The sequence below is a fragment of the Rhopalosiphum maidis genome, chromosome 3, assembly GCF_003676215.2.
Source record: "Rhopalosiphum maidis isolate BTI-1 chromosome 3, ASM367621v3, whole genome shotgun sequence".
In the NCBI taxonomy this organism is placed as follows: Eukaryota; Metazoa; Arthropoda; class Insecta; order Hemiptera; family Aphididae; genus Rhopalosiphum; species Rhopalosiphum maidis.
In genome coordinates this window covers 35,935,653-36,007,741 of record NC_040879.1, presented here as the reverse complement: position 1 = coordinate 36,007,741, position 72,089 = coordinate 35,935,653, and the positions used below count along the sequence as shown (strand labels likewise).

Here is a 72,089-nt window from a genome sequence, read left to right as displayed (position 1 = left end):
TATATCATTTTTAAATAAAATATTATTTAAATTGGTAGTTACAAAATATTATCCAAAAACAACTATTTATAGTAAAGTATTTTAAATAATTTTTTAGTATAAAAATTTATAATATTTATTTCTAAAATAGCAGTAACATTTTTGATTAAAAAAAATGTGTTTATTACAATTAAAAAAGATCTATAGAATCAATTATAATTAAATAAAAAAAATGAATGAAAATAAAATATAAAAGGTTTTATATTCGTGAAAACTATTGTACATAAACACGCTTAACGATTAACACTAAACAAGATGCGGTCAACGAAAATGAATATTACTCGCAAATCGCAATAAATAATAGAATACGATTTACACATAATGACATAATGTCGATAATATAGATTTATATACATAAAAGCCAGCAAAAGTAATCATTATCTAAAAAAACAAGGTAAAATTGGGATCATCTAAACTCTGTCACTTAAAAAAATCAGGTAAAATTGAGTTCATGTAAACGCGGCCAGTGAAGAAAATCAAGTAGTAATATAAAATTAATATCATATATTATTAAAAAAAAGTTATATTATAATATAATATCATATCGTTCACATTAAATATTCAAAACACTAAAAAAATCATAATAAATAATCGTTATACCTAATAATCCAAAAATATAAAGTTATGTTATGTATGTAAACTAAAATGATGTGATACAATTTGCAAATATTCTAAGTCTTGTATTACTACATTAGTATATATTTATAACATCCTGTAACACTGTCATTTTTTATTTTTTTGATTTCGAATTTTTTTGATTTGGAGGAGTTTACATATACCTATTTCAGGTAAGAAAAAAACTGGCGGAGTTTACATTAGACCTTTTATTACCTTTTTATCTTAACTGGTATTCTGGCGGAGTTTACAATCGCCCATGGTATTATGGTATACCTATTAGGTATGCAGTATAAAAGTTTGGTCAGCAACGTCACCTTTGTTCATCTCGCCAGCTTTCTAATAACCTTAAGCATACCTTGCCAAGCAGAATTCAACGACGATGTCTATATCATGTATATAATTATTTTTTTATTAATTGTAAACAAACATAATGTCGGATTGGTTGCATACAGTTCTTAAAATACGATAGGTTACTATACTAAAATTAATTAATTTCGCAAAATAACATATTACATACGTTTTTATTGAAATTTATAAGTGGGTTGACGGTTGTCTCCTATGATGCTTCACCACTGTTAGTATTTATGTATAAACGTGACCGATACACCTGCAGGGTGTGGTTATATTGATTCTCGTTTAAAACTGAGACAACCTTGATATATGGTTGTTTGGTGCGGCTGTTTCTAGGTACATAAGATACTCAAGTATCTACGCACATCCTGTAAATAATATTTTAATACTTATATATAGGTGCCGTATGTTCAAACATTTGCATGTTTTTACTGTTTTAACTGAATAGACCAAAAATATACTCGATCAGATACTATTTAAATTATATCTATACAAATCCAAGTAAAAAGTTTATTTTGCATTTAATTTATTTATTTGAACTTATTTAAATAAAACTAGGTCACTAAATAGTATGGATTTATACGGCTAATTTTGGAAATTGCACGACCCGTTTTTACAAGTAATTTATAAAAAACCATGGGGGGTTAATACGTTACATCAGCCCCTGCAAGTGAAATAATAACTTTTTTACCTTCATAATTTTTTTGCCAAACATTAGCACGCTATTAGCATGTATTTGTACGACTATTGCCTGGAAGTCAGCATTTCACAATTTTCCGGGGAAACTGGTTTTTTTAATAGTCGTGAAAATAATTCAAAGTTCATTTTTAATCATTCTATAGAGTTTTAAGGGTAAAAAAAATAAAATCACAGAACTGGTTTTTAAAAATATAATTCCATTTAAATAAAATAAAAAATATTCATGCACTTAAGTTATTCGACTATAAAAAATGTGAGAAATATCTAAAGGGCGTCTTAGTTTAAAAGATCCTACCTATTTTTATTTTACCTATTCGTAAATACAGTTCATGTATATTCCAAAAATCGGCGGCAGTCGTGCAAATGAACGGGTTATTATTGAATGAATTAAATTCGTTTGAATTTAAACGATGATAAATAAATAATATTATGATTATTGACAATTATATGGCATAAACAATAATTATAGAATTATTATTTTATTTTGTAACTTTTTCTGTTTGTTAATTTGATTTTTATTGTGAAAGTAAAACTATATAAATTAGTGAAAATAATTATTGTCCTATTTAGACTATTTAGACAATTATTATTTTTTAACTTGTTGATATTTGTTATTATTTTGTATTTACATATTTTCTACAACTTAAAAAAAATTTACAAATGTATTAAATATCAAAAATACTTCTTCAGACGATATACGTTTACTGCGTGAGATAATACATGGAGCGAGATGGGTAAATAGTACATTTTTTTTAACTTAAATACTCGATCATGGTTGTTTGTTAATTTGTTATACATATACGTATCATGCTTGTGTTCCATTGAAAAATTTGAAATTTTCATGAAGTTGAACTGTGTATCATTCTTTTCTATAACTAATAATATTTTGCATTTTTGTACGATAATCCTAATTTTGAATTTTACTAGGGGACCATAGTTATATTATTGACGTACCTAGTAAAATTATATTTATTATCCGATTGTTGATTTATACTTACAATAACTTTCGGAGAACCATGTGTTCGGCGACAACCTTAAATAAAGGATTGTCGGCACATACAACTTCACTTATTGATTTTCCATAAGCTTTTCACTAATACCAAAAGGACCTATAATTATTAGTTCACTTATTGTCTAAATAACAAAAATGTAAATCATTTTGTCTTTATAATAATCATATAATCGTTTGAAATATTCACAAATTTTATTTAATTGTAGAGTTCTTTAATTATCTATACATAATAAGGTGAAAATGCATGATATTATTATGGCTACCTACCGTTAAACTCAAAATTGTCAAGATTCTTTTATAAATATCGATATAACTAGAAAAATCGTAAATATCATAACATTTTAGAACTAAATTAGATTGTATGAATTTATCATCTATAAATCTACAAGTATTTTAAACGACTAAAAAACTATATACAGCAATGTTAACTGTAAAACGAAAATATATATTAAATTACGAATGTCATTATTATTTATTCTTATTTTTTTTTTGGTAACAAATCTTTTATAATTGTTTATAATATCTTCAGTATATATTTTTAAAACACTTAAGTTAAATGCCTAAAATCCTGCAACCCGAAACGGAAATAATATATTATGGGCGGCATACGATAAAATTGACGTCCGTCAACGCAATGGGAAAGAGGTAAGTATTGATTTTCGGCGGGTTAGGTCATCGGTGGGGTACCGCGACACCTGCACCACCACCACGCTATTTCGATGTATCAGTAAATCACCCCGTATAAGTCCTATACTGACTATACGTCGGTTTGGGGACCAACCGATCCAACGAGCACGTGGACGGTGGAGCAAAGCGTCCGTCACCCAAGCCACCCGACGCGTCTTTGTGCGCGTCCCACGGTGGCGATTGGTATCGCAAAGATCCGACCGCAATTCAGCATCCCTCATTTCTTCCCGTGTCGTGCCATCGTGTGTAAGTGTCCGATATTGTAGCCGACTGACGATCCGTCTCCGCACGCAAGCGTTTTCTTGTTAGATTAAGTAGTCATTATTTTATTGGGCCGGTCCCCCGCCAATATCTGTAATATTTTTATTGAATGATTGATTTTTACCGTTAAACGTGCTCTCGGCGATCGGATTGTACTTGCCCGATAATGCTCATCGCATCATTAGTGTGTTAGAAATGCAGCTATTCTAGTTCACGCGTATTTCGGGGTTGCAAACAGAATTGAACCGACTTCAGTGAATTGGGCATAGGACGAACTATCATCGGTTGCGTGAAGTACTTTGACCGGGAAAACATGTCGCCGCCCATATCGCGGAAGTCGTTGACAAACTCGATCTCGTCTTCGCTTCGGCCATCATGGCGTCGATAGCGATACAGACGACCTCAACCCGGGCAATTGAAAAGCAGGTCAGTATATCAACGATACAACTATTTCAATGTTGTCTTGTTGAATATTATATATTTTTTTAGTTTAAAATACTTGCCAATTTATAGATTCAATTACACAATAAAACCTAATCCATCTTCCCCGTTGAAGACTTCCAGGGTACTTGAAAATTCACTAGCCGATCGATCCTACCTGCTATGGATGAAAAATGTGAATCGATATGACTGCAAGTCCAATACACCTTGGTTCGATGAACACCATCGATCACGTATAATCTGATTGTCGGATACGCGTTAAACGGTTCCAAAATCGATTGGACGATGAAGACAATTACAAGTATTGAAGTAATGAAGCAATGACTACACAATCTAACAGAACACTAGCGTGCGGAGTAACGGATCGTTGATTTGCTACGAATATCGGACACGAATATGCGATGGCGCGGCGCGGGAGAAATAAACAAACGTCAGTCCGATCGATGCGGTACCATTCGGGGTGGCTGGCGACCGTACAGCCCATCATTACAACTGACTATTACACAGATTTTATTGGAATATTTGGTAATATATATTTGATTTACTTTATTTTTCTTATTATATTTTTAATGATTTATTTTATTTTATTGTGCGTTATTAGTTAAGGTTTTGTTATCTAATTATTTTATTAATGACTAATAGCCAATAGGATTAACCAATTCATTTAAAAATAATTGACTTTAGTCGTAGCCATAGTTATGTAATACATATAGGTGCAAATTATTTTAACTTAACCTACTATTTTTCAAATTGGCTGGGAAAAGCTAAATTATGACAATGGATAAAAACTTTAACTAGTCAAAAAATTAACTAACTTTAAACTGTTTAATATCCAGCGTTGCTAATGTGGTTATGGTTAAATAAATATTAGACGTTTTTAGATTCCTAATGAGAATTGATTAATTTTTTTATTTATAGCTATGAGTCAAATGAAAAAGAAAAACATCATCTTCCTATTATTCAGTTTTGTTTTTCAAAATTAACCGTACAAACATAATCTACAAAATATTATGTTTGATAATGTATTTAAAATAGAAGAATCACGGAGTCCTATGTTATGCGATGAAATAATTTTGTTCCACATCCAATGGCATAACGACAAGTAAAGCAGTAAAATTTTATTTGAGGCCCCTATTATTTTGAAAAATGGACTGTGACACTCAAGTTTTCTTTATTTATTTATTAAGTTAAAACTATTTATCTATCAAACCTACAATAAATGAATGACTAATGATTAAATAAGTACATGCCTAATGTGATCATACCTTTATATTGAAATATGAACAACTTTTTTTTTATTATGTATTATAAAACATTTTTCATTTACTGTGTTTAGGATAAGAATGTATTTTGGTGACATTCAATTAAATTCATTTATAAACTAATAGGACTACATTACATTTTCTTATCTTCAGTTTGTGAATATTATTAATTTACTGATTGTTGTCAAACAAAGTGTGTAACTACAAAAAATATATTTTTATGCTTTTTTAGCTATATTATGCTATTAATAATAAATGTAATCTCCATTTTTTTTTTTACAAAATTGAAAATATAATCTGAATTCTTTTTATCCATAGTTGTGTTTTTCCTACTATTTATTTTGTCTATGATTACTAACAGTACTGCAGGTATAGTAAGTAGCTAAGGTAACTTAAAAGTAGTAGAAAAATTCATATTCTTATAAATATGTATGAATATGATCAAACAACCAATTCCATTAATTTTTTTAGTTGAAAATAGGTGAGTACATAAGCTTTTAACCAATTTTTTAAAATTAATTATAAATCTGTATTGGCTTTTTTCAATTGTATGTACTAGCACTATTATTCATTTTCATCAATGTCAGGTTGTAATATGTTTTATGAATTGTATATTTTATAGTTATTATTTTCATTGCTAAATATTATATTTTACTTCATTCATATTTTTAAATAAAAGCAGTTATAAATATTAAAAAGATGTGTATACAGGTACTGGTTTGCTATAAAGCAGGTAGCGCAATATATGTGAATTAATAAGTAAATAAAAATAGAAAAATACAGTTTATGGTGGTAAAGATTATTAAGATTATTTATATTATGTAAGAAATTATTTATAAATAATTTTGGTTTTAATAGCTAAATATTATATAATTATATCGAATTATGTAAAAAAAAAAATGAATCATAATTTGATAATAATTTGGAAATAAGTATGTTTAAAACAAATTTATATTTAAAATATTTTATTATAAATCGTGAAGTCAACAGTACTTGCACAAACTAGTTGTAGGATCCATTACCTTATTAAAAAAATTAATTTTAAAATATCAATTATCATAGACAAAACAACTTTAATGTTCAATAACAAAATATAAATTAATATAATATTGATATTGACAAGCAAAACATATTAACAAAAATTATAGATTTCTTTTATTAAGGCACTATAATAATAATAATAATTATAATATAAATATCATATTATGTTTGTTGAATTTATTCTACATATTAAGATATTAAGAAATTAATCATCGACCAATTAATTTTGAATATAATCAAATATTCAAGACGATTGATTATGAATTAAGATATATTAGCAGTTAAAAAAATTGAGTTTTTATTTATTACAAATAGATTAAATCTTTAAATGGCGAATCAATTAATTAATTAAAATTAATTAGAATCATATTCTAAAAATTTATGTTTTGGTTCTGCATGCAAAATTAACTAAGTACAAAATAATTTAATATGAACATTTAGTAATACTGCATAATTTTTATAAATCTTCATCAAAAATTCTAATTCGATTAATTTAGATTCAAAGAAATATTTAATGCTATATGAAAAACATATATATAAAATAAAAAATTTAATTAAATAAATAAAAAAGTAATTTTAACTTTAATCTACACATTTTTTAGTTTTTTTGTTATACAAACATGTTTGTAATTTAAACATCAATTGAAAAAATATTAAGTATATAATAATTTAATACAACTTTACATTTTTTTTAAATCCAATCTCCTGATAAGAATTAATAAGTATGACAAATAATAAATTATTTAATACATAATATTATGAAAAAATATTTTTTTTCAAATCTATATAGGTAATTTAAATTAAATTGCTACAATATATTTTAATTACTTTTATGAATGATTGAAATAAATCAGTATTTTTATTTTAACTTTACCACCAATATTTTGTAAGATATCTTCTAGTTTTATTAGTACCAATATATTTTCATGTGTAATAGCTAATAGACATGGCGAATCTTTCAAGTTTTTCATATTGATTTTTAAACATTTAAAAAAATATCAATCCTGGTAATATTTTCATTTTTTTGTGACATAAAAATATAATTGTTTACTAGTATCATTGAAAGATGGGATGGCAAGGGGTAATCATTAACTTCATAAAAATAATGTACACATGTAATATATTTTGTTATAATTTTTTCTTCCAATAATAGATATTTTTTATTTAATTCACTCACTTTGGCATTGAATTTTAGTAATTTAAGTATGTATTAACTATTAAGCTTGAGTGTATGCTGCACTTGAAACCCTACTCAAATAGTCAAATTAAAGATCAATATTTGTACTCATGTCCAAAGATATGCTAATGGCATTCGATACACTTTACTGGTTGAACAATGGTGAACTTGAATCGGTTACTCCTTTCAAAATACTTCATAAAATCATTAATTGCTTCATCCAAATGTATCAAGAGAAGTAGCTAATTCAGATTATTCTTGGTTGATTCTAAACAAAAATTAACATCAAATTATTAACAATAAAAAATAATATCTAGGTGTTGTACTTTAAATTCGATAAGATAATAATTGAAATGCACCTATTTATAACAATATTATAGATTTATAAAAAGACTACAAAAAACCTACAAAGGTCCAAATGCTTGAAACAGTGGTAAAATCAGTTGTGTACTGTACTTGTAGTAGATACTCTTGTACCTATCCGTTGTTGTCGTCTGTCGATGATTGATGTTTTTTGTTTAGGTATAAATTATTTTTTAAATTTTTGTCTATAGCACGTTATCGTGACTCGTATCAGCACGGGTATAACAACAACGACAAAATATGATAAGGTTATGATAAGTTCTGGCGGAATTTATATTGATATTTGATTTAAAATTTCGCGTTCAGACGGACACAACTTTGAGCTAATTAAAAAAAAAAAAAAATTCAACAAGCAATAATGAAGTATGATAAAGTTATCATTGTGGTATTTTAGTATTTGTATAATTAATATACAAATAATAAGCAAACATGATTAATAAATAGTATTTAACGAAAAACGTTTAGCTGCAGGTGTATACCTACCTACCGCTAAGCTGTTTAGGAGTAATACAAGTACATGGTACACGAAAAAACGATTTCTCATCTTGACTATAAAATAATCTCACCTTACTTCTATAGGTAAGTAATATTATATTAACAATTTCTATGGGACTGGTCGAGGCCGTGAACACAGAATAATATATATAGGTACAAAAAATGAACAATACGTAGGAAGTGTTAAAAATAGTACCTATATAAAAAAATATGTAAATAAATAAATATAAATAATATAATCTACCTTATAGACAAATTTATAATTGTAAATTTAAGGCACGGATTTAAATGCCCTAAGAACTGGCATAAAATGCTTTAAAAAAATAGCAGAAAATGCATTGCAACTGAAATAATGTACGCAATGATTTAATTTTAATTTTTTAATTTTTACAAAAAAATTTAATGGATGAGCTATCTATTTTAAGTAATTAAGTTGAATTAATTTTATGTTAAACTATTTTACCTATTTACGAATTTAGAGCAATGCACATTGAAAGACAAATTGTTGGGATAAAACACTTGAACTAACATTTTAAATTACCAATTAAGTTTTATTTAAAAATTTATATTATGTATAAATATGCATTTAAAATTAAAAAATTACTTAAAAATTACAAAAAATGCAGAATAAATCTTTAAGTTTTCAATTATCTATCTAATAAAAAACATTGCCTGAGAGTTGAGACTTTTCAAAAAATAATACATTTTTCATTCAAATCCGTGTTGGCTTTATATTGATAAAATAATAACTGATATGGTTATGTAAATTATTACTTTTTAAAATGCTTATAACCGGCCTACAAATTTAAATATTGTAAAAACTAATAATGTATCTATAAACACAGAACATTTTCATAACTTTAAATTTAATAACAGGCATATTCACTATAATATTAAAGCTAACTGCAACTCAATGTATGATTATCTTAACGCAAATTTGTTATATATATATATATTACTCAAACGCTATTACGAAAGTTTACTTGACATAGGTATATGTGGTTACCGGTTATATAGGTACTTGCCTAATGCCAATACTAATTATTTAACTATTTACTATTATATACTTTTATTATAGTTTGCAGACACTTGGTATATTATAACTTATCTACGCATATAGTACTGGACTATTGGAGTAACGTATAGTTATTATTTTTCTCGACAAAAAGAATTAATAGTCGTATCGTCAAATTTGAATTATTAATGTTGTTATTATTTATATAGCAAATTTGCATTAAGATGATCATACATATATTATATATATATACTTATTATACATAAAGTTGTATAGTTATATTATATATTTTATATATAATAAAATGTATTATAATTAGATACTTATACTTTCAAGGGCGCCCGCAGGGGGTGGCCGGGGAGGCATGCTCCCCCGCTATTTTAGTTAATATATAAATATTAATTGTTTTATTACCTACTTGCATGGCTTAAGTATTTATATTTTTGTCTTTCCCCCCCCAACTGGTTTATACTTCTGCGGACGCCCTTGTATATACTTTATATAGGTACACGATATTGATACATAATATTATACAATATATACCTATTGTTAACTGTTTATTTGATAAATACCAGTTTACTTCCAAGCGTTCACTATGTAAAGGCAGGTAGGTACATCCAATTATTAGTCACTACTCACTTTTATACTGTTTCAGATGTATTTTCGTACTTATATACATCATACGTGTAAGTATACGTGTATATGTATTTATTTTATAATTATAAAAGTGCGTCATTCTCTTCATCACATCTCTCTCACTGCCTGTGATGTTAACACATCGTGACTTACTGGACTTACCATTATTATATTGCACAACATAAAAATAATAATATTACGATGTACTTATCGTGCGATTCATGTTGTATATAATGCTGTATCACGATAATAATAATTATAAAATTGATTCAAGGTCACGTTCAGCGGAGTCAGATTTGTGGTTTAATATGAATATAAACGGTCATATCCGGAAAGTCAAAGTGATCAAAATTATGTAACATTCCCAATTTCTAGTTGCTCGTAAAAGTTTTGTCAGATATAAGTACTTACATATTTTTTCCATGACTGATAAGCATATTTTAATCATAGAATTTATGCAGCTGCCAGTTAGGTGTTTGAGTGTAAGCTTAAGTATACTGCTGAAATATAAGTGGGTAACTAGTACCAGGTACCTACTATTTATCTACCATAACAATATAAACGAATTTAATTTACACTTATATATATTAAATATTATATTATATATTATATATATTAAATATGATAAACATGACATAAACAATTAACTTGGTAAATCAACGTCTTTATCACTTCAAATTATCTTATAGTCTACCTATATTAGTATTAAATAGTTCTAAGTTCTATTATACGTAAATATTTTTAATTGATGGAAATATTACTTATTTATGCCTTTAAAGTTCTTTATATTGAATTCATAATTATTATACGTACCTATTTAATATGTTATTGGTTTGAAATCAATTGAATAAAAAACATGTGATGTGTATTACGCTTAATTTCAAAATATGTATACCGTGCAAATATACAATGCATGTGAAATTGTGAAAACGTTTAACACGATAATATTTAGAATACGACTATAATATTATGTAATATTTGAGTAAATTACTCAACATGTGCCAAAAATAAATAAATACAAAAAACATACCCACAAATATTCGTGTTTTCAAAAGTGGGCCTCACACTTATACTTAAGAAACATAGTATATCCGAGCAGTAAAACAATATGTAACTAACGCCTTATTATATAAGAACTACAGGTTGTATATACCTACATTGGTTGATTTTAATTTGCATAGGTAATACACTTATACACTTATGACTTATACTCGTATTTGTGTTTTCTGAAACATTATTTCCTACAGGTTCTTAACCGGTTATAGGCTATTCTAAATATTTAAATAAAATTACTTAGTAATCAATTCAACTAAACATCATGTAAGTCATTAAACTTTTTTTATAAAATCAAAACTTTACTTTTCACATTAAATGCATTTTAGAATTTTTCAAGTATACTACGTATGGCCTAAAATACAATAAGCATATAATCAAATTCAAATTCAAAAACCTAAAGAATAAAACACGAATATCAATAAGGTACGGGGTAGCAGTTTAGTATTTTAAGTTTAACCATAAAGAGGTATAAACATATAAAATATGCAGTCACGTCCTCTAAGTAGGTAAAATAATAAATAAACTTTGAACATTTCGATTCCGGTGTAGAGAAATAAGGCCGTACTCGCCATTTCAAAAATATCGTTAATATCGGTACCTAGCTATATAGTCATCACGGGATATACCAAATGTGAATACCTAAACTTACTAATAAACTATATAATAAAAAATAAAATTTAAAGTCGGGGAAACTTACTTCGACTACGTATAGTATTGTTTTAGTACTTCATCATTGAGTATAGAAGCTCACTATACTGAATATTTAAATATTTAAAGGAAGAACAGCTATAAATGGCGTGTGTATAGTTGATCCAAGTTGATCATCCCCTAGAGATGTACTTATAATTTAAGCCATTTAAGGTCAAGAAGCATATTTTTTTCAATAAACTAAATAGATATTTATTTTAAGAGGGCGTCACACCCGCATGTGTTGCTCTGTCTTACAAGTACGTAACATAGCAAATTTATGCTCAGCAGATCACGTTTAGCTCCATCAATTTAAAAACTAGAATGAATCAACCTATTATGAAACTTGATGGTAAGAAAATTATCTGTGTTTTTATGTTGGTTTTTTACGATAGTTCAATTTTTTAGCAAGTTATGCGTATATAACATAGAGTAAATTAAAAATGCTCATAACTCACTTAAAAACTTAATAATCGTAAAAAAACCAACATACAAACACAGATAAGGTTCTTACCATTAAGTTTCATAATAGATCGATTCACTCTAATTTTTAAACTAACGGAGCTAAACGTGATCTGCTGAGCATAAATTGGCTATGTTACGTACTTTAGGTTTCATAAAGTATCAACTAAATTTAATTTTCTATCAGATACCACTCACAAAATTCAATATTTTTTCTTGCTTCTTGTTTAGACAGAAAAAAATATATATATATATATATAAATATAAAATCCTAAATCATTATAAAACAAATAATATATTACTTAGTTTAGAATCTAAAATTTAAAAAGAGGAAAAAGTCAACATAATAAAAATATATTATACTTGTAAAAATTTTTTGAAAAGTGTTCTTTATAAGACTATAGTTTATAATTTGTATACAGTATACACATAAAGTAATGACCATTTAATTTTTGTACGTACATTTAATTTAAAAATGCCAAAAGAAACACGTAATTCGTTCGTTTGAACTACTTGAAGGATAATTGTATAATAAGAAAAAGCTAAAAAAGAATAACGTGAATTAATAATAAAATACCGGTTCCTACATAATAATATAGTATACACCAATATGTCCACTAGTCGTCATGTGTACATCGACTAACTCGATTGACCAATATATGAGCCGTTCGATCTACATCTGATTGCAACTAGAAAAATGATAAAATTATTGTTATTTTTTTCGATATGATATCTAAAATTAGGTACATACTAGATACTATAGAAGAACATATAATTTAAAACGCACAATATGACTGGACGGCTATTAAAATTTATTTTTTGATATTCTCGAGGCAGACTACAAGGTAAGTAGTTATTAGGGCGATAAATTAATTTTGCATCCACAGAATTGATTTTCTTCGGGCACCTCTTCTTCCTCTTCCCTGTATGATATTATGTACTCCACGCTGGCCACAGGTAACTAATTTTTTGTTTTGTTTTTATCTAGAGTGGTAGAGAACGAACTGAACTGTCAACAAGTGAAAACTATCTATGACTACATTTACAGCGTGCAACATGTGTATTATTTATATTTATAAAACAGGCGAGCGCATCAATGACGTCATTGATGTATGTGCATATCGGTGTATGTGCAAAGATGCATTGGCGAGCATTTACAGTGCATTCTTTAAAAACTTATATCTATAGCTTATAATATAATATTAAATTGCATACCTATGCATATATTGGGTACCTATCGTTAATTTATGACGAATTAATGACCAGTCATCAGAAAATTATATATTTGCATCTCAATACCTCACGAAATAACGTGAAATCACGCCACTGCGTAGTGGCTAGAAATTCATTGTCCTGCGTCTATACTTGCATCGAGTTCGACCTTTCCTGCACCCCGGTGCGGACGTCATCGTCGTCATCGTGCACATGCTCATAATAATGTATACATCGTTGTACTACACGAGTACCAAGTGGTGACACGGCACGGTGTGATGTATAATCGCGGTATAATATGTATTATATTACCTACACCGAGAGCTCGGTATAAACATATAATACAGCGGCTGCGGTGCAGTACACGCGTCATTACGAACAGGAAATAACCGACACGAAACGCGCATATTATACGACTTCCATTATCATATAATTATATACGTATATGTGTTATTATGCGGTGTATGATATGTATATAATATAGGTACACGAGTATACGTCCATTAATATTTATAGTATATAATGTTACTATCGACATTATCGCGTATATATATATATATATATAGGTACTAGGTAGGTACCCATAAAAATAGTCAAATTGTGTGCGCCGCCGCCGCCGTCGCGCTTATATTTAATAATATAATAAACGATATTCGCAGTCATAGCCGCGTCACTTATACACGTATACCTATACCTATATACGTATACCTATATCATTATATACACGTGTCAACGCGCGACCAGAGACTTGTGGAACTCGACTGCAGCGCGCATATTATTATTGTATGTTGTGTATGATAATATTAATAGTACAATTACCTAATAAAGATAGTAATTATATTAGGTATACGATAGTTTTTTTCAATTTAACGTGTAAATATATATATCTATATTGTATTGGCAGTTTTTTTTTTTTTTTTTAATGCATTTCTCATCATTATTTTTTTCAGTCGTCATTCGACCTTCCCTTTCGCTTTCCCTTTATACACCGTCACATCGTACAATGTAGTTCGACTGTAATATTTAATAATTTATTCATTATTGTGTCATCACCGTCGGACGGATAATATTATTAAAATATATTCTATATTTTATCACTAAAATAAAATCGTCGCTCTTCAGTTCCGACAAAACGGATATAATATAGACGTAGCACCTACTTATATCGCTGTACAGTAATATAATATTACAATTATTATGTAGGCACCGCAAAGTGTTCTACGCATGGACGTGAAACTGTGTGGGTTTCAAAAGTTATGGGGGCCAGAACCCCGCTGGTTGCTGGTATGATGCGAAACGATTGACACCAGAGAGTGTTTTGGACGTTAAGTAACAACCTCCGGTCACTCGTTGTTATACAAAAGATTTAATATGTTACATTATTATGATTCATATGTTATGCGAACCACGATATACACGTCATACGGTTCTATTATTTATATTTGATATTATTATTATTAAGATCACAGAAAGCGGAAAACACGTGAACGCTCCTCCCCCCTCCAGGCGATATTAAATAAGTACAAAATTAAAACGCGTCCTTAAAAAAAAAAAAATCCTGGCTACGCGCCTGCACTCCGAGACAAAATTAATACGGCGCGCGAGATCGCGGACGATAAAAATTCCAAAAATTTTTCAAACTATTTAGCGAGCCCGCGAGGCGTATAGATTAATAGATGTTGATTTTGGGCGCTGAGGTGGTAATGTGTGTGTGGGGGGGGGAGAAGCTAGAAATACCCCTCCTCGCACTTCACAAGCGAGCGACGTCGAGATGCGTCGTCGCGCCGTCGCGTGCAGCGTTTACTCACTATTTTTTTTTTATTTTTTTCTGTCTGTTGTTTCATTCCCTCTCGTCGTCGTTTGCGTCATTCCTCTCTTTCCTTCTGTCGCGGCGCGAAAACGCGCGCGCCCACCCGCGGTCGAGCGCGCAAAACGTTACGCACACGCGAGCAGATACGCGAGACATACGCGCACCGCCTGGACGCACCGCACGTCTTCGCTCTCCGACCGAGTGGCCCGCAAACACGTGCAGCGCGCGATGATTTCACTGGAAAAGATACCGCCGGGTAAGTACACACCACTGCACGCGTATATTATTATCGTAATATATTAATTATTTAGCGCCGTTTATAATACGCCTAACCGGACCGTCGTGCGAGAATATCTATATCATAGTATTGTCATAGGTAGTGACGATTGTGTTTGTGGGAAATTTCCGTTTTAGAAATTTCAAAAATGGAAATACCGCCGTTACGAGACAACCTTTTAATGATTATGTTTTTATAAGTTTTATCGATATTTACGATTGATTAAAGGATATAGTACGGTTGATTTTAAAAGATTAAAATTCATAGTTATACAATATGATGAGACTATATAGGCACTTGTATAATATTAAATTATTTATAAGGTTTATTTAAGATTAATAATAAAGTAAAACTAATGAAATAGGTATATTTTTGAAATTAATATAAAAATATTTCAAATACCAATGATCTAATATAAGGCTGTAGTTAAAATAAAGAATTAAATTATACATATATTCCGCAAATGTCTAGAGATTATTTAAATTTAATATTTTTGTGTAAAAACCATCATTTATTAGTTATTACGCTCAAATAATTGCAATATTATTAAGTAAGTATATCCGTATATAATGCCTGTATAATATGATTATCTATACATATTATACTAAGCTACTTGCTACTATATAAAATACACATTATGCGTATATATACAATGATTTATTACATCTACAGAGTATTAAAAAAATATTAAGGTTCCCAGTTTTACCTGTATATATGAAATACGTCAGTCAACTCTTGTCATAATAAATCTCAAAAAGTATAGAAAGAATTTAAATAATTCAAAATTCATTTATATTATACTTAAAATACTAATATTGATATATATCGCACCTATGAACTACAATATTTAATAAATTATTTTTTTTTTTTTAAACATCCTTCATTAATGTTTATTTTTTCTCGCTTTTTTTCAATGATGTTTTCTAAATTGTATGATACAGAAAAAGCGTCTATTTCCATATATTTGTAGTAATCTCAAACGAACTTAATCTAAAATTTTAAGGACATATTTTAATTTACCTAGGATTATTATTTTCCATTTCATTTTACCGGATATACCGAACAATTTTTTTTATCTTAATACAAAGTTATTTGTATAGGTATCTATTTGTGATAAAATGTGAAAATTTGTTTTTTTCTACAAAAAACGATTAAGTTTATGTTAAGTTATCAAGAGTACCTAAAACGCTATTGAGTTTGAGTGTAATTTTAGTTTCAAGTGGATTAGTAATTCAAAATTACAAACAATTCGAGATAGTGACGTTCGACATAAGAAGTATCTACTTAATATATTCTATATACCCATGCTGGACCGGATAAAATCATTCATAATGGGTACTTGAGCGGGCGTTATTAGGAGTTGGGCGCCCGCAAATTGCTAAGAACTGTATGTTTGTAAAATGAAAACAATTTCAGCAATAAAACGTGAAAAGAATCAAAGGAACTAATTTAAAAGTACCTACTGCACAATTTATGTAAATATATGTTTTACTACGCTGTAATTTTTTTTTTTATTATTATTCATGGGCTCGAAGCTTATTAACTATCGTATAGTGTTTACATTCTTTATACTCTATATGTATATCAGATACCTACTTAGTAAGTACGGGTATAGGTCCTGGCGATCCTGCAGCGGTGTTTTTTTCGTAGATCCTGGGTGTGACTAATGATTAATCCAGCTCTAAATAAAAAATAATAATATATGTATCGTCTGCATGTGAGTAGGTATAAAAGCTTTGTGGTAGATACCTAATTGCTGGCTTTATTCTAAATTTCTAGCGCGCTGTATAGCACACCGAAATAATTGAATAATATAAAAACACTAATGTTGTTGTTGACTTACTGAATTTATATTTATTATTATATATTTTTTTCATTTTCAATTTTTAAAATTCTTATTTCACAAACAATATTGTTAAAACATTAATTTTAGTGTGTGACATCAGCAACATCTTGCTTTGGGCAACATGGTAACATATTTAGAATATAAAAATATAATAATATGTTATAGTTTACATTATAATACAGTTTAGGGGGTAGTAATTATTGCTTTCTTTGTCGCTCGTCGGTACCTATATACAACTAATTTACGAAATATATAAAATTATATAAACATCATTAATTGATTATGTTGAAAAATATTATAAATGTAAAACATGTATGCAGCTAGTACATAATATATATATTATATATTTATAATTATATGATACGGTACTACAGCTACTTCGGTGATTTCAATATATTTTTGTTATATAGGTATATGTATTATAATTTTTGACTGGAAACGCTGAATTAATTACCCTGTGAAATACGATGACTGATTTCTAATACATTTTTTGTTTTAATATAAATTTAACGTGTCAAATTGAACTATATGATTCATGTAGCCCGATAATATTCAACTATTATCGCTTAAGAAATTAAAGTATATTTCTACATTTCGAGCTCAGAAGGCTTGTATTACCTTATTCGATTTGTTTGCTTTCTATGACTTAAAACTATTTCTGATAACAATAAATAACTATAAACTAATATTTTACATAATTTATAAGTATACTATAATTAATAACTGCATAATATTATTTATTATTATTATTATTATTATATTGCTATAAAATCAAAGTATATAACATAATATGAATATTATTATTCTAACTAGCAGCAGCTATTACTAAAACATATAAGTAGGTATTATGCACAGACGCGTAGTGTGTATAATATATTATTTATTTATTGTGCCACTCAAATCGTACCTATGTGTCATGTCTGCTTATTTCTATAGTAGGTATGCAACTATAATTGTCTATAATATTCAAAAACAATAGCATATATTTTTAGCACCTATCGCATTAATCAAGGGCAATTTACACATTATTAAATAGGTATACATTAACAAACGCTGAACTATCTATATTAATGTTATATTATTATAAGTTATAACCTGCAACTTGCAGTATTTTTATATAATGTCAAACAGTGTTATGCCTAAGCCTAATAATTCATTAAGTTACCTAAGCACAAAAACCTAACGTATGTGTTTCAATAAAAATTAAAACTAATTTTATTAGTAGAATTGATTATTCTATAATGCGTTTTAAAATAGGCAACAGCTTTTTTTTTTTGTCAAGGACAAAAAGTGAGAAGTTTCAGTATCTATTAACATAATGTACATTGCTTAAAAAAATATCACTATATATTATGTCAATAGTATTTTGAATTAGTTTATACTTCACATTTACATTTTGTCATTTGTGTGATATAAAATTATGTTACTGTCAATAATGTGAGTTTCCACAATCAGTTACGATAAGCCATAAGCCCACAAATATCTATGTTTGGTATATGTAATATAGAATACTATGTCTGTGTTTGTGCCCAGTATCAAAAGTGTCATATTATAATGATTAACATATTTTGATAATAAATAGTATACAAATAATATTATAAAATATCTCGTACGATTTGTACTATATAAAAATAATGTTTTTATATCATCTATTAGGTATTTATTAGAATACATTTTGTGATTCGCGTTAATTAGAAATTAATGTTGTTCTATATAAAATATACTTAAATACGTAAATCGGGACATGGACATTATGTTGATCTATAAAATAATATTAGATACTAATATGAAAAATATTGTTGATAATATATTAATAGGAAATATAATGTTTTATAAAATTACTTTTTGATATGTAAGTACTTATGTTACGTTAAAACCAATTTAATTCATTTTTAAATTGGCTGTTCACATATCAAACCTCTTATAGAGAATAAAAAATATAGCATTACTGAAAATGATATAAGTATGTATAATACATTTTATTGGCGTATACATTACAGTAAAATTAATGGTTATTATTAATCATTTGTAGGTAATAATAGATATTATATATTTTCACGAAGAATATACTACATCAAAAATTATATATACTGAGCAAACAGGAAGCACTCAAAAATACAATACTTAATGCAGGGAAATTTGATCCTAACTATTCTTTAGATCACTATTAATTACTGCTGATAGTATATTAAAACACAAGTTATGATACTAATGTTACACTACAAATCGTGGTTGAAGATAATATATAAACCAACGTGTATTTTAGCCTTTAGGAATTTAGGACTATAACTGAACCGGAATACAAAATTTAAGTGAATGACTGAATAAGTGTACTTAGTAGTTACCTAGCATTTATTTATTTGAAAACGAAACGAACCTTAAGAGGACGCTACACCCGCATATTATGTTGTCATCATATTATTACATACCCATAACATGGCATTGTGTGTTCTAAATAATCCATTGAATTCTGTTATAATATTAGAATGAATTGACTTATTACCGAATTTAAAAGTAAGAATATTATCTCGTGTGGCTATTTTTTTATATTTCAATTTTAAAAAGAGTTATAAGCATTTTAAAACCAACAAACAATTTACAATTTTGTAATTCTCGTACAACTTTAACATTAAAATAAATAAGATATTCTTACGCGACTCACTTGATAATATTCTTACTTTTAAATTTAATAATCGGTCAATTTACACTAATATTAAACATAATAGAATTTAAATGAATTATTCAAAACGTATAATTTACAATGTTTGCGTTTAATACACGAAAACGAATTCCAGTGTATCATCCTAATGGTATTTCAACATTTGACATCAATTTAAATTATAGGTTGTTATAATTTATTTTATATTCTAATATTATTAAAGTGACAATATAATATTATTAATTCAAGATTTTAAAACTATAAATTGAATATTGCATAATATTATATTATATTAAATCACTGATTTGAAAATCAGAATGCCTCGATGATATTTTAATTATAGGTATACCTAGGTAGCTAGGTAATAATAATAAATAATAATATAATTTTGTTTATAAAATTAAAAAAAAACTCCAAATCCTTTTTAAATTCTTACAAATATAAAATGTTATACTTCATAGATTATAAAGAATAGCCTATTTATATTTTTGGTAATATTGGATTTTAAGTAATGGTAAATAAAATAATTAAAATAAATTTTATTTCAAACAATGTCGTCGTATGTTATTTGTTTTTTCGTACTGTTTTCCTGAAGTGTATGCCGATTTGTCTAAAAAAAAATAATGGGGTATTCAAAATTTTGAAATATTAGAATTTGATCGAGGTGTTATTGGGAAATTTGGTTCATTATATTTTCATAAAGAATGTTTTCCAAAAAAAAAAATCATTAAAAAACCATTATTTAAAATTTTTTTTAGCACCGTTTATCTATAATATCTTAATTATTTTTTGGTCTTCTCAGCTCTCAAAACATTTCCTTTATATTTTTTTTTATCATCAGTTATTGTATTTGCAAAGAGTTAATATCGAATAAAAAAGTCGTAAAATGTAAATTAAAATGTCATTGCCTATTTTTATTTCATCAAAACTTTAATTAAAAGTCATGTTAAAACATCACATCATTATGAATAATATACAAGCATTTAGACTGACAATGATACATAAAGTTGACGAAACCCTATACTTTTACTTTCCCGTGGGTATTACAAATATTACGGCGTTGCTTTGATTTTATTGTACAATAAAAATACTGATTCCGTATAATTTATGAACAATTAAGGAAGGTGGTCATAAGGCAAAATCCATCACAACAAGAATTGCAACAACAATTAATTATTAATCTCTGTAATTGATATAGTCGATGTAAAACATAATATTCGAATTGTGTAAATGCTATAAAAAGTATCTATTATTTTAAATGGCTCATAAATATTTTACAAATCTATTATTATAAAAATATTTTAATAAATAAAACATTTTTTTTTTTTTAAACAATGAAAGATTTCTACTTTATGATTTATGAAATTATGAAACATTTAATTATGACACGGATCGTTAATTACGTTCTTCAGATGCTCAATTCAAATGAATATAATAACTTGGTTTCTAAATAGTAATGTTTATAAACTTAGACAGGTGTCATTTGTTCAAGCATTGATAAGTATTTGAGATATAACAATTGACAATAGCAACAGTGTACAATTATTAAAACAAATTTTAAACACCGACTAATAATAAAAAAAATTACATCACAGGATATAGACGAGTTGAAAATCAGGCATTGTCTTACGCACTAGAATAATTGGCCAGCTTATTATCAATAATTAGCTTTTTTTAAATAAAAATATGTATTTTACATTTTACTGTACATATTAAAATGTCTAGATAACAATAATTATAAATAGCTTCATGCAAATATAATTAATGCATTTTGTGCTTATATTTATATACAATTATACAAAGAAACAATTCCAATGTTAAAGATATTTACGTGAAATTGTATAAAATGTTTAAATTTATCAGGTATTATTATTCTCAAAGTCAACTATGTACCAAATAACAACAAATTTATCATGATGATAACTAATATAGTAATAGTAATTTAGTAAATTGGGTTTAACGTTATTATGACGTTATCTACACATTTTGTTATTGTTTCGATTTAAATAATTTTTGCAGTGCGTATACTCAATATTTATAGAATACCTATTCGAATATATTATAGTTATACCAATACCTTTAACCTACTTTTTATTTTTATTATTCGTTAATATTCAAATTAGAAACATGATGTTCAATAACATTTTGATAAATTATGTAAAATTAATTCAATTCTAATTATTATATAACTAAATAAGCAATAGGTTGGTTGATAGAAAAATGTTGATGATTGTTCACGAAGAAAAAAAACTATCACAGTTTATGCTGCTTAGGTTTCAAGTATATACTTTGTTATTCAGTACAGATTATTTTATTAGATGTGTTAAATTTGAATTTGAAATTTCAAAACTAGTTTTGTGTAAATTCTTGATTCAAAGTGAATACTAAGACTTACAGTTCTTACAAAAGTCTATACATATATAAATACATTTTGTATTCAATCATAATACATCAAAAATCTAATTTGCTACCTACCAGAAATCATTGTCAAAGTACATTTAAGTATTTTTATTGCCACTGAATGTGACGTAAGATAAAAAAAAAATAAAAATAAAAAACACCCATCATTTCAAAGTCAATTAATTTACTTCTTAAATAAGTACGGTGACTAATTTATATAGTGTTATAGTGTTGTTGATATATTGAAATGGGAAGAATTTTTAATGACTTATGTAAGACAATTTATAATAAAATATTTATAAATATAGGTACAATAGGTACCTACAACATGCATCTTATAAATTATTATGATAAAAACTAAAAACTGAATGTGGTAATATAAATAAATAATAATAAGAAACATAAATAAATAGGTATAAAAAGCTTTTATTCCTAATTATCATAAATACCTGCTAAGAAAATAAACCGTGAATGTTGACAAGTTTCGCATACGAAAATAACAAATATATATGCACGTCTTAACGTCTACAATATTTGCCGCGATACGATTACGCTCGTTTGAATTTTTACACGAAAAAACGCGTACTTTATATTATAAAATATCGGATTATTATATTATATGTAGCTTACAGGATATCTGTCTTAGACATTTCAAATTTTATGTCTTTATTCTATACATTGGGAAAATGCAAATGTTTATTATGTCATGTATTAATATGTTTTTTAAACTGTAGATTTATAATATATTTGTTAAAAAGACAAGACCTATATTTTGTGAACCGCAATTATGTTGCGTTTTTTCAAAGTAAAAATATAAAACGAGCACAATCGTGTTACAGCCCTGCAATATTATTATACTCCTACAACATAGTTCTGTTGAGTCAGAGGTCAAGATAAGTCGTACCGTAGGTCCATTGCAACTGTGGTCAGTGCGTAATTTCAAATTACGTGTTTTAATAGCAAAAAAAATGTACATCTTACAGTGTAGACTTACACAATAAAAATGTATACATAGATGAACAAGAATCGAATAATTATGTTACTTAGATTATTACAAATTAACTAAATTATTTATTATTTATATAATAATTGAAGAAAAACTACAGTAATAGTTGATAACATTTTATTCATTATTCAATTAATATTTGTTAGCAATCTATAAAGGTATGTCTGATAAAAAAAAATAATACAGAATAATTATTACACTATGGGTATTGGGTAAATGTATTTATGTATTATTATTACGATACCATTAAATTTTCAAATGGGTATTACCTATGCGTATTCATAGTTATATATAGTTATTATTTTAATAAATGTATGTACATGTAAAAAATTGATATCAATCAAGAATTATTATATAAGTTCACGATACATGTACTATGTATTAGTTAGTAATACATTATTGCCTTAAATCTGATACGGTTCAATAGGTTAGCAGCATACCTATACATTGTGACATCTGTGTATTCTATTAGAATTACCCACTCTTTGGATTTATATACCTATCTTTATTGCTCAATTAGATATTACTAAATAGTACAAATAATTATAATAACAATTAATATTATGAAGTGTTCGAACCATGTAATTTTTTAGGAGCTACCGGCAACCTAAACATTATTGTTCAGAAAATATCCAGTAAATTAATTGTAGCTATGTGACTATGTGAATGTAACCATACCACAATATGCAAATCTGATGAAAACCATTGCTATTTTCAACACAATTTATGTATAGGAAGTATACATATTCATAGCATCATAACAAAATTTAACATAATATTACGTTTACAGAAATTACAAATTTAAAATCAATAAAACGATTTAATATTTTCTAACTGATTTATAACCAATAACATTTTTTTTTTTAATTATCCAAAAAAAATTGTATTATTTATTGCATTCTGTTGTTGTATGTATATTGTATACAATCGATACAACTAACATGTTGATTTGCTTAAAATGAAATATACTTATTTATTTATGTTTTTATTTAAAGTCACACAATTAAAAAAAATAAAATAATTTTTTAATGTAGTTATTTAAATTTCAAATTCAGTGTTATTAATATAAAAAAGAAAACCCTATAACATATTGTTGACTATTCATATTTTCTAATATTTATGGCTAGTCTGTTAAATAGCCAAGATTTTTATTAAATAGCTATAGGAAAAATTAAACTATAGTGGTATAATATGAGTATAGCACTCGTAATACAAAATATGTAATTATAATACATAATTGTTTAACTACGCGTATCTTGTTCAGTATTTAAATTAAAAAGATTAAAAACATAAAATAACGTAAAATATTATAATTTTGACATTGTATTAACTATTATGTTTAACATAGGTTAGGTATACGTAGATTTTTTTATATAATACTACCGGTTGTGTATAGGGTATATCATGTAGTAGGTATCTACGTAGACGTTTATAGTTGGCAAATACTTATTATTATTTTTTTACGTTGGTTAACACGATCACAAACCATTTGAAAAACACAATACAATCGATATACTGAATACACAAATATAAAATACTGTGTCAACCACAACAAAATAGTTTCGAAATCATAATTTGGTAACTTAGATATTTAGCTAATTAACTATGTAATTATACAGTCACATTTAATAGAACCATATTTGATTACGTGTACTTATTATTTTAGACTGCATTATTGTAAGCGACAAAAACATATATAATAATAATACACGCATAATAAATACATGTAAATAATTGTAGTAAGTGGCCATATTTCTCCATCGTCTATAAAATAAATGAAAGGCACCAAATTATTTTAGTACGCAAGATAGCAGAGTGATGATTAAATCTGGCACTTATTCGTTGATCCAGAAATAATAATATATTATTATACCCACATAAATATGAAATATAAAATTTACCAAAACAAAGTGTGTGTATTTATAAAGACGAGTTTATACGCAGTAATGAACTAAAGATGTATCGTTCGTCTATGTATAAATCGTTAAAATACTTTACTTTAATCGATATACAACGATATTTGGTATACATTGACGATTTCTTAACTTCCCCATATGGAAATTAGCGACGGGTAATTAACATTAAATATATTAGTTGTCGGGTTGCCAAACGGAAAATATTGTATTTAATGTTTTTACAAATATATTATATACAGAGTGATTCTTTTAACATTAAACACTCATTATTTTTACATAAAGTTTTTGGGAAATATTTTTTACACGATTTAAAACCATAATAATATTTTTTATTTATTATTCTAAAGCAGAATAGTTGTTGAGAATTTCGATAAACTTATAAAAATCGAATTTTGAGAGCATAGTTAATTAGTAAAAATTCAAGACTCAAAAGTAATTTTAGAGTTTAAATGGTGGAGCGGAATGACATAAGTGTACCTATCATTATCTATCGATCTATTATTTCGTTCATAAAAACCTTAAAAACTTATTAAGTTATAACTCGTTCAAAATTTGATTTTCATTTATTATAATAATAATATACCAGCAATCCTTTGAAATTTCAAATTCAAAATCTATTATGTATATTGTATTTAAAAAAAGTAAAAATCTTAAATAAATTATATTGTAAATGTATATTATATAAATACTTTATCTAATTAATATTATTATTACAATTTTTATTAATTTAAACTTATTAATTTTATCTCATTTTACTCTTAATTTAATTTTAGTAGTACGTATGAAATAATAATATTAAAAATGTTTGAATTTGTATGTCTAATAACTATAAATATTAAATCATGTATTTTATGTATAGGTATATACTTATATATATATATATAAGTTATATATGCCAGTTTATACTTATTGAATAATACCTATTGCCAAATTTATTTTATTTAATTAGATTTTACTTCCGTTAATAAAGATTATTATAAAATAACAATAAAAAAATAAAAAAAATTTCGTAAATGTTGTTTTGTAATTATTTATTTAAATGATGGGGACAAAATGTTTTTAAAAAACTATTGTAAATAATATTATAAATTGCTTCAAAATTAAAATATCAAAAGAAAAGCATATACCTACTTTGAGTCCTAGATAATGTTCTTAACATATTTACTAGAAATATAATATTATACGAGCAATTTTTAAATTATTTTGTATTTTTTTAAATAGATACTAACAATAACAGTTTAAATAGGATTTTTTTTTAAATTTGATATCATGATATGCGTTAGTATTAGCCGTTGACATGTGGTAAGATATCCACTCTTAATACTTTTTGAAATAATAAGTGATAAAAACCATTGATTAAATATACTATTTAATATTTTGTATATTTTATCAATGCAACTACTACTAAAAGAATCACCCGATATTGTTATTTTGACTATACTGCGTTATGATTATTGATAACCTGAAGGCTGTAATAATAATTTTCAAGTAAATTTATTATCATTCCTCTAAGGTGTGCCCAACCTTTTTAAACTTGTGGGCCATATTCAAAATTTATATTTATATTACTTCATGGGTTTTTTTTTGTTCATTCTAATTAAATACAATATAATATTATCTTTCTTCATTTATCGAAATCATGAGCTTAACGATTGGTTAAGGAAAAACCAACACACGTTTTACACTAATTTAAGTCTATTCAATATTCTAAAATCTAAAATATTATTTTTTTCATATTCAAATCAAAAATTATTGTAAGATACATTGTAATTCTTAAAATGTTATTATAATAAACTTTTAGATTCCAAGCGGAGCGATAAATGTATTGATTTTACAATAAAATGTATTTTTTTTTATATCCGTATACACAACAAGTTGTCAATAAAATGCTTTAATTTTCAATTTGAAGGTGGATAATAGTCATCTGGATCTATGTTGTACTTTAGAGAAGTTAAAAATAAAAATTCCCAGTACGTTTTTTTATAACCGGGAAAAACAAACAAGAAATTATTAGTTATTATTATTAAAATAATTGTCTTGTAACTACGGTTTTTAAAATTTAGACAATCTTTGCATGTACAGTAGAGCGGTACCCATTTTTCTATCTTTTTCATTTAAATCATAATTATAAATTTTATTTATAATATACAAATTTCCAATTTTATGATAACTATGTTCACATGGCTGGTTGAAAATTTGGAAAAACTCTCACGGGCCGTAGGTTGGGTACACCTGCTCTGAGGGATAAAATAATTTCTGGATTTTTAATTAATCACGTTATAATGACATATAAATATGTAGTAAGTACCGCGCAATACCTAATGGGTGAATTTCTCGTGTATGAAAGGTTCAGTATAGGCAACTGAAACTACAACATGATAATTACATACGTAAAACCCCTTATTAGTTGTCAGTTATAATCCACAATATTATATTATTATTATTATTATTATTATTATATTTTCAATAATATAAATTTAATATATAATACATACATTTACTTCTTATTTTTTCTTGGAATGTGTAATTAATATGAAAAAATTGTTTACATTATGAAAAGCCATTCTAATGATACGTTCACAATAAATAAGGCAAATAACTAAATATTACGCGTATAGTTAACGCACAAAACGTTTTCGAATAAATACTAACACGGAATTAATCATGTCCTTCGAAATGTTTAATAATACGAATTATTTTTTTTATCAACTAAATTAAATGCTTTTTTTTTTTTGTATAAATGCCGATTTAATATTTAATTTTAGTTATTGTAATTTTTAAATAATTCAATGATCGACGTAGAGCGATTCTGTATTTTGTATTTAAATAATTTATTATTCCGTGCATTCGGTGAATTCATACGTAGACAATAATATGTTATTATTTTCCATTTATTTTACACGTCGATTTTTTCATCAGAGTTTTTCTAATAATATTTTTTTTTTGAAGATTATTTATTTTTATAGGTAATTATGTCCGTGTTTTTTTTTATTTGTTGGCGATTGAAATAAAAATATCTAAAATTGTTATCCACATGTTTCTATAACTTTATTATCTCGGAGCAATGCTGCATTTTTTTTTATATATAGAACTATAACTATAACTACTTCAACTACACTATTATAATGGAATGCTATTTCCATTGTATTAATTAACATTTGGATATGATTTTGAACATTTAACGTTTGATTTGTCTTTTGAATATATTTAAACGTATACGCATATCACTTACTCTATAAATTTAATTGTTTTGTACTGCTTGATTATTAAACTCTATTTATCTTAATTTATATAATTTTACAAATGCAAATATTTTATAAATATGATTTTATTCAAAAATAGTGAATTACTATTAAATTAAAAAATTAAAATGTTTTAACAACTTTTTCAAAAATTATAGTTATTTTGTTTTTTCTATAATATTTGCATTTTGATATCAATTAACGAATTCATAAGTGGGACAACAAATGCATATTGTACAGGGTTAACCATTAAGTTATTTAACAATCTATTTTATTAGGTACCTAAAAATTATATACACTTTGTAACATATACATTGAACCTTTTTGGTGTTTAATTATTATTAATGTTTGAAACCCATTAACATATTTTACGAATATTGTATAATAAATTCATATCTAGAATAAATATTTATTTCTAGTACTCTAATTATTGTGTATAACGTATTGGTGCTAATTACATAATTCTATAAAAGCGTATACTTTAGCTTTAAAACGTTTTGAATATGTCATTAACATTTCAGTTTTCATAATTATTATTGTTAATGTAATTAGAATAATATAAATATAATTTAAACTTAAAAACCTTGGGTAATTGAACTAGGAATTTCATTTTGTTTCCAGTGAATAATAAAAAATGAAAAGTAATCTTGCAATAATATATTTAATTCGTATATTTACTAATACCGTATGTTTACCTACTTATTGTTTAACTATAGGTACCTATATGAATACGTATTTTATTAACTGAATGTCGTCTGTGGCGTATAGCGTATTATAGATACTAATATTATATACTTATGGATTTATAATACATAGGTGGTATATATAAAGATATTTTAATAATCGTGAAGCTTAGAATATCTATTTAGTACTATTTATAGATAAAAAACTATTTAACTATTTTCTCTCTCGACTGAGTCATAAATATGTAGTTTATGTCTTCGTTTGGCAATAAATCTAGTATAATTTAAAAATATAATAAATCTTTAATATTGATAATTCATCATCATATTGAGTGTAAGTTTATTATTCTAATATAATGTACTCGAGTACTCATGTACTCTAAGTATGATATGAATTTTTTAAAATTTCATAATTTATTTATAGTCCATATTATATGACTATAATACGGTCCACGCAATTTTTATTTGCGACAGATTACAGTCCGGGTACGGTCGACCTTCCGATGACTACAGTATACACTTTTCGTTGTTTTAATTTTCTATTTAAGTCAATTGAGTGTATACACTGTTGTATATATTTGTGTATATTATTTTATATGTTACCGCGCGCCATGAGGACAAATTCAGGAAGTAATTACATTACTTAGCCACTTAGGTAATGTTTAAAGTGTCAATACAGTAATTATGCAGTTAAAAGTTTTCGTCCTTTATAACAGACAACGTTATATAGGTAGTAAGTTTTATGCGCTTACATTTCTATGCAATTGTTGTACTACTATATATTTATAATCTTCAATAAGCTACAGTCCATGCTCGACTGGGTCGACAGGCCGCCTTGTGTCTACTCGTATTAATGTATTATGCAATTCGTTCGGTACAAAAGGAGATAGCTAGGTCTGCGGAAGTGAGTTTGAAAGTGTCTCTGGACTTTAATAATCCAGCTGAATTTATCAGCATTTGTTATGTTATGGCACCTAACATAACAAACAGTGATATAATGTCATTACATGACGGGCATCTATTTGATGGGCACCTATTAATAGTTATCGCCAGTAAATATAATAATATGTGCATGGTTGTGTCCGTATGTGTACATTGTACGTACTAGTGACTTTTCACATTGATAAATCATTTTATCGTTTTTAATTTGATAAACATTGAATGTTCATGTTTTTTATTTTGAATTAAATACTTTTAAAATTATTCATGTTATACTGAGTGATTCTTTTATTGAACAACACTCATTTTTTCAAAATCTATTAACGTTTTTGAAAATAATTTTTGTCTACATAGTTTCTAGTCAAAGAGCATGCTGTAAAGATCAGTATCCGTCTTTTACTTTGATACTTGAAATAATATAGGTACATACCTATTTCTTTCAATAGGTACTAAATAAAGTGTATACTATATAGAACTTTTTCTTTTGAAATATTGACATGATTAAAAAATATTGCCAATTTATACGTTAGTATATATGAAGGGCGACCAAACGGTCGATCGCAAGCAATTTTAAAGTCGATCATGTTAGAATTAATTTTAGTAATTAGAAATTAGTTTATAATACTTGTTGTATATGATAATTATAGTTATTCAATAGTATAACAATTTTCTATGGAAGTTGATCCTCAAAGGTGTAGTATATTTTTAGTAGATCGTGACCAAAAAAAGTTTGGCCTTTTGGTTTATTATGTTTACACACTCCAATGCCCATCGTAAGTTTTAATGTCTTAGCTTCTTTCTGAATTGATTTTTTTAAATAACTTTTAATTGAGTAGATTAATTTACTATCGAACTGTGAGATTCTTTTTACTCCAACAAGTAAATTGTGCAAGGTGTAATATTTGTTTTGGCACTCTTCGATAAACTAAAAAAACCTATAAGACTTGTAACAGGTTTAAAATATATACAATTTTTTCTATGTCTACCAGGTTTTAATTTTAATTAAGCAAAGTTGAATCTACAATTTACAAGACTGTATAGACTTGTAGTGTAACATATTCACATGGCATTATACCAGTACTATGGCATTTACAGTATCAACGTAGGTTACAATCTCATTTAAATATTTTTAAACCAGAATTCTTGATTTCCTACGTATTCTACGTAATGTTTCATTTTAAGAGTATTGCTAGAATTTTAATTTTATCTCGCCTATACTAAATTTGTTTGTTTTGTTGAAAACTATATTTTATATTAATTTTAATAAAATTTTAATTGACTTTAAAACTCAAAGAATCTAAAAACATATAGTTAATATCATAACAACTAAAATTTCAATTGCGGTGATTGTTTTATAAATGTATGGTGATTGGTGATTTATTAATAACGTTATTTAGAAGCTATCAGAATCTAGATAAATAAGGTATGTTTTCATAATAACAGGTCTTCATGTATCAAGGATAAATATACGTATTCGCAAACATTATTTAATGAGGTAATCTTGACCTAATTAATGTAAACTTGTGTACATTTACTGTGAACTTTAGTAGGTACAAAAATCATCTGTGTTAATTGTTTTTATTATTTAAATATATCAGGCCTCCCACGTTTTAACCTGTGTAAACTATAAAATACTAAAATATACACGGACTTTCCTGATAAAAATCATATTAGAAATTGATTGCATGCACAGTTACAAGAATATACAATTTCGTTCTCTAAAAAATGTTAAACTATTCATATTTTTCTCATACATTCACACAGTCATACATTTGAACAAAAATTAACATATATTTATATATAACTAAGCGTATAGGGCCGTAACCCGCAGGTAGTACTAACTTAAATTGAGTAGCAAATTGTTCATAGTTCATATACCTACAACCTACTATAATAATTACTTTAACCATATAATATTATATTTCATAATATATATGTTTACCAACCAAATCCGTCACACAATATTCTGATCCCACTGATAGTATTCTTTTTGAAACTATTTCCGGTATTATACCTATAACAACAACACTACATATGTGTGTACCATGGAATATTAAATTATTTAAAAATGTGTATTCTGTAAGTACAAATTATGCATTTTTCCATGTATATATATTGTGGTGCACAACAATGAACCTATAATAGTATTGCTTAAAATAAATTTTGAAAAAGTATATATAATATTATTGTTTGCATATTTGTTCGGGTAGTAAATAGAATAAATCTGATCCAATACAAATTTGTGTTGTGGTGTTTGGAGTTAAAGTTTAAAAGTTTATTGTGCATATGTTTGCATATTTTGGAATTTTTTTCTACAAATGCATATTTTTAAGATTTATTGATTTTTTTGCATATTTTAAAATAATTTTTGATTATTTATTCTTAAATTATATTTTTAGTAAATTAATCAATTTTATCTACATGATTTTTTCGGTAATAATACCGATAAGGCGATAATCAATAGCGTTTCAGGGAATCCATTTTATTTTTAGCTCTGAAGACAATATTATTTTTACTTACCTAACGCAGGTAAGTACATAATAAGAATTATAAAATGATTATTTTTTAATACATAAAAATTGTAATTGCTAGATATAGAAGATTCTGAGTGTTGAAAAATCCAAAAACCTCTTATTCAACAGTTTGACATTTTTTTTTTAATAATATATTATGTACAAAATATAAATTTTTAGTACCTAATATGTACAAGATTTGTTTTTTTTAAAAATTAAATTTGAATAAGTATGTGTTTTTTAATTAAAAACAAATGCATATTAAAGCGCATATTTTGATATTTTTTGGTGCATGTGTATGCGCATAATTTTAAGATTTTAAGCACATAAAGTCCCGAGCCCTGCTTATTATAGACACCTAATGATGTATTTTATTAACATTACTGCATTAATATATTTATCGAAAATATCTTCTGTGTCTGCGGCCTTCTCACAAATAGAATATTTATAAAAAAAATTGTATATAATTTGTAAAAAAATGAATATTAAATTTTCATTTATTTCAGTTTGTCATTGATGTAGTGGCGTAATATAGGGATCAAAGAGGGTAGTCACATTCTAGCCCGAACGTTTAAGTTGCCGGAAATGTACAGCTTTTTTTGTACATAATTTATTTTATTTTAATATAATTCTATGCATTATATATATATATATATATTTCTTTAATAATTCAAAACGAACAATTGTATATTTTTATTTTTATTTCATGAACCAATTGTATAAAATGTATTGTGTAGCTCTGATGAGTACAATATAGTCTCGTGTACGGTGAACGATCTATACATTTTATGATATCCCGTCTTCCAGAAATTCGAAAGTTTTACTAAAAACTTGAAAGTATTTATTTATGCGTACTTTTCAAATAACATTAAAAGATAGCCACACTTAAAATCCGTGAATTCTTTATCATTTTCCTTCAAAATATTATGATCATCTACTCGTTGGTTTTCTATTCTTCACAAAACAATATATTAATTTTATTTTAAATGCCTAAATATAAATTTTCTAAAAAAAAATATCTACTTTAGAAAAAAAAATGGGTTTCAGTTTGAAAAACAGAATTTTGTATAACCAAAGGACTATTCAGTAATACAAAAAAAAAAAAATAATAAAAAATAAAAAAAAAATGAGCGTGGACATCCTTGGTGAATCATTCTGTATATATAAATTAACTATATGATAAAAATGTTCAATGACGTAATTATAATCTTATAAAAAAAATATAGTTATATATATATAATGAGAAAAATAAAATTAATAAGTTATCCATACCTATTCAGTGGAAAGCGTTAACCAACATATTCTAAATATTTAAATAAATTAATTGAATTTTGTATTCATATATTATTAATTTATTATGTTTGTTTTTAATGATTATTATTTTGTTTTTTGTACTATTTTTTTTTTGAAAACATTTTTTTTACATTTTTTAACAAATCGGTTAAAAATTTTCCTATGATGATGTATTACGCTGTTTTTTACATTTTTAGTACCACTGAGACGTAAGTTAAGTTGCCCTAGTGCGCCCACCAAGACCGATTTATTTAAAAATTGCGTGTTTATTGTCACTCATTAGTCATTTTGGTACCATTTTGAAGTCGTTATAGTTACAGACTGGCCCGACTGAAAAATAATTTACATAATATGAAAACCAATACACAAATATTTACTAATTATATGCAGAATAAGTACTTAATTACATAATTTTTAAATTAATTAGTCGTGGAGGGGTTACGTATGCCATCAAGCATCGCTTAGATATGATGCCAAAAATGACAAAATGTATATAGCACATTAGTACATTCCATTTTAGGTTAAAAATTTTAATAAGCAAACGCGGTGTATTTAATTCTTATTATTGCTTAGTAACTAAAAATCAAAATTTGTAAAATTCGAAATTCACAAAAATCGATTTGAAATTGTTTTGAATCACTCTGTACATTAAATAAACATTTAATTATTTTATAAACCTAAAAAATGTTTATTTATTTTCTAAATTTTTTAATTTTCTTGTCGTTTATATTAATTTATTATTTTAACTATAAAATTATGTAATTTAGTAATCAATAACCGTAACGGAAATCCAGCTATGATAATATTAAAATATGATTATATAATATAACGGCAAGCAGTTATAATTATACAAGAGATTGTCTTGGGCCATTATCTTAAAGTTCTTATGGAAAAAATAACATAAATGATATTAATATTCTTATATTTTAATTACAAAATAATTTGTGTATAGGACACGCTAAAGGGGCTGGATGTGTGACATCCCCCGAACACCCCCTCGAACACGCCGCACCAGTACGCAATTAAATCGTACTTCGATTGCCAGGAGGGACAACCAGTGGACTGTAACGCGAAATCAGTCAGGAATAAAAGGTCGTACCCAGCGAAAAAACAAATCCGTGTTAAAACACTTAAAACTGAGTTTGTATAAACACGCCGGGACACTCCTCAAGTTTATAAACTTACACCACCCGATCTATGTAGACCGAGCGGGTCTCGCATTCGGCGAATAATATAAAGTACAAGCGATAAGTTACGGCATTCGATGGCATATTGTATATGTTATAGTAGTATCAATATCATCACGACGTTACAGCTTTAGAGTTGATATCATCTCAGACAGTATACAGTCCTTTCGCGCGGGCAACGTCCGTCCGTCCGGCGGAGTTATTATAATATTGTGTAAAGGTACGCAGGTACGAGCGCGTGTCAAGGATGCGGTAGTGGGCCGGCGCGGGGTCGGGAGGCTCGATAACGAAAATAAATATAAAAAAACCTCACGAGAAGCAGCTCCCGTCCGCGATAGTGTGTGTGTGTGTGTGTACAATAAAAACAAAAACAAAAATACACGAATAACAAATATTATGCACGTACAAGCGTGTTTGTGGTCCTTCGCGCGCGCACACACACACACGTTTATAATATGCCGTCGCCGCCGCCGCCACCCGTCGCACGCCGATCGGTCGCCACCAAATACGAACCGACGACCAGTTTTCTCATCAGTCGACGTACGCACGGTCGTACGCGTTTTTCTGCCGCCACGCTCTGAACGTGTAGTCCACGACGAAACCGACCCGTAGCCCGTCTTTATTAACAGCCGTTTTTCCGCTTTCCGACACATCCGGTCGTATCCTAACCACACACGTACGCCCGATTTTCAAGATGGCCAAGAACAAAGGTAAGTGACGATGCGCGCGACCGTTAAAACAATATTTGTGTGCGACGTTTATCGTTTACCGGTATCCTAAAATTTAGCGTATACACGTTGTCCAGTATTTCCTTTGAACGGTATTCCTGTGTAGTGTATGGGACGTGCAGCCGTTTTTGTTCTAGCCAATAAAGGTCGTCTTCACGACTCAGACTTTTGTTCCGATTTCCAGAGCAATAATTACATATACATCTCATCGTTCCTGCGCCGGCCACGAAAATAATATCATAAAACTCTTGGCGCTCTGGCAATGAAATATTTTTTTCGCAATCGGAATTTCGATAACCCAATTCATGTCGATATCGCTGTTTTTAAATTATACCCACCTACCCGTGTGGTTATAATAAATGATAATATTATAGTCTATACTCGATATCATATAGTTATTAATTAAACTATATGATGTTATTTCGCTTTTCATATCGCATTGCGAGTCTTTAATCAAATGACTGTTTGGTTGTACACGTTGTAGTGCTGCACATATAATATAATAAGGAAGTTCAGGCGAACGGTTACATTTCGATTATCACGATATCAATTGTTTATCGACACATTGTGCATTTGCTTATTGTGTCTATGGTTAAATTAAAATTTTTAATTATCTCGGTATTAGATATTTTACCATTTCATTTGTTACAGAAAGCGAGAAATGTATATTTTATTTGTTTGGTCGGTTATAAACAAGATAAGATAGTGTTTTTCATTTAATATTCAATCAATAGGTATATTTGATTTAACAAACAAAAATTACATAAATATATGAATTGTCATACATTGAATAATGTACATTGTCTGAGTAAGATATTTGCACAGAATAAATTATATTCTAAAGTATACGATAAATTATAAAGTGCTATCGAATTTAAAGTGAAAACATGTGATATTTCTAATATTTTACAAACTATTTACTAGAAATAAAAAAATGTTATAATAATTAACTATTAAAGTAGATATATAATGTATTTCTATATTCTATAAGTATTCCTAACTAACATAACTACTAGGTATTAATACTGCAGATTCATTAACAATTTCACTTTGTACAATTTTTTTTTTTTAATTTATCATCTTTTATACAGCAAGGAAAGTCTCATCAAAATAAACGCTCTAAAGTAATTTTAATAATATTTTCAGATATTATACTTTCAGATACCATGTATGTTTACCTAACTGACATTTACATTATGTAGGCAGAGTATGATAAATCGACTAAAATATCGTATTAACAATAAAAATTATATTCTAATTAATTAATGCAAATTTATATTATTATGTATTTTGAGATTGATTAAATCTACCTAACTACATTTTTTACTTTTCAATTCATTGTCTAAAATTCGGATTTAAGAATAAATTATAAATATTAAATTAATACTTAAAAATCACAAAATATATAAAATAAATATTATATTTATGTTTAAAAAAATATTAAGTGTTTACAGTTTATGGACACAGCTTGTATTATTTAGATTATTATGACGATCATATTGGACAATGAGATTATTGGAAAGATTAACTATATAAAACATGTCAATAATTAATTTTAAATTAAAAAATATTAATTTTTTCTAAAGTTCACACATTTGAGTCTGTTTAAAATAATAAATTATATTAAGTATATTAATATGTAAATGGTATATTTTTATTTTGTTGTAAACTTGAGTTTTATAAAAATTCTTATGCTTTCCGACCTCGTTTTCGACGTATAATGAATGCTTATTGGTAAAGAATCTCTCTGTATGAGTATCAAATTAAAAAAAAAAATGTATCACATCTAAACATACACCTACATTCTTCGTATATGCGAATATATGCGAGGTATCTCGTTCGCGATTTTTGTTATTTTTTTATAGTCATCGACCCAGACCTTGGAAGATTATGTAATGATAGCGGCTGCTATTTTACCATGCTGCCTGAGCTCCGTGCTATTATTGTAGTGTTCGACAATTGTACTGAAATAGGTAGTGATATGTGTGTAGATGACCATTGTGCAGAATTGTTATAGATTTATATATTATTATGAGCTATTTTTTTCATTTATTTGAAATAAACATTTTGTACAAATTTCAGCACAATATTAGTATAAAATTATAAGTAATGACTATGATGATATTGAATTGTTGAGATATTATAGATGTGAGTAACATGTGAGTAAGAGGTCATCCCAATTACATTATTACAAAGTACTAGACTTGGGTTATTAAATTTAATTTCTACTGTACATACTTTTCAGTTTTTATTATATAATATAGACTAGAGATGACTCGAGTTAAAAGAGATTAATCTTATTAAAGGTGACTTGGGTATAATGTTGACTGATGGTTAGAAATTAGAATGATTTTTCGGTAATGGGTGACTTGCTTTTACATTATAATTATTAGTAGTATTAAAATAAATATTATCGAACAAAAAGTTATTTGTAGTACTTACATTCCAATGTTGTGATTTTTACTAAGTCAAAACTATTTGATTCTTTGGTGGTTCTTAGAGCATAAATAGAATAAAGCTAGACAGACTGGAGCAGTATGACAATAAGTGCGAGGTACCACAGTGGGAAGGAATTCACAGGATAATCACCACAGTAAGCTAAAGTGTAACCAATTGATCGCAAATCCGGCAGTTTAAACACTGTAAAAACAATTTCCAAGTATAAAATCGGATTATGAGATTATTTGACTTTTATATTTTCATAAACAGCAGTGAGATTGATAAAATATTTTTAGACGTTTTTCAGATTTTTCTAGATAACCGTTTAGAACATGGGTAGTGAAATATGTATTATAAATTATAATCATGAAAACTAAAAAATGCAAACGGCGAGACAAGTTTATAAAAACTATTTTATAAATAATAATTTGTAAACGTTATTACTTATTACTTTTTCAATTGTTATGCTTACTATAAAAATATAACATAAGATATTATTTCAGAAAACTCTAACGTTTTTAAAAATATTTCTTTTACATAATTCTATGCCATTACTAAACAATATTTTTACCAATTTTTATCACTATTATTTTTTAAATTTTTACTCTTTTGAATAATAGCATAATTTTTAATGTAATATTAAAATATATGTAAATAAATATACATTTTTATATAAAAATCAAAAAAGAAATTAAAAATGTACTACATTATATAGTCGTTTAAAAAAGTAAACAATTTAAGAAAAAAATATTGTAATAAAAATTAATAAGAGATATATTGTTTTTTAACGACTTAACATTACGTACAATAATATTTTCAAAATCCTTAATAGTTTTTGAAATTATGAATGCTTTATGTTAAATTGTAAATAGATCACTCGGATTGTCCAACATAGAACTGTGTGAATTTTATCCATGCATCATATTATTATATCTATTGTATACATTATATCATTATTACCTTCTTAAAGACTAATCATCAGATTTCAAAAGTTCTTGTAACTCGATTTACAAATTATAGCAGAAACCTGAAATATAAATATATATATGAAGATATAGTATAATATGTATTTATACACCAATACACCTATATACTTTGATATTATACTTACGAATTTTATTTTTTAATAGTTACATCAATAATAATTAATGAAATAATAACTATATTGCGTACTAATATGTTACATTCTATAGTTATAATTAATTTAAATTGCCTATTATATATATTTATATGCCTATGTATTATTCCCAAGGGTGAGTCGAGTGATGGACCTGAATACTACATTATTGAAAATGTCCAGGTTAGATATTATTTATGTAATTTTTTTTTTCGACAAAATTTGTTGTATGATATATACATAGAAGAATAATGACTATATACTAAACGGTTACGATCCAAGCATCAAATAGGAACATTGGCTAAATTTATAAGTATTTATAGTATATTTTTGATAGTTATGTGTACTTTTATAACTACCTGATAATTACTTTAATATTTTTTGAATAAAAAATAATATTTGAATGAAAAACATCTTAAGTACCATAGACCACCTAAATAGGTTAGGTAATTAGACCTGCGGTCAGGTTTGTTGTTTGTTAACCTTGGTTACCCAAAAGTTAGACCATCTCCGTTCAGAATAGTTTTTCATCGTGTAAATCATTTATAATTTAACATTATAGTCCATGACGAGGTATTTTCGACTCCTACTTGTACAGCTGAGCGGTTATTTACTTCCCACATTTGCTTTTATAAATTTATTTAAACAAATTTTCGGATGCCTATGATTATTTTGCTCGAAAAAATAAATTCGTATCAAAAACACGTGTCATTAAATAAAAATAACGTCATGATATTATGCACGATTGTATGATTTATTAAAACTAATGTATGCCGCTGTTATAGCAGTCAGCGTAGATAAAATTATATTTGTTTTTCTGCAAAAACAGATTACTAATTATTGTCTGTGATTGTATAATGTTTTGATGTATAGAACAGTCACAATAATAAGGATAACAAATGACGTTCTTAAAGTTAGATTGCACTTTGTGCGCTATTTGCCCTAGAAAACAATACATTTATATCTATAATTATATAAACTTGTAATATTAACGGTACCTGTACCTACGTTATTTTTTTAAGTTACTTATATAGCAGTGAATCGTATTTCTAGTTATACCGGTTCTGTGTTGTTAGGATTATACCTAGCATCTAATGGCCCCGATTTAAAATTTTCTGAAAAAATATCACATTATAATATTACGATAAAGTCCTGTGTTGTAACTATATTTTATATTTGTATAGTGTTCCAGTATGTAACGTGCAATATAACTGTTACATATGTTAATAGTATCCAGAACACTGCATGCATTTGTCTGTTTTATTTTCCCGTGTCTAAAAAGTAAAAAGTAAAAATAGATAATTTACACGAACTAAAGCATTGATATAAATGAACAAGTACTACAATAATATTTTACGATACAAGTATGCTGGTTAAAGCTTGAAAAAATATTGTAAAATATGTTCTACAGTTCTACACATAACCGATATAGGCGAATCGAACAATAGTGGATGCACATAGTATTGTAGACCAAACTAGACATTTAGGTACAACTGTACAAGTATATAATATGCATATAAAAATTAAGACGTTACGGTTACTGCGATTAATCACCATCAAAAAGTTAAGATAATATCAATATGTATTATATTATAGGACATGTTAGACACATAGTTTAATATTATCGTCAATAATAATAAGTCGAGTAAAGTATTTTCTCAATTCTATCATTTTTTTTTTTCATTTAATTAACAAGTTGCTATACTGACCGTTGAGCTGATCGGTTATTTAGCTCGTTAGCTAAAAAATATAATATGTTTCGTCTTAATATGGCTTGCGTTCGAAACGTTAACACGTCTCGTATCCGGATGAGGTCACTCGCGAGTCGCGCGACTATAATAATGTACACGTATATACCACAATATGCAGCGTTTGTCGCACTGACGCATCCCTGGTTGCATTCGAAAACCGCAAAGTTAATCGGTCATTTTATAGCAAATTACCGCACATTTAGAGTGGATTAAAACCGCCCAATAATTTTAGTGAAAACAGTGAAAAGATAAGATTATAAGATAAGTACTATACAATAATCAAGCCTTTAGTTACCACTAAAGTTGCTTATTTATTTTTAGGAGCATTTGTTTCAATTTCGGTAAGGATTTTTACGTGACGGAGATCGTATACAGTTTTTAAATAACGTCGGCAGTCGGTTTTAGCCAATCAAACTTTGAAAGTAATTAATTTTTTAAAAAATTATTTTTTTAAATTTTTGAATAAATAAATTTTTTTTGATGAAATATGAGAATAAAGAGAATAAATAAATAATTTATTATACATATGCGTTTTTAGTTTATCGACCTTCTTGGGGTCGAAATCATAACTGTGCGGTTTTTAAATACGACATTTTTTAAAATTGTGTGGTTTTAACCTGTTGAATGTGTGCGGTTTTGTCCTGTATTTTATCAAAAGTTTGCGGTTTTTTGAGACGACGGCGTCCCTATACACACACACAATCTGTCGAGTGTCGGGTACTCGGGTGCGAGGACAAAATCCAAGAAAATTTGTGCATAATATATCGAATAAGCTAAAAATCAACGCGGGACGTTTTGTTGTTTCAATTATTTTTTTTTTTTTTACCAACCGAATCTTTTTATTTAGTACACGTACGTAATACGCGCGCATGCTGATAGCACGAAAACAAACACAGCGGACACGTATTATAATAATTATTACCATACGAATAGATCAACGGTCGGTTAGCGGTATGAGTCAGAGGAGTCGTGTGCGTGTGTGTGTAATATATTTCCATAATATTATGCGACAATCACACGAGTATGCAATGTACAATCCGTATAGATATACATAATATAGGAGTAATATTATATTGCCCACACGCGTTGATATATAAAACCGTATACATATATATATATAAGTATTATATTTTCTTTGTTCGCGGTTAATACTGCATTTGTAATACGAAATTTAATAATTTGATTGTGCTCGTCCGTGTACGATTTCGTCGGAAATCAACTTTAGCGTAACATAATGTGTTGTCAGACAAACGTCGGTTTGGCGGTCCCGCGGAATAATGCCATACAACATAAATGCAAAACTTTTAAATATACAATAATAATAACAATAATTTATGTTGTTAATAACGTGTTGTTTGTGTACTCGAAATTTGATGATATAAACGACAAGAGTTATTACTATATATACCATATACGTGTGTGATATTATGGTATCGGGATCGCAGTATCGTGAAAATTGCGCCCACGCGTTCTCACCGAAATCCTCCCGTGTTGCGAGTATAACATTTAATAATATAATGCATTATGTTATATATTTGTGCGTCCGTGAATTTTTCGTTTTTTCGATTCGATAGTCTATACGCATACTCAGATCGTTAAAGATCAATAATAAAATATGTGCATTTAAATAGCGTATATAATTTTTATATCGTATCGATATATAAATAGTTATACAGAGACATAAAAAAAAACATACGAGAATATAAAAATATGTAAATTATAATAACTCATGACTCTCTCTTAGCAATCAATATTTTCGAGAAGTAAAAACTATGTCGTGGTCGTGGGTACATTACACAGCACGTGTCAATATAGAAATAATTTTAATAATCACATTGCACAAAACGTCGCGCTGACAAGAGAACTTTTTAAGAGCAGGAAACGTGCGTTGTCTCTTCTTACAAATAAACAACATAAGAAATTTTCGTTCAGCAGAACCAATTTTGTGTTGCAGTCAGCTTTAATATTATACCGAGTTATCCTGTCATTAAATCTAACTAATACACATTAACTGCAGTGTTTGTATGTTGTTTTTTTTTTTTACGGTATCTCAAGCGATTATGAATAGATGTTATGAAATAATTTAATATTAATTTAGAAATGCCCATTACTCGGAGAGTAAGACGTCCAATCTAACACAAATTAAGTTGACGAGTACCTAATTGATATCTGCTGAACAGAAATCTTCTGTTGTACGTTTACAGGACGAGGACATCACTCGCGGGTGTCAAACGTATTTTTCTTCTCTTTCTTTTTATATACCATATACGTATGTTATACCCGGGCTGACGGGCTTTAGCCCCCCCCCCTCCAAATGGCTAGCCCCAAACATTTTGATAATTTGATTAGGTATATTGACTTTAGATTATTATATAAAAAAATTATCAACTAACAAAATTGAAACATTAGGTATAACATATAGTATTATATATTTATACCTGTCATTCCGGGCCCCGGGAGTGACCTCTGTTTAAATTATTAATTGTAAATATTAATTATTATAAATACTATTAATATTTAAAAATGATTTGAATTTAGCCTCTCCCCCCCCAAAAAAAAAAAAATATCCTGGGTGAGCCCCTGCACGTGGTTATTTAAGTATTATAATATAGTGATAATGTGTGATGCGTTATTGTTCATATTATCATTGTTTATTTATGTAAATATGTTATAAGTGCAACAACATTGACGACCGTGGCACGCCAAACCGATGCGCTTATTATTATAGTGTACATTGTCGTCGCTCGATCGTCAAAATAATATACAATATTACATATATGCACGGCTAGTTGTTGTGCGTTATTTGTAAATGTTGATGTTACCGGTACAATCACGTACGATGCATGGCAATATATTATAATATACAAACCATACAGTCGCGTGTCCTTGGCGCTATCCACGAAACGACATCGCCGCCGCAGAGTATTTTATAATAATATAACATGTTTGGTTCGCCGGTCGTCTCCGCGCGGCGTTACGATATCTGTGTTTTTTAAACTATTATATTGTCTCCACGGTCAACGCGGGCCGCCGATAGGGCACGCGATAGTGGCCGTGCTACATTAATTAAATCGGGTTTGCTTCGTTTATATGGCGATGTCAAAACGGCTTTGAATATCCACGGATATTCGCATTCTTGCTGATGATTTGAGTACATAGTTTTTATTTACCGGTAAAAATACGATAGATAATTTGCGAATCTACGCGAGACCCCTTAGATTTCATCACAATATCAACATAATTAGTAATCGTCAACAGATCGCCGTCGAACGTACATTGACATAGTATAGTGCACAGAATACTTGACGCGCAAACAATATTAGGCAAATAGATTTTGTACACTAATAACAATGAGTATATAAATGTATACAGAACGAGCGGTCACGCGCGCTGTATCCTTTGATACTTCAAAAGTTCAAAGTGCGCTATTCTTTTAAAGTTTATATGTTTGAAAAAAATATTCGTTTAATGTACAATCTAAGTATGCATTTATAATATTAGAAAATTATTCTGATTGAGACTAGAAAATTAAAAATATACATTTAATATCATAGGTTTTCTTTTAAAAATGAAATACGCAAAATTTTAAAATACATGTATTTTAATTTATTCTAAAATACTCCAAAAGGGTTATATCGAAAACGAATTTGTTAATGTTTTTTTTTTCAATGTTATAGTGTTTACGATTAAAATAGGCTTTTTAGTTTTACAAGTCTGAATGTATAAAATACATGATTATAACCGTTATTATTTCTGTTTTACTCGTTTCATTTAAAATTCGAAACAACCTCGAATAATCCAGCAACTCCAGTTCGTCCGATCATGTTGGTGAATACCCACCAATTCTATAATCACATTTATAATTACCACATAAACTAACCGATTAGTGGAAACTATAATAATATGGTCGGTGAAAAAAATTTAACTAATTAGTAAAAAGTAACTATAGTAATCGTGTTCACGCACAATTAGGTAAAATAATTTACATTATATAAAACCTATAAAATAATTTTATACTGTCTATATCAGCGTTTCGTATTATCACTGTAGTTTACCTTGAACGCAATGACTTACAAGGATCAAGGAATACCGATTTTAAATGTGTACCTACGATGTTTTCATCGCATAGTCATGTTTGAGTACTATTACTATTACTTTTATTACCCTTATTCATTCTTTATTAGGTTCGAATTTTGTCCAATATCGACTGAAATATGTTCAAATTTTATTCAATCTATTTAAATGACGTCTTAAATATTTATTTTTAAAAATGTACTAATTATTTTTATCTTAAGTTATTGATAAAGTTTTTTTTTATATTTCAACAGGAATACATTTATAACTTAATCAGATCACTAGTCAATTGATTCGAGTCGGTAAAAAAATTAAATTTATATTAAAACCACTTTTATGCATTGTTCAACGTTGTGTCTTTATTCCCTATCAATTTACATTAGATTAATTAATTGCCCAAACAACTTACACACAAAAAAAAAAAAAAAACCTTAGGAAGTAATAATAGTTCATAAGAATACACAAAAATCAATTGTGTCCCTTACCGTTGAATTATTCAACTTGATTATCTTAATTTAATTTACAGCACATAACGTATATGCACTTCAGTGCCTTATTATTGTTGTGCAATAGATTTTTATAACAATTTGTCACGTTCGTTCGTCAGAAAATTAAGTACGAAATGTGAATGAACGTTTCTACGAGCTTAAGATTACCATAATATCTTGGTAATAATGAATGCAAACTAGGTATGTATAGCACATTATATAAGGTCAAGTCCCAAAACGATAATTTGATTTATATTAGTCTGCAAAAGTGTTAACACAATAACCACATAACGAGATGATCTTTTCTGCTTTGTAGTCACATATAAAAACTATCAGAAATAAAACTATTATAAGTATCATTATATACACGTGCTTTTGGTATACATACATTTATCAATCACAATAATTTATTTAGAGTACGTTGCACGTTTAAAATAATAATCGTTAGCCAAACTATTTATGGCGCGTTTATGCTAATTCTAAAAAAAATTGACCTCCCGAATAATCTAATAGGACAGGTTATGTAAAACGACCGAATAAAATGCCACTCTTCGGCCTCGTCGAAACGACATAATATAATATATATAACCGAGTTCGAAATACGGAGCGTTTTTTAACGTATAAAGATGAAAAAATAAATCACACTAGCTAGATCTGATGTTGATATATCGGTTTAATCGATACTGCTAATAATATTACGATAATATAATTTGATTATTATCTGTAGCAAGTGTACGCCGACAGGCTGATGCTTTGGTCGAAGTGGAGATGATGATGAGAATGTCAACAGTATTTTGATCGCAAATCGCATCACTACATCATTACTTGATTTTATTTTTTTTAAGAAGTCTAGTGTCTATACGTAATATGAACACAAATAAAATATATGTATACACAACTTGCATAATACAAAAAAAAAAAATGTAATAATTATTTATGCCAACGAGATTTTTCTCTGTACCTACCTATTATATGTATGCGACACTTCCGCGCGCATCTATTCTGCTCTTAAGCCACTCCGGCCATCGACTGGAATCGTTACATGGGACGAATGAACTTGGTTTATTCTCTGCTAACTTGTAAATTTGTGGACAGTCATACTGTACAACGGAAACAGAACCGGTTCGATCCGACAATATAATATTGTGCGCACACAGGGCGATTAACCAACCATATTCTCCGCGCGCCTTTTTTCTTCAATAAAATACAAATCTGATTTTTAACATTTTCAAATATACTTAAAGTATATATTTTTAGATTCTAGAGATTTGTTTCTACTACTTAAGGAGTGTTCTGTGGGTACATACTAACTTCTGTTTTTAAAATGAAAACATCGGAGCTATGACGATTTAACAATTTATTAATCCATTAACATTTATAATTTGTGAAAATGATTCAGTTTAATTACTACTACGTCCAATAATACATATTCTATTTTATATTTCTATGAAATCATTTTTTATGACTAAAAAGTCAATAAAAATTAGGTTTCCATTTGATAAAATTTAAAGTTTGTATAACCACTATGCCACTTAAAAAAAAAAAAAAAAGGAAAAGAAAAAATCTCAAGAATGTGAAAATATGATTTTTAAGTATATTTTAAATTGTAAAAAACAGGATTTGAATAAATTCATTATTAAAGAAAAAATGGGAATGAGAATTCTTGGTGAATCACTCTGTACTCGTATATATGTATTACAAGTTTCCGTCAATATTTTTAATATAATAACATAATATTATGCGAGTCAGCGTGCGTATCATTCCTTTGGCTAGTCAGACCAGTTATTATTTTATGTACTATATACATATATATATATCTTAATACAACTACACGGGCAAAACATTATTATACATGTTACCACGTTTGCAACTAAACCGCATTTTGGTACCGATCTCTACCTCATATAATGGGTATATAAGTATGAAGTACATACTATAAGTATATTATAATGCACCGGTTTCATTCACGTCAGTGATTGTTTTTTTTTGTAATTTATCCGTCTGCACGCGAACTAAAAGTAGGAATAAAATGTGTAATGTATGCCCATAGTTCAGGTGTGCTCAACCTTTTTAAACTTACGAGCCACATTTTTTTCGTAGCATTTTATCGACAACTTATCGTGTACTCATACACAAAAAAAACATCATTGTAAAATTAAAATCAATACATTCATTGCTTCGCTCGGAATTTAAAAAGAAAAATTGTTTTTTAAACTAAAATTGGGGTGGATTTAACTCTAGAGTTGTTATTACATTATGTATACAGTACCATAAAAATACACAATTTGGAAGGCCACGGACTATTATTGGTTCTATAGATATATCTGGTAAGTACTATTTATAGGTTGTTACAATTTTAAAATACCCTTGTAAATATAGTTGATAAAACACGCTAATCGAACAATTATTAATTGACATTTGAACAAGTTAATTGTTCGATAGAATACCTAATAATTTTTAAATTCCTGAATAATTATTAACTTTAATTTCAAACCTATACAAATAAATACAAATTAATTATATATAGGTAATCTAGTAATCTGGTATACTCGTGTAGGTATATATTGTACTATATAGTATAAAGTGGTTGAAAATTATTCGCTTGATGCTTAATAAATATTATATAATTGAATTTCTTTATATTGATTCATCGTTACATCGTTAAAGTATAAATTAAAATTAACCGATAGATAATAATTAACATTTACACAGAGAGAGAGAGAGAGAGAGAGCTTTCGAAAAAGTGTTCCTAACTGTATTTACTCAAATATTATTACTTCTTATCGTGCTATTTTGATCAGTTAAATATTTTAATAACTTTACTATGTACAAAGCTTAATAATATATATATATATAAGTAACCGCATATATTTTTTCCTACTCTCTTCGCATTTACTTATTGTGCTATTTTTGTACAGATTGTATATTTTTCTTAGACTAAAAATATAATATATATAAACTGTAGGTATATAATTTGTATATAAAATAATTTTCTTTATGTCATACTGTTAGATTTGTATATGGTTATTTGAATGTATTTTAAAATTTGATTGATTACATAATTTGTTTACTTCAAGTAACTATATTTAAATCGAAGAGTCTAGGTTGTGAGATATATCATACTATCTTCATCATAGGCGTGCCGAGTGTGCCCAGGCACACTCTGTGATTTTTCATGGGCCGAAGCGCCCTATGCCTCAATCTACCTAAGTAATTAAATTCATTCAACTTTAGAAAAATTTTTTTAAAGCGAATTAAAAATAAAAATTGAATAATTCATTATGATTAATTTAAGATTTAAGCAGAATAAATTGTTCATGGCTATAAAGCATGCATGTTAAGTATGAATATAACTCAAAATACTACAAAAATGTTGTTAACATTTTCTAAGGTTTCAGAGGAAGATTTATTTACTGTACTAAAATTTTTACAAATTATCAAAATGTTATGCAACTAAATGATGCTACTAGTAAATCTGTTTATGAATGGATAAAAAAAATCATTATTATTAGTTTTTTTCATTGTTTGGAGTCATTATTACTGCATTTCACAGAACAAGAAACGGTATCGAAGGTAGACTTAAATGTAGTAATATATGAATTCAATAATATGGGTAATAGACGAATGTCTCTCTAAATACATAAAATATATTTATGGTTTCTAGTTTTATAATTCATAATTATTATATTTGTTAGATAATTATACTCTATTTTAATTTACTTGTACCTGTTTAGTATAAAGTATTTAAAATTATATAACACTATGTAAGAAAAGGGGATTATAAAACGGTGATCAGACATCAGAAGGCCGATGATAAATATGGGCACTATCCGCTTTTAGAGTCTGCGCACGCCTATGATCTTCGTATAAATTATAAATTATATGTCCAAGCAGGACATTCTAATAATGTGGTGTGCTTAACTGCAGCGTGATCTACGACCTTAGAACAAAAGAGCCAAATTTGTGTTTAAATATACAAATGTTTTAATTAACTAAGAACAGAAAACAAATTTAGTTATCGAAATTCCAAAAATTTAACGTGACACTTTAAAAGTTAAATTTTCCTACAATGTTCTTTTTTGTCAACGGCCCTTCTTGTGCACCAAACCATAGTACTATTATACTCATAAAATTTTTAATTTATAATACTATAATAATAGTATTCGTTTTAATATAATAATACAACTATATATTATACATAATACTATATTTATTAATTACTCTCTTCAAGTGCAAAATAATGTATTAGGTATGTAAAGGTATTTGGTAAAGGTACCTACCAGTAAAATATTTCCTATTGTTAATTTAAACATATTAGAATTCATTAGGTAATACGAAGTCTGGTTATTGTTATTATTATTGCCTATTAGTTAAATGCGTATCTCATAGTTTTAGAATTTGTATATATATATTATAGATTGCGCGTACATAAACTCAGCATGCTTACCTGAATGATTTTATACTCAACGACTTTGTTGTAATACTTTTTTTATTAATATTGTTTACAGGATGCGAGGCATTTTTATCGGATTTGGATAAAGTGCCGTGCATACAAATTGGAGAATTCAAGCTCCGTTTAGAACTGGATGACGATTTGTCACCAGAGTTGTTGGATGTGGCCGTAAAAGAACTCAGAGAAACGCCCGAGCAGCAAGAACAATCGATCGCTGAGCTGAAAGCATTACTCGAAAGTACGCACATATTACACATCCTCTAAAACGCTATATTTTGAGTTTGAAATAATAATTATGTAAATTACAGCTATTTGTTTATTTGATGTTGATTAGAATTATTGTAGTACAGTTTAACTTACATAACAGCAATAATAACAATAATAATCGTCACTCGAGATTGTATACACAACTATACACGAGACGTGCGACTATTGTAAACGGACCACAAAAATGTTTTTAGAGAGATTCAGATTACAGGGACTTGTGGCTCCTGCAATGTGTATTCTGTAATAATTATACAATTTATTTGCTATCTATGACTCGTATATTATTATACACGATATCATTGAAAATGAATGTATAATATAACTACGTATTTATAGTTGTAAACACGAAATAGAATAAATAAATAACTAACAACGCCGTAACCTATTAGAATAGTTAGAACAAAAAATATAAACTATTTTCTCTCAAAGTCGTCACACGCGATACTTTGTACATACAACATTTGACTCATAATATTATAATTATATACTCATAATTAATCCTTATAATGTACATCATATGCATGTAATTTAATTCGAAAACGTTTTAATCACTTTTTACTAATAAGTAATAAGTAATGGCACTGAGACTGTTTACCGTTTAGAGTGATCAATACACTTATTATTATGCACCTATTACTAATTACGCGCATTGATAAATCCGATACACGAGTATAAAAATTAATATACTAATTCGTACAGACATAAAATTGTGTTCTATGAACCGCAGATTGCGACGATGAAATGATGAAAACAACGCGAGATAATAATAGGCCATTTCTTTATATTTCATTGCTGTCGGTAATGGTTTTTGTTCTTACAATGACCTATATTTGTGTTTTATTGTACGGATAGATATACTTCAACGATTTCAAGTATGTATACATGATGCATCACATTATTCCAACGAACAGAAATAAGCAGCGTATATATTATACTACATATATATAAATATATTATCATTTATATAGCTATAGCCTACATAGGTTATTATGTAATTTAACTATGCGTGTTATATCAATTGTCTGCGTTTCCTATTCACATCTTTGTTTTTATTCTTCATTATTAATTAAATAACACAAGTTGTATTAGCCAGTTTCATTAGTGAAAAAAAATAATAATGTTGAAATTATTAAATTTATGAAATATCATATACAAATGCCTCAACGAAATTCTGGTAGGCACCTACATTAAAATACAACGTGTGTCGTCCCTTCCGTTGACAAAAATAGAGAAATGTCGATATTGTGAAATACTCCGGGGGGAAGGGGTTTATATGAAAAAATATGAGAAAAAATCGTGAAATTATTCAAGTTTTCTCGGAAAAACGAAATGAAATGTATACCCTGTTTCTCTTACTAGCCTAAAATAAAAAACCGTTCACACAGTTTGTCTATTGGTAAAAAAAAAGCATGTTCTTTTATACATAAGAATATGCAGGATAATATATTATTAGAAATTTAGAATTAGTCGGATTTTTATATACATACTTACCTACTATTGTGTCGGCGGAAAATGCAACTTCGGTAGTAGTAGTATGGTTACTAACGTTACTGTATGCGTAATGAGTGTATACATGTATATATATATATATATATATATATATATATATATATAAATTATAAAACGTACATGCAATGTGTAGACGTGTAGTTGTATAGGTACCGGTTCAATCTTAATAGCCTATATACATTTATAATAAGCTAAATAAAAGAACAAATTATCAATAAAATATTAAACGTGTTCTACTTTCGTTGGATATCATAATATATACCTAATACGAGTAATACGTCTTATTTATTTAATTTTTCAAAGCATTTTCCATTTTAATTGTAGTTTAATAAATTTTCTAGACCTTTATATGTATAGATATGTACGTCATAATATACTAAATTGTGTGTATACAATAAAATATTCAAGGGAACTATATTCATTAATATACTTACCTACTTTCGCTTAGACCTATGATTAATTTAATCAATATAAATATATAATAATACATTATATTATGATGTCCGATACATAATGCGATACCATACAAACATTTATTACCAAAGATAAATCAATTATATATTTAACGTGACGTGATGATAATATAAAATTAATAATGTATACTTCCAAGTGTACATAATATCCTTAATCTATAATAAAATAAAACAAAACAAAATACTATACTTAAACTATTCATAAAACCAATATTTATTTATTTAAATTTGGTAGTTGAATAATTATACATTTTAATGATATTGATTATTAATAATATGGCAAGTATTACCTACATAGCATATAGATTGATGAAGGATACTTCACTATAAACTATATGTATAAGTATTAGTATTTTTAGTCCCCATATTTATTTAAAAAACGACTGTACTGTAACTAATATAACATTCGCTTTTTGCTAAAATTGTAAATTAATAAATATAATTGGAACCCAAATGGAGATATTATTTTAAGAGTGTAACTTTGAACAAAACAAAAAAAAACATTAAGATCGACTATAATAACATTGCATGAATTATATTCAACATATAGTAATGGTGTCACTTATTAAAGCGTTTTCAGATATGCACCAATCTAATAGTATTTAGTATGCATGTTAATAAGCTCTGAACTGAAAAATCAATTAAGATAAATAATTAATGATGTAGTATCTAATTTATCTATGTTATACGAACAAATTTGGTTGTCGTTCAATCTTAACACTCATAAAAATTATTGTCAAATATTTTGTTTTCAAACACATACTTTAAATAATACCTAATAATATAATAATAAATACTTACAACCAAGTGATTTTGACTATTCAATAAGTTATAAAATAAATATTATTGAACAATTAATATATTATTATGCTTCTTATTAGATACTGTACTATAAAAAAAATAAAACCATTTTTGTAAATATTGTTGTTATTGTTTTATTTTAGAGGACAATGATCTCAAAGTGCCCTTAGACAATAGGGCATGGCTTATACGCTTTCTTCGTCCAACAAAATACTATCCAGAAAGCGCACACAAGCTGGTAATACCATAAGGCATAGCTCATTGGGCTGGATTACCTATATTATATTTTATCATATTCTATAACATGTCATAATATACAACTTAATTTCCTCGCCAGATCAAACAATACTATCAATTCAAGGTGAAACACTCAAATATATACGATGGACTTTCGCCCAAGACTGAGAAAAACATTTTTGATCATGATATACTACACGTCTTACCGAAACGTGATCAAGGCGGACGCAGGATTTTAGTTATTGAATTAGGAAGTAAGTTATTTAATTTTGATAATTTATCTTTTTGAGTCAATGCAAGCTATTAAATTTAATTATTAATTAACTGAGATAATTTCCCAAATATTGCTTATAATCTAATAATCTTTTTGTATAGTCCGTGAAACTAATTACTTATGTAATATAATGACATATTAAAAGATAAAAGAAAAATTTAGGTTAAAAACAATGGATGTAAAGATTTTATAATGATGTTTTTTTTTGGCAAAAAAAAAAACATTTTCAAGCAGAATAAATACTTCAATCTTAAACTTTGAGGGTGGTTACACATTATAAAAGTTTGATCTAGTACACATACTTTAGATTAAACAATTAAAATAATTTTTTTTATAAATCCTCGGGCTATAAGAAGGAAATATTTATGCAACACCTGTTCCGACGTGTTTTAGTTTTATAAATATTTTAAATTTAAAAATTATTTTAGTACCATTTTGATAAATGTTGTTAACATATATTTTTTTTGCAACAAACTTTTTTTCATTGTCAAATCTAGGAAATATAAAACAAGACGCTTCATAAAATTTACTTACAATATTTAAAAAATATTTAAAGTACCTACATGGGCAATATTGTTTACATAATATTGTCAAAAAAGGCTCAAAATCGTTTTCAGTCTTACAGTGATTTATTCAATGATGACGGTTCACTTTAATCTAAACTTAACAAGTTCTCTGGTTTTATTTCAAATATTTAAATAAATATTAAAATATTCTTATTCAAATTAACGATACGGGTTAAACTTATAAAAAAAAGTGATCAATACGTAGAAGCAGCTAATATTTAACATTTTTTTATTGACTATGTACTTATCTGTTTGGTTTTTCAGAGAAATGGAAGCACAAGAAGTGTACGTTGGACGAAGTATACAAAGGTGCTGTGATATTCCTCGAAGCAGCCATAATGGAACCAGCCACCCAAGTAGCCGGAGCCCAAGTAGTTTTCGATATGGATGGTCTGTCGTTGCAACAGACTTGGCAATTTAGCCCACCATTCGCCAAGCGAATTGTCGACTGGCTTCAAGTACGGACATCTATATTACGCACACGTTTATAAGCACATATAAAATATTAAAATTAAATAATAATTTACCGAAAAAAAAGTTTAATAGAACTATCATTTTCATAAGCATAGACCATAATAATGCGATGTGTTATGGTTAAGGACCAAAAAATAATTAAAACAAATAATATTGTAGTATTTTATATTTTTAAGTAATATATCGTATACTTATATATGTTTAGTATAATATATTATGTAGTTAATAATTTAATATAATAAATCAAGCCCAATCTAACATATTAAAATTATTTTAAGAACATGCCGGAAATGCTCTTATTTATAACGACTAAATTACTTTTAATTTTTTTTTGTATTATTATTTTATAATTATATTGTATTTATTACTTATTTATTGGTTATAGGTAGATACATCATAAAATAACACCATGTTTTATTTTTAAAGTTAATTAGTTATGAAAATCTATACATATTAAAAACAATACTCAGTTATAAATTATAATTCGTATTATTTATTAGTTTAAAATATTGTATTCAAAAATTCTGGTTATAGTACATACTATATATTTATATTAAGTATTTACTATTTACGCTTAATTATAGAAAAATTATTTTATTATAAGAAAAATCAGAAATAGACCATTTTTTAGTGTTCATTGATGAGCAATATTCGTGTTTAAGATGTAACAAATGTTACAAATGTTACATAGGTTTAAGTTTTTATTTTTTACACATTTTTTTGAGAATTAATAATTATGTCCTATAGTTCCATTATGGAACTATATTTGAGTGTGTCAGGGCATGCGTGATGCGTATTCGTATTTATCCAAAAACATATTACCTATACACCTACGCATACTAAAAATAATATTGTTGTGTTTACGTCGTTTTCAGGACAGCGTTCCTGCGCGGGTCAAAGGAATCCACATCGTTAACCAACCGATGCTGTTCAATGTTGTCTTCAACTTCTTCAAACCATTCTTGAGGGAAAAACTACGGTCGAGGGTGAGCTCATACATCTTAATACACGGAGGGGGAATTGAAGAAAGAACGATTATATTCTCAAGGATGAGGTGTTTTCGAGTTGTAACATACCTCAATCACTGAAATTTGTCACATGGTCTTATGATGTCTATAACATATTATATTGGTAAATGGTAGAGAGTCAAGAGCTGAGACTTAAAATTAAGATAAGACAGTCAAGATAATAATAATATAATAGTTCTAACCATTATATTATCATACCTATCACCTATATATAAATATAGGCTCTACGAAATATCCTCATTTTATTTTTATCTTATTGGGCAATGTTTCCCGATCTTTTTTTGTTATGAGGACCCATAAATTTACTGTTTATTGGGTACGTGACCATCACCAAAAAAAGTTGCTTAGGTTTTTTATATATTATTAGTAGTATAGTTGCCTAATTAGTTGTCAAACACCACGAGTCACGATCCATCAAAAACTATTTTGTGACCCATGAGTTGGGAAACACTGTTATAGGGCTTGAGAAAAGAATCTATTTTTGAGTGGTATGAGAATTTATCATTGTTAATATTGTTTTTTTCAGTTTATTTTAATATTTTTCGAGCGTATTTATTTTAAATTTATTAAAATGAATAGGTACTCGATATAGTTACAGTTTATACCTGTAGTACCTATATTTTGGTTGTGAGATTTAAAATATATTTAAAACATAAAGCACTAGAGAGCAAGGAATTTAATTTTTAAATTTAGTTTTATTTTTCATATTTTTTAGAGAAATTATAAATGTATATAATTCATAATTTTCTATTATTATCATAATTTAGCATTAAGAAGCTATTGACTTAAGTTGGTAGCCGCGTGGTTTTAATTTTTACAAAAAACGAGATCATGCTGTGCAATGTGCATTAATTGTCTTATTATATTTTGCTGTTTATAAATGTATAATATAATAATATATTACTTTTACATGTAATTTTCTCTTGGTGATCGATTAAATGTCAAAGTAGAAATTTATTTGGGATGAAAACAAAAATGGAAAATACTGCTCGACATAAAATTGATAACTTATGTTGCTGCTTTCATTTTATTTCTAGTGAACCAAAAAAGCGTCTCATAAAAAAATAATTTAACGATTCACATCCATCGCCTTTCTTCCCACTACTAATTTATGCGCCTAGAGTGATTGTTTTGCAAACATTTGGCACTGCAGCAGTGTGCATATTATAATTAATGAAAATAATATACTATTAAATGGTTACAGATCATCTTTCACGGTAACGACCGACAGTCTTTGCACAAACACCTATATCAGCCATGTCTACCGGAATGCTATGGCGGTACTTTGGACGTACCTCGTATTACTGGACCTCAGTGGCACGAATTACTGATAACAGTTGAAAAAGAATTTGACGGTACGCATAAAACGACTATAGATTTTTTTTCTTTTTTTGCAATGTACAATCTCTACTTATGGACACAGTGTATTACTGTATTAATAGTACACGGGATAATATATTTACATATTAATATTTAAATCGTTTGCATTATAATACAACAATACAACACACTACGTGTTAATTATATTTAACGTATTTAACGTGTATTAAGTGTATCGAGAGGATAAAAGTCCAGACTCGCGAAACGACGATATGGTTAATATAGTTTCGTTCCAATATCCAGATCTGCGTATTTTTTCTCTTAGCTTTTTGAATTTGAAAACTTCAAACCTATAAAATCAATTTTCATTATAAGCTATTTTTACCATGTCCAACAATTCTATATCCTCAGTACATAATCATTTTTAAGAAACTATATTATTTGTGCAGTAAAGGTCAATATCATATTTTGACGAAATTGAGCTTATATTTTTAGTAAACAAATTTTAATATTGAATAACAATTTTATTTTTTGGCATTAGTTTTCTAGCGCAAAGCCAATAGACACTTATGTAGGCATGTACACTATTGTTTTATTTGGACTAAATTATTTAAGATTTATAATATCGAATGCAAACGAAGTGATATCGATTTTTGTAATTATTATTTTTCAGTTATAAACAATTACGGTTATGGAAAATGATTCCAGTGAATGGCGTCCTGCAATATCAGCAAAGACAAAGTGAAGCCTTCTACGCGTCTTTGAAAATTAAAAAACAAAAACATTTTTTTATTATTTTGGTGTATGTCGATTATTTATATAGAAAAAAAAATATTTTTATTATACATAACAAATAAATTATTATCGTTTTAAGTTTATTTTTATCTATAACTTTGTATGCTAATTATTTCCAATTTATTAGGACTTATAAAGTACCTATAAGTAAAATTGAAGAGATTGTAAGTATGTTAAGCAATGTACCAACTCGTAAACCATATTGTTATAAATTATTTATTCTTTAATTATACTATTATATTTATTTATTAACAACAATTTTTCTTTTTTTAGTACCCATTCACTTGTTATATCTATTATTGTTTCATTAGATTTTGTAAAAGAAAAATCGTAAATATAATATGCATAAATAATATAAATATGATTCATATTTAACAATGTTATTTTTTAATAAGATATAAGTGTACGGGAAATGTACCTATAAGTGGGCGGTCGGTAATTAGGCCACATTTTATCTACCTATATGCTTCATATATAAAATACAGTGAGTTCCGCTTAATGTGATTACTGGTTTATAGAATTAACCGTTTATTGGAATCAAAAATATACAAGTATACCTGACCTTTATTAACTAATTTTTTTTTCAAATTTATAAAAGTAAAATTATTTTTTTAAATAATATTATATAGATTTTACAAATTAAAATCTATCTTTTTTTTTCTTCTTTGCATTTTTTAATTTCATTAAGATATCATTTTTTCAAATTAAAGTTCGTTTCTTGGCTTTTAATGTTCCTACGCTTCTAATTTTAATATAAACGTCTGATTGAACTCCCAATAAAACATATATTAAATATTATTTTATAAAAAATTCATACAGCTTGAGAAATGTATGAAACAAAATATTTTGAAAAAAAAAATGAAAAAAAGTTAATGCTTGTTGGCGAAATAATGAGAATTCGATGATAAAAAATCACCCTATAATAGTATAATATAAAACTATATAAAAATATAATATAATATGTATACCATCTTGGATTTTCAGCAGACTGATAATTGTATTGATTTTACAATGATATGTTTGTGTGTGTGAGTACGATAGGAACGTAGTTAGACAAATGCTTCGATCTTAAACTTTGAAAAAATTTATCGCTGGATAAAGATATTTTAAAATTGAAAACAGGGTTTCTCATAACTTAAATGTTCTGTGTAGCATTTAATAATTTGTAGTCTCGTTTAATTATGTCGAAATGTACATATTTAAGTGGTCTAGAAAATAGGAAACTAGCAGCTAAAAATAAAATATTAGTTTACTACCTATTTTATACACTTAGAGAAACTAACAGACACGTTGATTCCAAAGATGTTAGTGTTTCGAGTTAGTCATTAACACATTAACGCTCACGAGCTTAAATCAGAGTGCTTTCATTTAAGGCAGTACTTGAAAAATCTTCCAAATGAATCCATGAACTTGAGTATATCAGCCTTACATACTCTAATAAAGGTAGACAAGTCGGAAAATATTTTCTCGAATATGGAAGTTACTACAAGGATATTCCTTTGCCTAATAGTCACCAATTATAAGGAAGACTGGGGAGAGCGTTCATTTTCACAACTAAAAAAAATAAAAAATGTTTACCACAACGACTATGTTACAAAAAAACTAACTAATTTATCAATCATGTGCATAGAAAGCGATATCCTTTTAAAATTAGACTTTTAAGGCATAAATAAGGATTTTAGAAAATGAAAAATCTCGAAATAAACCTTTAAAATCATTAAGAAAAATTATTTTACCAATTATTTACAGTTTACATTGCAGTTTTAAAAAAAAATATTTAAATTAATAACAAAACAATTACACAACTCTAATGGGTTACGTAATAATTTGATTGTAATTTTATTATAAATAATAACATTGTAATAGACAAAATTTTTTTAGATTCTGAGCGGAACAATAAATGTATTGATTTGACAATGATGTGTGTTTTTATTTCGTGTTTGGTATACTTTGAGGGGTCAAAAACTCAAAAGTAAAAATAATTGGGAAAACCAAAAAAATCACCAAGGAAAAAAAGAGACTTTTTTGCAAATATAATTTTCAACAAAATCGATTTTCATTGTCAATTTTATTTATGTTAAAATTTAAAAATTATTTCAACTATTTTTGAACTATTTATCTATAATCATGAGAAATTTTCAATTTTTTCTAGTTGTTTTTTAAGAAAGTTGATTAAAATTATTCATTGGATAAAAATATAAAGCTCACAGTAAGTTGTTTATTTCTCAAAAAACTATAATATCAACATTTTGAAAACTTAAAATTAGAATTTTGACAAAATTCATAAAATTGTGAAAATTAACAAATTATTTTGTAGGTTAAAGATAAATAACGATGTTTAATTATTTTGTTATAATTTAATTTATTTTAAAATGTTGAGTTATATAAATAATAAATTGATATACTGCTATATGGTGTAAATATTTTACTGTTATAACGTTATTACAATAATTAAATACATAAAATATAATAAACGCAACATATTCGAAAAACATTTTATCAACCTACTTTACCTAACTCTAAAAATAAAATAAATAACTTAAATATAGGTATACATTAAAAAACATATTACAAAATAAACTTAGTGATGTAGGCTGACAGATCATCTCTACTCAGGATCGTTTTTCGTATACTAGATTTATCATCGAATTTAAATCTAACACGTTTTAATTAACTTTTATAGTATTTTGGTAAAAAATAAGGTGTTATTATAATATATAAAAACATGTTTATTTAGATTGATAAAAATAATTAATCCTGTCAGTTAAATGGGTCACATAATATTATGGAAGCATAAAGCAAATGTTATTTAATATGACCTGTCAAAAACTCGTATAAACACAAACACGAGGGAATATAATAATATAATATATACATTTATATGTACTGGAATGCCGTCGATCAGGTCGTATTATTGCCCTAATATAATATAATAATCATAATAGATATTATCTATATTGCATCGGCGTATTTGAATTTTGAATTCGGTCCGAACGACCATAATAGCTACAAATTACTAGAATATAGATTGTAATTATTTTAATCATTTAAATTATGACTTGAGTTGCCAAAACTGTTCCAATTTATATGCGTCCCCGTATATAGGTGTATAATAAATAGAATGCGATTCGCCAAACATCTATTAGTCCCGCTTTTCATTTTATTTCTATTAATGTCGATAAAAATATTTTTCTAGGTCTTAACGATTTACAATTTAATATAAAATCCTACATAAGCTGTTCTTTTGGATATAGCTATTTACAAACATTTCAATATTAAAATATAAAAATAAAAATATTGTACATTTTTTTTTTTACACAGTCTATATTTTTATAAACATTTGAGGTTCATATTCATATTTTGATAAAATTCATCAGTATCATTAAGAAAATTTATAATTTATCGTTGAAAATTATGATCATTTTTATATTTTAGTATTAGGTATTTACTTATAGGTACTCATTATTCGATTAAGAATCAACTTACCTGTCCTATCGTAAAAAACTGACAAGAGATAACATAATTTTCTTATTTTTAAGTTTGATTATAATTTATAGGTTAATTCACTCTAATGTCTCTAATATTAAAATTCAACACGGATTCAGTTTTACTGAAACCAAATTTATAATACTATGTTGTACTTTGTAAGACGGAGACAACAAGTCAACACATGCGAATTTAGCATCTTAAGTGAGCACTGAGCATTGAATGACCGAATATATTATACATATCATATATCCCTATAATAGAATGTACAATTAAATTTATAAATACTATTAATAACTAAATTGTTAAATTCAATGTATCTATATAGTATATAGGTACTTGTACTTTAGTTGTATATACCTATTTATTCAATTTATGACACATTCATTTTGAAATTTTTGAACAGTACCTATACCAGGGGTGGCTACACGGTCGATCGCAAACGATTTTAAAGTCGATCGTGTTAGAATTTATTTTTAAGCTACGTACACGAAAATTAATCATGGCGGTAGTTAACAACATTATCGATAAATGCAGGAAGTCGATCCTAAAAGGTGAAGTATATTTTTAGTAGATCGCGGCCAAAACAAGTTTGTCCGCCCCTGCTATATACTATATATGAATGAATAGTGATACATATATACGACCTTTTACGTGTATTATTATAACAGTTAAATAGTACCAGTTGTGCAATTAAATACGTTTTAATAACCGGAAAAGGGAAGAATACACAATTTTTACTGTTTTTTTTTTATATATAATAATTTATACATAGATACATTTATTTACAAAAACATATTTGTATCAAGTATTATACGTTAGTGAAATAAAATCGATTCAACAGCACTTGCAGACTGCAATTAATGCAATTCGCCTTTTTAAATAATAATGCATGGTCATTGGTCAAGCATTGAACTAATGATCAGATAATCAGACGTAATACCTAGCTTGTTTTTACTTAATACTTATTATCTATCTAAGAACGCAACTGTACTCAACTAGGTAGTAACTCATGTATAGATTACAGCGACATTTGATGATAGCCAAAGGTGAGCAAGTTAATGAAATTAATTAACTAAAGTTAAGTTAAGAGGATACAAGATCCAGTGGTTAAAGTGGGAAAAATGTCGAGGGGGGACTAAAGTCACCAAAAATTGAGGAGCGTTTTCTTCCAAAGTTTTTATTTAACCAAACTATTTTAAGAAACACACTAGGTATAAACTTCCATAATTTTTTTCTTTCACACACATTTGTTCATAAAAAATTTTTGTTAATAGTATGTAAAATAATATTTTCTCCATAAAAAAATTATTTTAAACATATAATGCCTGCTAAATAAAAAGTAAATTGCAATACATTACCTGAAATGTTAAAAAAAATGTATTTACATTTTAGTTTTAAACATTTCATTAAAAAAACAAATAAAAATAATTTATAATAAATATCACTATTCGTATTCTTTCAGTTTAATAATTTGTTTAAATTATAATTGTTATATCACATATTATCTTAAGCTATATAAATATTATTTAACCTTTTCGTACAGCACTACAGCCCGTTACATGTTTAACAGAATATCTACACAACCGACCGGGTATCTATAATTAGACACAGCGTGAATGTGGATTACACACTACCATAGAGCACGTCTAGTTCTATGACACTATTAAACTATAATTATTATTTAATAATCGCTTATCGCACGCGTCTTCATCTTCAGAAAGGTGGGAATTATTCGCGCGAAATAAAATACGTTTAAATTTGATGATTATTGATGTGTGTGTGTGCGTAAGCCATTTAATTAATAAATTATTAAAATTAACACGCAACATAAATTTACAATACATTTCTTATTAAGCGTCCCCTTGGACTTTGAAGACTTAAATTAAAGGCGACGCGGAATCTTACCGTAAATAAGAAGGGGACTCCGTCCCCCTCCACTTTCACCACTGATTAGATCGATTAGTTAAAAGTTAACAATTAATAAATTATACATTTAACTCGATAAGTTACAAGTTAATATGGAGAAAAATATTAACTTAACTCAGTAGTCGGTTTAAAAAAAGGTAATCTATTTTTTAAAATTAGTATGTAAATCACATAAAGAGTGAATGTGTCTTTCTAGTTTCTTATTTATATAAATTATAAAAAACAATTTTATTGAGCTTTTATCATAATGTACACTGATTTACCCTTTTACTTTTACTTAACTAATACGTATTAATTTAAACTATACAAAATTATGTTATCAAGAAAAAGAACGGAAATGTTTGTGTTATTGTTGTATTGGATTATTTTTATTTTATACTAATATAGTAATATTTACATATAAAGAAAAATTTCAAAATATTTTTGACTTGATGGATTTTTTTTAAATCAACTGAGAAAAACTAAGTTATTTCAACTGTAAATTAAACTAGTAAAGCTCATAAGTTGATTAGAAAATAAATTAATTAGTTAATGCCCACCTTGGCCACCTTTGATGATAGCGGCATATAAATACATAATAAACTTAGATCGGAACCAAATGAAATGTTTCAATCGAAATTCGAAACCGAAACGAATTTTGTACATATAGGTATATCAGAATAATTTGAACTTAAGTTTAAGGGCTTTACTAAGAAGTTTTAGTTTTTGGTTTGTTGTTGTATTGTGTCATTGTGTGATTCGTGTACGTAGAGGGGTACCGTGTAGGTACTCCAGTATCGAGAGTAGCTAAAGTATCCACTTTATGTGTCCGACATTAAATTCGATTCGGTTTCGAAGTCCCTACAGGCTACAAATAATATCTATACGCTTTACATTTTTGGCATTCGTTTTCATTCCGAACTATGCGTGCGTGCTGATGAAGTGGCAGTCGCACAAACGCCACAAACGTACGACAATAATAATAATATTATGAATTAATATCGATTACTGTCATCAGTATTGTATGATTATTGATTGTGATAACAGACGAGTAATAAGTCAGCTTAGTCAGCATAAGTTACTGCTGACGAGACGTGACGACCACAAATCATAAGAATCGCCGCCGCGAGGCTGGTTTGAGCTGTAGGCTGTTTCTGTGCTGCAGCCGTGGTTGTCATGTGGGAGTATGCGCAAGCGCAGCTGTGAACAAATCACTGCGACTCGCGGCCCAATATATTGACGCGTACTCGTTTCCGAACCACTTTGCCACATCGCACCGCCAATAATCTATACACATACATCTGCATCAGCAGCAGAGCCGCCAAGCACGCCCGTGACAGAACATAATCATTATTATTATTATTATTATTATTATTATCATTATGTTCTAAATATTCGTGATAACTGATAACCTGTTAGTATTAGTGGTGAAAGCAAAACACGGCCTCCAAGACATGAAATATAGTTATAATAAAACATACGAATATGAGGCCGAGACACCGAGTTTCGAGGAATGCGCCGCTCGCATAGCGATTTCGCGTTCGAGTAGTGTTGGTGTGGAGGTACAAGAGCCATTTCTCGCGCGCGTTTCATCACAGGCAATCCGTCATCATCGTCATCGTGGTCGTCGTCGTCGATTTCCGTCAACGACGGGACGAACGATCGTTGTCGCTGATCAGGTCTAAACGCTGTACGTTTACGTCTCGCAACAAACACGTGTTGCCTAGGTAGCCGAGGCTTATTTTTTTTTTTTTTGGTTGTTGTCCTATTGCTCATCTCGTCCCCACAACGATGGCCGTCGACTACTTGTTCGATCCACGCACTCTGGCCGCCGCCACAGCCGCCGACGACGCGACCAGGGCCGACCAATTGTCGGTCGACGACGCTGACTGCAAATACCGATTGCGACCCCTGTGTTTGACGGACTACGGACGTGGTACATAACTAGTGTTTTCTAGTTGAACACCACGTTATTCTTTTAAGCATACTTATTTTTTTTCTTCATTCTGTCTTAGGATACTTGGACCTGTTGTCTCAACTGACTGTGACAGGAAACATCACTCAGCAGATGTATTTGAGTCAGTACGATTGTTAATTATCAATACTTTATTTGTTGTGTTCATCTCCCTCTATTAACCCTTAACATTTCATTGTTATTTTTTTTTTTAGATACTTTTGACGCGATGAAGAACAACAGTGGTACATATTACATAATCGTTGTTGAAGATACTGAAGAAAACTGCATTGTGGCTTCTGGTTCGCTGACTATCGAAAAGAAATTCATACACCTCTGTGGACAAGTTAGACATAATTGTAGTATCTGACTCATAAGATATGTTATTAATTTATGCATTTAAATTGCAGCGCGGTAGAATTGAAGACATTGTTGTCGACTCTAACTGCAGAGGAAAACGTTTTGGGAAAATGTAAGTAGTTTTAACAATTTTTTCATCCGATAAATATTTGAATGCACTAGAACTTTTATACAAATATTGAAATAAATCTAGAGATATTATGACTAATAATTACAAACATTTAAACCGAGTTGTCAGATTTTATCTTGAAAAGGCTCAACTTATTTAACTATTCATTTATACTTGAGAGACGTTTGAAAAATAACATAAATAGATAACACACTATCGTTTATGAATTTAGACTTTTACTATATTTCATACACCAATCCCATACTGCACATACATTTAGTGATCTTATTTCTAAATTCCAATCCAAATTCAGAATTAATGTCAGCTGCAAAAGCTCATAAAAGACTATTATGTATAGTAAATAATGCAAATATTTTATGTATGTCATTCTATATATTATATCATGTCTAAACTTTTAAATTATCCGATTGCTAACCTTAATAAACTGTTTATTACAGTGTTGTTCAACGTCTGATTGCTCTGTCACGTGTCCTAAATTGTTACAAGATTTCATTGGAATGTAAAGATAGTAACGTGAATTGGTATAGCTCAATGGGTTTTGTAAGAGAACCGGGAAACTCAAATTATATGCAGATAAGGTTTGAGCAACCATCACATTAAATTTTGTTATTTATTTTAAACTGGAATGATTGTGTTTAATGTATGTGTAATGTTAATTTTTGAAAAATACCAATTTACAAAACGTTATAAATATAACAATATTTAAAAAGCATGAATTTACAATTAATTTATTTTATAGATCTTACCTATTCCAATTGATTATTTTGTTATTCCTGTATTCCAACATGCAATGTAAATTAATATATGTACTTTCTAAATTTCAATGTTTAGGCTAATTTTCAATTTCAGAATATTAGTTATTAAACATTCATAATTCAGTAAAATTTAATTGTTATTAAGAATGTAGTCGATTTTTATCCAAATAAAAATAAAAATAGTGTTATATAACCAAATTAAACAATGAGTTTATTAAATAATTTAATCAGTTATACAATTGAAATATTTAAACTATATCAAGAGTTATAATTAAAAATCATTTTTATACATACAAATGTCAATATTATAATTGAATACCCTTGCGTATATAAAACAACTTAAAAAAGTATGTGTCATTAAATTTACAAAGTACAAAAAAATATATATATAATTATAATAATATTGTATAACAAACACCGCAGTATTATTCATACATAGTGTTTAAAAAAGTATTAAAACTAAGCAATACATTAATGTACACTACATTTCATTTAATATAGGTACTTCTCGTCAACTATCAAAATTTTATTTTGATACAAATATTATTCATGTCTAGACATAGGTGTTTGTGATGGTTGTTGATATCTAGGAATGTCAGCAGTTGAAGCAGCAGTGGCAGGCAGTTTATTTGAATACCCTGTGACTGAACTTGTCGGAACAGTATATAAAGCCTGTAAATAACAAAACAATGCCATTTGATATTTTATCCATGGCATAGAAAAACATTGAACCACATATATATATATATATTTATAAAATTATAATTTAAAAAAAACGTATTAAAGAAGTTACGATGTTAATGTAATTTTATTTATCATCAGTTGCTACAGACAAAAATTCGATTAAAAAATGATAACAATAATAATAAAACAGAGTATGCGGTCTAGTGCAAAATTGATAAAGCAAAACCATAAGAAAAATTAATTTGTATCGAGCCTAAAAACATACTATATACATAATTATAGAATAAATAGTATAGTAGTTTCAGTATAAATCATATTGATGAACTCACGTGTTGAGACGACTGAATGATTGCCGGAGATAGTTGGGAAGCTGGAGATGCAGCTGTTGGATGTCGCATAGGATAACCAATATTGTGTGGTTTTTGATTCTGCTTAAAAAAACAATACTTTAAGAACCAGAATTTTTGCGTGTTTATTTTAGGATGAACTAAATTAAAACTACATACCATCTGATGTGGTTGTGACGTGACAGTCGTGGTATTTGACAAATGAATATTTCTACTGCCTTGTTGATAAAAATTAGATACCGGAGGAGGTCCCAATTTATCGTCTGGGTAGACACTATGAGGTGGTTTTGGGTGATCTAATTAAAAACAAAACAACCTTAGAATGCCTGTCTACTTAAACAAATTTATGTTCACAATAAACATACATGTGTGATTACTAGTTTGGTTTCGAATGCCTGGACTCATGTACATAGGTGGATGAGAGTGTACATGGTGATGAGGTTGATGGTGTTGATGAGAAGAAAGAGGCTTTGGTATTTGTTGAGCTCCATGATCACCAGCTGTACTCACGATTAAATTACCACTGTTAGACGATTCTGTTCGTGGTGGTGGTGGAGGCGGTGGTGGTGGTGGCCCAGAATAACTATATACTGTATTTACTGAAGACAATGATGGAGCTGAAGACAACATGCCATTATTGACACAATAATTAACTGCAGTAGTAGAATTAGGTTGGTAGAATGATCCATAATTACTGACATTTGGTTGTGTGTTTTCTATAAACAAAAAATTGTTATACCTAATTAATGTATTTTTAATATAGTAAGAATATTAATGGGATTGGTACACATGTCGTTTGCTATCTATGCATTATCCCATTCTATTTTCTATAAAAGAGAATTTGTAACGATTGTATTTTCAAATGATAGCACTTTGTTGATTAGTATATGTTTTCAAATTGGTTCAATCTATGTTACAAAATGTTGTGGTGCAAGAACTTCAAAAATCTACATTTAAGTGCTCAAAAAATTGTGTTTATGGTCATGTAAAATTAAAATGTTTTAAAAGCTAATTATAGGAACAATGGTGGCATTTAGTCAATCTGATCAGATCAATGTCTTATTAAGTTTTTAAAGGTATATCAGACACATTTGTGTAAGATGATTATGATTTCAATGAAAGAAAGACAATTATAAAACTATAATATTCAATAAAACTATGGAAAAGAATATTACAAAAAAAAAAAAAGAATAGCAACAAATATTTAAAGGGCAAATAAACATACCTAAATTAAATAGACTAAAAAAAAATAATTACATACAACTAAAATAGGAAACTACGATATAAATATATGCAATATAATATCTTCTTACTGTTAGTATTGTTGCTGTTGTTTATCCAAACATTTCTATTAAATGACTGTGTAGTATCTTCTCTGTTCCCACGTCTATTTGAGTTTTCAACTAAATTAAAGTAAATTAAAAAAATTAAGTATTTAACATATAGGTATCATACAGCTTTAGATTTTCTTCAAATGGCAAATATTGTAGAATTAGTATTACATCATGTAGCAAAAGATTGATATAAAAATATCTATATAGTATAATATATACAACATTTTTTTTTTCATAAAAACTTACTAGGATAATTGCTATTGGTTCCAGAAGCTAACGATTGATTTATGCTATTTACTACAGAAGCTGGAGTAGTAGAATTTAAATTATTAGTAGTGCTACCACTATTATTCATTGACTTGTATGGAGGGAAAGGTACAACAATTTGTGGCTGTTGATAGTTTTGCTGCTGCATAGTTTGGGGTTGTGGCGATGGCGTTCTACCCATTTTGTTACTGGTTCCAACGTTCTAAAAAAATAAATTTGAATTTAAATTACACTGATATTAAGTATAAACCATAAATGTTTAATATTAATAGTGAAATATTAAAGAGGAAGTTAGTAGGTAGTTTTAAAATTTATTATGTAGTAATACGAGTTAATGTCAGCCATAAAGTAAGTAGTGAATAGAGAGGAAAAATAGTTTGGAAATATAATAATATGTAATACAATCAATAACACAATATTTGAATTGTGTGCCAAGAAGTCTGTTAGGGTTATAATGTAGTAGTTTAGAAAGAAACTTACATTGTTAATATATTTAAATGAAATTTAATTTTTTTAATTTACCGGCGCTAATAAATGAGTGGTACTACTGCTATACAGCGGCGGAAATTTTGTAAAACTCATTGTGCTAGATAAAGAAGCTGGTAATGACATAGTAGAACGAGTCACATTATTGTTCTGATTGTTTGCAGCATTTATTGTGGCTGGCGAACAAACCAATAATGTTTGGTTACTACCTCCAGTATTACTGGTACTGGAATTGTGCATCATCAAAGACTGTTGTGCCAATGGACTTAATCCGCTACCTGCAGCAGGAGATCCTGCACCAGAATGTGAATTTACTACTGTAGTTTGTTGTCTATATATATGTTGTTGTTGTTGAAGTAAAGGGGTTGGCCGATGATTTGTAACAACAACATTATTGATATTGTTAGTCACTACAGTCTTATTGTTGATAGGTTCACTGCAAAACACAAATAAATAAATAAATATAATTAAATTAAAAAAAATAAATATTTGATTGTTATTCATACCAATTAGATTCAGTTTTAGGCACTACTAAAGCAGTTGCCATACTATCATCAGCAGCTTGTGACTGATTCAAGAGTGCACGTTTTTCTTCTTCAAGTTCATCACGTTTATCTCGAAGTTGAGTTAAACGGCCATTAATCTGTGCTAATGACAATTTATTTTCTTGCATTTTTTGATATTCCACACATTTTTTTTTTCTAAGCACCTCAGCATCAACTTCAGCTATTAATTAAAATATATTTTAAATACTGATAAATAAATTATATGTAATAACTTATTACTAATAACTATTAATTTGTAATACATATTATTATCATGTTTGTAATGCTGTTTATTTAGTATTTTCAGTACAGATTTTATTTTTATCATACATAATTCAAGCTAGTGGAAAGTGTTATAATATATATTATTCATTGATTAAATATATCTAAACTAGAGGACTTTTTTTTTTCTTACCACATGTTTTATTATATTATTTTTGTTCATCCCTTAAAGGTATGGTTTCCTGCAGCGTCAAAGAGTGGAACAGCACGGCGTCATGACGCCGCGTCTGGACGTTGCAGGGAAACCGTACCTACACAGTCACATACCCATGTATCAATAATGACTTTCAAAAACTATTCAAAATTATGAATATTAGTTCCCATTATTGGATGGCAAAATTACTGAGTAGCACTTGCAAATCTCTTAACATTAATAATAATCATGAACAATATTGGGAAATATCTATAAATGAATAAATAAATACATGATAAATGTAAAATTATATAAGATAATTATATAATTAATGAAATAATATAAGAAATTTTATATATTTTCTAATACATATGATGTTTACTTTTTCAATATTTCAAATTGTTTAAAATTGTCAAACTAGATTGATGGAACATCAAAATGTTTATGAACGTTTATGGAAAAATATGAAAATCATATCATATCTTGGAAATACTAATAAGTCTCTACAGTAATTCATTTTTTAATTACAAAATCCGTAGGTAGTCTTAATCTTTCAAATAAAATAACATTTATCGAAACCCGACTATTTACAATATAAGACAGTTTTTCAGGTTATACAAGTATTTGAACTATTAACGTATTAATGTATTCTTACATCCTTAAATACTCGTAAAATCGTAATACATTTTTCGATTATTTTCCAAAAGATTAACTATTTATTAGATTTCATAATAATAGTAAATTTTATTTCATTTATTGAATTAGATATATTTTTCTGTCACCGGTAGTTTTAAAATATTCGATTAAAAAAATATAAAAAAAAAAAATTAAGAAAATCCCAAAAATTTACGTAAAATAGATGTTTTTTATGCAATTTCTAGATTAATAACTGTAGAGACCGACATTTTTCACCCAATATCATAATTAAATTTTATAAATATAACATCAATTTCAAAATATTATGGCTCATATATGGTGCTATTTATAGACATTTGAATGTTTCAATTCATTTTAAAGTTGTATTTTGGTTTGTGAGTAAAAAAAGGCGAAAGTTAAAATATATTAAAAATCCATTTTCAATTTCTTATAAAAGCATTTAAAATTCCAAACTTTACAAAATTCGATGTAATCACGAAAATATGTAAATAATTTTGTAATTAAAAATTTATTAATTATTTTACTATGACATAACATTTTAAATCAAGATTCTTTATAAGTTATTATATTGAAATTAAAAAAAAAAAGTTCAGAATAAAATTATTTACAATTTGTAAAACCGATTAAACTTTAAATTTTGAGTATAAAATTACTCGTAAAAACAACGTCAAACGTTTTTTGT

General features: G+C 27.4%; 3 protein-coding genes across 6 annotated transcripts in view; 2 read left to right on the top strand and 1 right to left on the bottom strand.

Annotated features, from left to right (window-relative positions):
- Positions 1 to 15,429: 15,429 nt before the first annotated feature.
- Positions 15,430 to 58,337, top strand: LOC113557244 (alpha-tocopherol transfer protein). 2 transcript variants are annotated; one of them, XM_026962655.1, is made up of 8 exons: positions 15,430 to 15,580; positions 50,391 to 50,573; positions 53,529 to 53,623; positions 53,723 to 53,876; positions 54,727 to 54,920; positions 55,812 to 55,922; positions 57,169 to 57,319; positions 57,958 to 58,337. In XM_026962655.1, exons 1-8 carry the CDS (start codon positions 15,553 to 15,555, stop codon positions 57,984 to 57,986), a joined length of 945 nt encoding a protein of 314 aa, XP_026818456.1. In that variant the 5' UTR covers positions 15,430 to 15,552; the 3' UTR covers positions 57,987 to 58,337. The 2 variants fall into 2 exon arrangements, with proteins under 2 accessions (XP_026818456.1, XP_026818457.1); XM_026962656.1 differs by lacking the exon at positions 15,430 to 15,580 and adding an exon at positions 35,800 to 35,995.
- A 6,421-nt stretch (positions 58,338 to 64,758) lies between these two features.
- Positions 64,759 to 66,633, top strand: LOC113556974 (probable glucosamine 6-phosphate N-acetyltransferase). Its single transcript, XM_026962221.1, has 5 exons — positions 64,759 to 65,409; positions 65,489 to 65,551; positions 65,643 to 65,773; positions 65,838 to 65,899; positions 66,355 to 66,633. Exons 1-5 carry the CDS (start codon positions 65,265 to 65,267, stop codon positions 66,515 to 66,517), a joined length of 564 nt encoding a protein of 187 aa, XP_026818022.1. The 5' UTR covers positions 64,759 to 65,264; the 3' UTR covers positions 66,518 to 66,633.
- Positions 66,634 to 66,996: 363 nt separating this feature from the next.
- Positions 66,997 to 72,089, bottom strand: part of LOC113558729 (probable serine/threonine-protein kinase DDB_G0282963) — a 9,998-nt gene continuing 4,905 nt past the window's right edge. For 2 of the 3 annotated variants that reach the window (XM_026964246.1, XM_026964247.1), the window contains 8 exons: positions 70,297 to 70,516; positions 69,827 to 70,226; positions 69,284 to 69,506; positions 69,017 to 69,106; positions 68,069 to 68,419; positions 67,863 to 67,999; positions 67,686 to 67,787; positions 66,997 to 67,344 (listed from right to left, as the gene is read on the bottom strand). In XM_026964246.1, the coding sequence (XP_026820047.1) occupies positions 67,216 to 67,344; positions 67,686 to 67,787; positions 67,863 to 67,999; positions 68,069 to 68,419; positions 69,017 to 69,106; positions 69,284 to 69,506; positions 69,827 to 70,226; positions 70,297 to 70,516 (1,652 nt within the window). In that variant the 3' untranslated portion in view covers positions 66,997 to 67,215. The remainder of the gene's footprint in view (positions 67,345 to 67,685; positions 67,788 to 67,862; positions 68,000 to 68,068; positions 68,420 to 69,016; positions 69,107 to 69,283; positions 69,507 to 69,826; positions 70,227 to 70,296; positions 70,517 to 72,089) is intronic. The other variant, XM_026964248.1, reaches the window with a different exon arrangement.

Bases quoted from the DNA above. Each gene is read 5' to 3' on its own strand.
- LOC113557244 (XM_026962655.1), top strand. From the start codon at position 15,553: ATGATTTCACTGGAAAAGATACCGCCGG. The intron at 50,574-53,528 runs GTACGCACATAT...GTTTTATTTTAG, and splicing joins GCTGAAAGCATTACTCGAAA to AGGACAATGATCTCAAAGTG. The intron at 53,624-53,722 runs GTAATACCATAA...TTTCCTCGCCAG, and splicing joins CAGAAAGCGCACACAAGCTG to ATCAAACAATACTATCAATT.
- LOC113556974 (XM_026962221.1), top strand. From the start codon at position 65,265: ATGGCCGTCGACTACTTGTTCGATCCACGCACTCTGGCCGCCGCCACA. The intron at 65,552-65,642 runs GTCAGTACGATT...TTTTTTTTTTAG, and splicing joins CACTCAGCAGATGTATTTGA to ATACTTTTGACGCGATGAAG. The intron at 65,900-66,354 runs GTAAGTAGTTTT...TGTTTATTACAG, and splicing joins GGAAAACGTTTTGGGAAAAT to TGTTGTTCAACGTCTGATTG.